This window comes from Equus asinus, chromosome 7, assembly GCF_041296235.1.
Source record: "Equus asinus isolate D_3611 breed Donkey chromosome 7, EquAss-T2T_v2, whole genome shotgun sequence".
In the NCBI taxonomy this organism is placed as follows: domain Eukaryota; kingdom Metazoa; phylum Chordata; class Mammalia; order Perissodactyla; family Equidae; genus Equus; species Equus asinus.
The window spans coordinates 97,991,179-98,062,983 of NC_091796.1; the positions used below are offsets into that span (position 1 = coordinate 97,991,179).

The 71,805-nt window shown below is 41.2% G+C and overlaps 2 protein-coding genes across 3 annotated transcripts; one reads left to right on the top strand and one right to left on the bottom strand.

Moving 5' to 3' along the window:
* Positions 1-522: 522 nt before the first annotated feature.
* Positions 523-7,636, bottom strand: NDUFB1 (NADH:ubiquinone oxidoreductase subunit B1). Its single transcript, XM_014832095.3, has 3 exons — positions 7,498-7,636; positions 1,824-1,968; positions 523-641 (listed from the first exon to the last, which is right to left on the bottom strand). Exons 2-3 carry the CDS (start codon positions 1,961-1,963, stop codon positions 605-607), a joined length of 177 nt encoding a protein of 58 aa, XP_014687581.1. The 5' UTR covers positions 1,964-1,968; positions 7,498-7,636; the 3' UTR covers positions 523-604.
* Positions 7,637-7,817: 181 nt separating this feature from the next.
* CPSF2 (cleavage and polyadenylation specific factor 2) lies at positions 7,818-43,287 on the top strand. Of its 2 annotated transcripts, XM_014832093.3 has the most exons (17): positions 7,818-7,980; positions 11,257-11,318; positions 14,477-14,671; positions 16,205-16,383; positions 17,392-17,551; positions 17,630-17,735; positions 18,728-18,857; positions 20,829-20,944; positions 22,167-22,354; positions 23,029-23,319; positions 33,253-33,353; positions 33,686-33,886; positions 36,005-36,157; positions 37,601-37,826; positions 39,182-39,481; positions 40,656-40,790; positions 41,176-43,287. In XM_014832093.3, the coding sequence occupies exons 4-17, from the start codon at positions 16,235-16,237 to the stop codon at positions 41,266-41,268; spliced, it is 2,349 nt and encodes a 782-aa protein (XP_014687579.1). In that variant the 5' UTR covers positions 7,818-7,980; positions 11,257-11,318; positions 14,477-14,671; positions 16,205-16,234; the 3' UTR covers positions 41,269-43,287. The 2 variants fall into 2 exon arrangements, with proteins under 2 accessions (XP_014687579.1, XP_070370312.1); XM_070514211.1 differs by lacking the exon at positions 14,477-14,671 and having other exon boundaries at positions 7,820-7,980.
* The last annotated feature ends 28,518 nt before the right edge of the window (positions 43,288-71,805 follow it).

Below are 71,805 nucleotides of genomic sequence, written 5' to 3' on the forward strand. Positions count from 1 at the left end.
AGGGTTTTGCTGGTTCGGATCCTGGGCACGGATATGGCACACTGCTTGTCAGGCCACACTGAGGTGGCATCCCACATGCTACAACTAAGAGGACCCACAACTAAAATATACAACTATGTACTGGGGGAATTTGGGGAGAAAAAGCAGGAAAAAAAAAAGATTGGCAGCAATTGTTAGCTCAGGTGCCAATCTTAAAAAAAAAAAAAGAAATCATGCCAAACCTAAGATCACTAAAATTTTCAGGTATATGATTTTTACCAAATAAAATCCTAGAATCATCCTTTTAAAGCTCCTTTGAAGCACACGGTTTGAAAAAATTTTCCTGAAAAATACCTGAGGAAAAAATTGGCTATATGGTTTAATAGTACTCTGATCTAAAGTGAGAAACAGAAAATGAAGTGCTAATTGTAAACCTAACATCAGTGTGCACAATCAGGCCCCCGGTCAGCATCCTTAAGCCAAGTGTGCCTGTTACTTGAAAGGTTAAAGATTACTTTAGCATGAAAAGAATCACACTTCAAATTCTTCTAATTAAATAATGAATGGGTTTTTATTTCTCTCGTAATTTTTAAAATGTGAACATTCTGTAATTCAGCCACAGCTTTTATTTCCATGTCACTTCTTCATTGGGTCTCAATTCCCTGTGTGGACAGAAAAAAGGAGAGGAAAAAAAGTGTAAATGAAACTTTTATGAGGGGATAAAAGGGAAAGTCCAAATAATATGAATTCAATATTTTCTGTTCTATTAAATTGACCAACTTGAAAAATTTTATATCAGATTCAACATATTCATTCTATTCTCTCATGATTTTAAACTTTTACCATCTAATTACATTTTTCAGATTAAAGAACAGCAATTTCTTAGTCTATCTTTCTATGCAAGCTATTATCCTCTCGATGAGTGCATTTAATGTTTTCTAGACCCTTTCCAGCTCATTTTATCTTTCTTGCAATCCTTTACTGTGGACCTCCTGTACAGACTGTGGCTGCTGCTCAGTTCTCCTGTCCCTTGAGCTTACTCCTACCCAGCTGCACACCCAGTGACAGACACCCTGCCTTCTAACTTTATCACAGAAGCCATCTCAGAGACACAATGGGATCAGGCAGCTACCAATTGCCTTTTGTTTTTTCCTTGAGGAAGACTGGCCCTGAGCTAAACCTGTTGCCAATCTTCCTCTTTTTCCTTGAGAAAGATTGTTGCTGAGCTAACATCTGTGCCAATCTTCCTCTACTTTTTGTATGTGGGACTCTGCACAGCTAAGCTTGATGAGCAATGCGTAGGTCTGCACCCAGTATCCACACCCAGGCCACCAAAGCAAAGTGTGCAAACTTAACCCCTATGCCACCAGGCCAGCCCCACTACCAGTTGCCTTTTGATTACTCATCCATCATGTCTAAAACTCTCAAGCACTGTTGCTGAGAACACAGCACTAAGCCACTATTAGTGCCATTTATTTCCGCTACATCATGGCTTAAGTAAGACAATATATGATAACATATGTGAAAGTTCTATATAGAGTAGGCTTTGGTGAGCTGGTTTAAAACACTGTTTCTACATTGAAATGCACCCTGAATTCCAAAAAGAGGGACTTTCAAAGATCTGAAATAGCGTGTTCATAAACTGAAAATGTATTTACATTCCCAAGATAGTCAGACAGTTTTATCCAAGGATTAAACAACAAAGACTACAAAATAATATCACTTAAATCTAAGTCCCCAGGGGGGAAAATTACCCCTTCTGTTTATTTTTGGCCTATGTGATACCGAGAGGACTGCTTCCACCAGCTGGCCAGTCATTGGTTTAAAAAAATGCACAAACTAACCTTTTAAATAACACACTCTTATTCCGGAAGGCAGTCAGCTTTTCATCATTCTTTCTGTCTAGATAACATCCAACGACAAATCCCATAGGGACGAGTATGTGCACCCAGTGGTCCCGCACAAGCTGAATTAAGTTCATCATGGATGCTAAGAGAAGAAGAAATTATCAAAAACATAACTGCCTTTGAAATCTTTTTAAATTGCAATTGAAACAGGAAGATAGCCCTGAACATAAGAGAGAGATGTTACAAGCACAATAAGCATCTTTACATATGCTTGGCATCAGAATGTAGTTTACTAAGTAAAATCTACTTGATGCAGATACAGGTGAGAATTATTAGTATAAAAATTATACTGCCCTAAAGTCAACTTATTTACTTTTATTTCTGGCTCCACCAATGATTTGATGATACAGCACAGAGAAATGGAGAGAATATAAAAATAATACCTGCAAAAGCTGAGACTTGGCACTCTCCTGTTGATTTAAAACTTTTACGTGTAAAATGTTTCTAGAACCTCTCTCAAAGCCAAAACAAATAATACTATTTTGCCAGAGGCAGAATTCTTTAGATACAGCTATAATTATTGAAAACTAATTTTTGAAAGGAAATGAAAAGATAACAAGAAATTTTAAAAAAACACACCCATCATCAATAATGTCACAATAGAACTGAATATCAATTAAATGACTCTATAAAAGATATGGAAAGAAAGGAACTTACTTTTATAGAATGACTACTAGGTGCCAGAGCCATCATATACTTGTATATATAACATGAAATAATTATTATTATTCTAATTTTACAAATAAGCAAACAGCTTAACCCAAATAGGTAGTCATGGGCAGCTTAATGATGGGGATATGTCCTGAGAAATGTGTCATTAGGCGATTTCGTCATTGTATGAACATCATAGAGTGCATTTACACAGACCTGGATGGTACAGCCTACTACACACCTAGGCTATATGACAGAGCCTATTGCTCCTGGGCTACAAACCTGCACAGCATGCTACTGTACTGAATACCATAGGCAATTGTAACACAATGCTAAGTATTGTGTATCTAAATATATCTAAACATAGAAAAGGTACACTAAAAATATGGTATTAAAGATAAAAAATGCAGCCAGCTCTGTGGCCTAGTGGTGAAGTTTGGCATCCTCTGCTTTGGCAGCCCAGGTTCAGTTCCCGGGCATGGACCTACACCACGAGTTGGCAGCCATGCTCAGGCAGCAACCCACATACAAAACAGAGGAAGACTGGCACAGATGTTAGCTCAGGGCAAATCTTCCTCAGCAAAAAAGGGAAGATTGGCAATGGATGTTAGTTCAGAGAAAATCTTCCTCAGGGGGAAAAAAATCATTAAAAAAGATAAAAAATGGTACACCTGTATAGGGCACTTAGCATGAAGGGGGTTTGCAGGACTGGAAGTTGTTCTAGGCTAGTGAGGGGTAAGTGAGTGGAAGATCTAGGACGTCACTGCACACGACTGTAGACTTCATAAACACTGTACACTTAGGCTACACAAAATTTAGAAAAAATTACTTTCTTCAGTAAGAAGTTAACCTTATCTTACCATAACTTTTTTACTTTATAAACTTTTAATTTTTAAAACTTTGACTCTTTTGTAGTAACACTTAAAACACACATTGTACAGCTGTACAAAAATATTTTTTCTTTATATGCTTATTCTATAAGCTTTTTTCCATTTTTAAAGTTTTTGGGTTTTTTTTTCACTTTTTAAACTTTTTTGTTAAAAACTGAGACACAAACACACACGTGAGCCTAGGCCTACCCAGAGTCAGGATCATCAATATCACCGTCTTCCACCTCCACATCTCGTCCCACTGGAAGGTCTTCAGGGGCAATAACATGCACGGAGCTGTCATCTCCTATGATAACAATGCCTCTTCTGGAATACCTCCTGAAGGACCTGCCTGAGCCTCTTCTTGAGGAAGTGTGACTCTTTCCAGAAATATGTCCATGGTAGTTTGCTTGGGCTTTTTTTTTCCGTTACAGATTTGCTAGTAAGCAGATAATGCACCATGAACATTCCTCCCTATTAATGAAAACCTTTTGGTGTTGGGGTCCATGTTTTCAAATTTTTTTAAGGAGCTTGTTGAGGTCTGCAAAGGCTGCTGCTAAACCCTTCACTGTGAATTTTCTTGGGGGTTCTTCTTCATTTTCTTCTCCTGATTTCTCCTTTTCTCTCGCCTCTTCTTCGGCTATGCATTCCTGTTCCAGTTCCAACAACCCCTCATTAGTCAGTTCCTCAGGAACCACCTCTAGGAGCTGCTCGGTGGCATCCTCATCCGCACCCAGGCTAAAGTCATCCACTATCTCAGCCACAGCCTGGTTGACTTTGCCAACCTCCTCATCCTTGGCAAATCCTTTGAAGTCACGGACGCACCTCTTGAGTGTCTTCTTCCAGATGCACTAGGCAACAGGAATCTTTCAGCTCCAATATAATCTTACGGCACCACCACTGAATATGTTGTCTGTTGTTGACCAAAATGTCCTTAGGAGGATATGACTGTATTAAGTGCAGAGCTGGAACTCAAACTCAGGTTTGCTCCAAAGCTCTGGATCCTTCATATTATACCTATCACAATGCCTCCCTAAGAGACCCCTCCCTCAACTGATACTTATGGTACTTAACAGCTTTTAATTTCTAAGAGTTTCCACAAGGCAGAGGAGGAGGACGAGAAGGACTGGAAGTCAGCACAGAGAAAATAAATTTGTACTCATTCAATAAAAACATAGTGATTGTCAATTTTCTGTAAAAATTTGTACCTAAAGATGAAATCAAAATATATCCATGTGCATACGAATCTAAAATGAATCACATACAAAGGCTGAGAAGACATATGACAATACTCTAGAAAGAGAATATATTACTGCCAACAAAACGCTTAGCACTGAACTATGCTAGGATTATGTATACTGGATTCCTGCCTCTTCTTCTAAGATGTCGATTCTCACGCTTACACATTCTAATTCTTTATTTCTCAGACTTTAATCACTCACTGTCTAAAGGCATTGGGTTAGGAAACAGCCATGAAGTTAAAAGTGGCACCATTACTATATACTGTATTTCATAAGTTCCAGTCAGATTATTACTGATCTAGAAAATTACAGTGTAAGATGTTTAAAATAGATAATTTATAATTTAGTCATCAGGAAGTTTTAAGTTTTAGTTTGTCATCTACAGCTGAAATTCTCAAACTTGACTGCACATTAAAATCACCTGGGGAGCCTTTTTGAAAATACGGACTCCTTGGGCTTCCCTGTGGGGTGGGGCTGGAAACATCTGTAGTGGCAGAACTCCCCAGCTGATTTGATGCAAGTCATTCTAGGACATATAAATGTAAATGTAACCAAGCTTACCTTCTTTGCTAGGAGGTGGTTCTCTTCGCACTGTGCTTTCCTTAAGTAACATTTGCATGTAGATCCTTAAATACTTTTTTATACACTTAAGTACTTTTTGTGATTCTGACCAAGTGCCCACCAAGTTTGCCACTTATTTTATAAACTTGAGCCAGTCAAGTATGGGAATAACAATGCCTTAATCAAGTAAGATAACGGTGATAGCACTAAACTGCAAAATACTAGACAATATAGGTCTCTGTAGAAATCCAGCGGTCATCTATTCTGCCACCTGTCCTTATTAGGCTCCTCAAATTTCTTAAGAGGTGACAGGTCTAACCCTCAGCACAGCTGTTAGATATTGTTTGTATTTAACAACAAAAAAGTACTTGCTGACTCTCAGCCCACGACTATTTTAAATAAGACCATGGCCACCTGTGGACTATAAGCCATTACTGTTGGCATTCTTCCAACAGGACCAGAAGCTCATTTCACCTGGCTCTACTCAGGGTGGTAGAAGAGATGAGACAAGCCTCTGAGGCTCTTGCTGCAAACAGGCTCTTAAAGAGACTCCAGGGTAAAGACAGCGGGACTGACAGATAAAAGGGTTTTGTACATTCAGAATCCAGAGTTGGATTCAACCTCCGTGATGAAAGCCTGATTCCATCTCTAAGAGGAAAATGACTTATCTTAGTCCCAGAGGCATTTCATATAACCACGGTACAATCTACTACTTAGTAGACTCTGGGAGCAGCGGCACTGAACATAATTTGTCCTGTGTGTTTTACTGCGAGTGGGTGACCAGGGAGGATAAAGATTTATAGACATAAGAACTGAGCAAGAAGGAATCTCTGGAGAATGGATAAGAAGGGGAGTGTAGACAGGCCCTCAGGTTTGTGGGCCCAAGACTATAGGGAGCTTTATATGATGGGCAAAGGGCAGCAAGGACCTGGGACAGGCTCCAATGAGACAAGCCTAGGTTTGCCCGAAGAGTGATAGCCACACGGGTGCCCATGAGGGCACTGTGCATATAATTAGTGTCTTCTTTTCATGAAGACTCTCAAGAAAAATTTTGCTTTCACTTAAGAACTGGGAGTAGCTATGGTATTCCTGGGGGGGAAAAAAAAACTAATTGTTTTTTATCCTATGGACTCAAGGAATAATGTACTGGATCACGTATCCTTTGACACCAAAATGACCCCAATTTTTTCCCACCTCTAGAAAGAGCTCTTACAGCACTCTCTGTCAGGCATGCTTGTTACTGCTTTTCATAATCACCAAACAAGAAATCCTCACGTTACTATACACGTATTAACTAACACAACGTCCTCAATGCAGTAGGTGTCTTTTTTTCAGATGAGAAAATCCAGGGACAATCAACTTGCCTTAGGTCACAGATGCAGGAAGTGGCAGCGCTAGGATTAAGACAGGCAGTCTGGCACCTTGGTCCAAGCTCTTTATTTCTGCTTGACTGTCTCTTACAGCAAGTATAGACGTAAATATTTATATTAACCTCATTCGTGGCTTTACCTTATTTTTTCCTAACATTATCTTTTCTTCAACTCAATTTTTTCCGCTTAACTTCTAAAAAGAAAACCGCATCTGCTGTGTGTTTTTGTAAGTCCTTCTTAATAAACGTTGGAAAAATATAGATGACAGGACATTAAAAAAATAAATTCTACTCTCTAATTGGTCCCCACAGCACTTTATATGTATTAATCAAAAAGCGTCGATTTAATCTATAAAAAAAAACAGTGCTGGATGCATGGAGAAACTGAACCCGAGGTCTGGAACCCTGTCTTAATGACATAACACTCTAGAAACCATGCACAAATTAATACTATTTTTTTCCTTTAATTATGTTCTTAAAAAGTGCATATTTTGTGGAATGGTCGGCTCAAGATGGTTTGAGATGTAGCAGAGAGGGAAGCTAGCTTCCAATCTGACACTTGCACGAATCAGAGATGCTCGTGGAGAAGCCGCCCCTTCCCCGTTTCAGCCTGGGAGGGTAAGCACGGCCGGTCCCCTCTTCGGTCCGGCCAGGGGGCAGTCACCGGGTGATTTCCGGTTATGACAGCTTTTCCAAAAGCCGCCAGGCGCGAAACGTGAGCCCAGCCGTCCATCCGAAAGAAGCCCCTCTTTTTCTTTCCCTTCCCCGTCTCCTTGGCTCGGAAGCCTCGGGAAGCCCTGGGCCGCTGTGCCGCTCCGGCCCCGCGGAGGCCCGGACCCCGTCCCATGCACACCCCACCGCCGGGGGCTGGCCTAGAGGGGCGCCCGCCCCGCCTGCACAACCCAGGACCCCGGACCCACCTGCGGCCTCAGCTGCAGCAACGACCCCACGACCTCGAGCAGCGGCGAGCCCAGCCAGCGGCGCCGGCGGAAGCGGCGGCCTCGGCACCTACCACTCGCCGCGCCCGGGGGCAGAGAGGGGTGTCCCGGGAAATCCTCCCTCTTCTTCCTTGTGATGTTTGACTCTTCTCTTCCTATTTTAGCTTTCACACATTATAAATTATTTTAAAATAAAAGTTCAGTCCCAGATGACGAGACTGGTCGCTGTAAGCGCCATCTCCTTCCTACAGTTTTGTCTCCCCCCCCCGAAGATGGTATCACCCTGGGTCTTCCCCGCCTCCGCAGTTCGCCTCCAATTTCAAAATGGCGGCCGCCATGGAGGGGTCTCTGCTGGCGGATCTTCACGGATGCTGCTGAGCGAACGTCAGCTTTTCTCGCTCTTGAACCTGAATTCGACTAGGGGTTGGGCAGGGCAGTGGACGGCGTTGGGGGAGGCCTGACGAGGCAAGTGGGGCGGGAGAAAGGAGTGCCTTTGGATGGGGGAGGGAGCGTCCTCGGCCCTCGGGGAGCCTGGCTCCGACTCCCACTCGCTCTCCGCTGGGGACGTGCTCCCGGGGTGTCGGGTGCCACTGGCCTGGTCCTTCCTGGCGGAAGTGCCCGGCTAGGGAAAGAAGCGGCTTCTCCAAGGGTCTCAGGCTGCCGGTGGTTGGGGGCAGTCGGGACGGTTCACTCCCGTGCTCTCCTTCCCTCCTGGCTGCCGTTTCCCTCCTCCCTTTCGGCCTCGGAGCTGGAGGAGGCAATCCGACGCCAGCTTTGCTCCGTAGCCTCCTCGCTCGGGGTCTTCCCATCGTCTCGGGTTGAGAGCTCATGAGGCTGCTAACCAGTGGGCACAGAGTAGGCGTCCTTTTTAGTTAATCGACTCCAGAGACCTTTAAGATGTTCCTCTGCTTTATCATGATCGTCTCGGCCCTCCACCCCCCTCCGCCATCACTTCCACCATCGCTCTGTTGCACACGCTCTTCCGTAAACAGGAGGTCAGACTAGCCATCACCCGGGCAAGTCTGGCCGCCTGTGCTCAGGCGAAGCTGAGTTATCCCTCGCTCATCCCTTTTTAAAAATTTTACAGCCCCTTTCATCCTCTTAGGAAGCTGCTGCTCTCCCCAAACTGACCAGGAAGACACTTTTCGCACTTAGTGAGCTCGAGGGCCAGCCCAGATTCCTTGGTTCTCCTTTGGATTTTGCATAGTTTCCCTTAGTTGTCGTCAACGTGCCAGGTCGTTATTGAGAGAGCAAGTAACTGTGATAGATCGTACAGATGAAGCAGTGTTTCTCAGAATCCTTGCCCTGAAGGAATTTGGATGGTTAGGGTTCATTACTTCTTTCCCTAGACATTTCTGTTGCTTTGAGTGCTATGCTTGGTATTGGCCATACAAAGATGATCACTCTTCGTCTTTGCCAATACATTTAACATCCATTGGACAAATGTTCCTTGTGCCCACTTTGTGCTAGGTGAATGAATAACTGCCTGAGGATACCAAACAAGCTTTATAAAGGAGTAAATATTTGAGCTGGGTCATGAAGGGTGAAAAGGAGTTTACTAGGCTCAGGAAAAGGTCATTCCTGGATGCAGTACAGGGATGCAGAGATGTGAGAAGTTTTGGCATACTTAGAGAGAGTGGGAAAATATATGTGCTTGGGCCTGCAGTGCAAGGGTGGTTGGTGAACCAAGAGGGAGGTTGAGATCAACTTATGAAGGACTGATTTCCAACTAGGGAGTTAACATTTTATTCATGTTAGCAGAAAGCCAGTGAGTACTTTGCTCAAGGAAGGGGCATGAGTGTATTTGTTTTTTAGGAAGGTCTCTCTGACAGCTGTATGGAAGGTCAACTTGCAGCAGGAAAACTAGATGAAAGCAAATTGCAATCATTCAGGTAAGGTCATGAGTGCCTCAACTGAAGTAGGATAGTAAAGGGTGTCAGAGAGACATTTCTGAAATGTTAAATAGGATTCAACTGGTGGCAGCCAAGTTGGTGGTAAGAAGGTGACTCCAGAGTTTTTAGTTTGGGAGACTGAATGGTTGGTGATTCCATTAAAATGAAGTTGAAGACATGTATGTAAAAATAGAATGGTGCCAACCTGCTCTTGAGAAGGGAAAGAGCTTAATGCTCTCTAGTCTGAAGCATTGATTTCAGAGTCTAGACCAGTGCTGTTACAGTAGCCACAGGCTACATGGAGCCATTGAGCACTTGAAATTGTGGTTAGATCAGTTTGAGATGTGCTGTAAATATAAAATACACACTGGAGTTTGAAGACTTAGTATGAAAAACAGAATGTAAAATATGTCATTAATAATTTTTTAATAATGATTACATGTTGAAATGATAATATTTTGGGCATATTGATTTGAATAAAATATATTAAAATTAATTCCACTTTTAAAGCTTTTCCATTTGGCTCTGAGGAAATTTTAAATTACATTTGTGACCTGCATCCTGCTTTTGTTGGACAGAGCTGTTGTAGTCTAGACTAATGATAGAGGAATTAGAAAGGAGGTGGAGTTTGAGCTGGGCCTTGAGATGATGGTGAGCAGCAATGTGGGGGCAGCTTGCTAGCTCCCTTCAGTGCTAGTTAAGGCATTCAGGGTTTTGTTTTTTTCAAGCAGTAAGAAGCCTTTCACAGGTTTCTGAGCAAGGGATGATATGTGTAGGGGCGTTTCTGAAGATTAATCTAGCGGGAATTTTTAGGTTGAGATGAAGGGAGGAAAGGCTGGAGACAGAGAAACAGACCTCAAATGTAAGGTGATGAGGCCCTGCATTAAGAAACTGGCAGCAGGAATGGAAGGTGGGTGATCCGTGTGCAGGGCATTCTGGGGGGAAAATGATCAGGAGTTGGTAATAGAGTGTTCAAGAAGAAGTAAAAGGAATGAAACGTGTAGACTCCCAAACCTTGGTGACTTAGACAGCTGAAGAATTCATGTCGTGGAGTCATAAAGCACATTTGAGGCTAAGGAAATTTAGTCTCAAAATAGAACCAGCCAAGTTCAAAGGAGGAAGTGGTCTGCCAAATACTCTCCTTTTCATCTCCCTGCTTTCTGCATCTTCTTATCTCATCAGTCGTACACACCAGCTAATTTTCCTAAAATACAGAATTACCTATATCATGTCCTCTTCTTACTGATAGTGGATCTTAAAATGTTTCTGTGTTGTCTGTAGAACTAGGTCCAAAGTTTCCAAGGCCTTTCATTGTCTGGCCCTTTTCTATGCTTTAGGCCTTTTTTTTCATTTTTTCCTTATGTGAAAGTGTGCCAGGCTAGTTTTTTTATTGGTACTCTGTAAATTTTTATTTTGTGCCTTTGATCATGTTATTCTTCTGTTTTGAATGCCTTTTCTCTTTGTCTCTTTCTACCCAGGTCCTACCAATCCTTAATGAATAATTTAAGATCCCACCTCTTTTATGATTCTCAATAGCATAACCTAATGTCAGTTTTAAAAATCTTATTCCCTAAACTGCATATTTCAGCCTCTGATAATAACTAATTTAGTTCATTATTATTATTATTGTCTCTTTTTATCATATGTTTTATTATCTTATCCCTATTTGTTTTATGTAAGCTTAAGGTTCCTAAAATTACAAGTCTCTTTGTTAAAAAAGGACCGTGTATTAGACTCCTTGCTGCTGCTCAGTGTTCATCTTAGGATAAGACGTAGAAGTTAAACTCCATAATTAAAAACAGAAGTAAATCATTATACCACGTTCATGAGACTCTTATTTATTTTTTAGATTTATAAAGAACTCTTCCTTTGAATTCATGGTGTTTCATCCTATATACGACTGAGATATCAGTAAGTAATGAATGTCTAATAAAGATATAGCTTTATTATATTATGAGCAGTTGCAATAAAAATATGTTTTCATCTGTTGAAATCTGTGGGTCTGCCTGCAAAAAAGGTTTAAAATAAACTCATTTGGTTCTATCTGCAAGGTACTTTGTATTATCACTTCATAGTCTAAATAAAGACAGTGGGAGTTAAGGCAGATTTGGTTAGAAAGAGTTTCTCCTCAGCCAGTAATATAATGGTGATACAAGAAGCTTTTTGGCAGACAGAATTTCTTAGGTCCTTTCCAAAATTGCATTTATAAACATTTTTCATCAAGTAGAGAATTAGTATCTCTGTCCTTGTCATACCCTGCAAATAGGAACACGTTAAGTCCATATATTTTTAATTTTAACTTATTTGCTTCAACAACTATTTATTGACCCACCACTATGCATAAGACATGTGCTAATACAGTAAGGATACAAAAATAGATCAAGCCTAGTCCTGCACTCAGAGAGCTGTCCAAGCCAGAGGAAATGCATGCAAATGGGGAAGTGTTAATAGTGTGGTAAGGGCACTGAACCCATTGAACACTAGCCGTGCTTCACTCACTCAAGAGGCATTTATAGACCACCACTCTGTGTTAGGCACTGTGGAGGCGTCAGAATAGAACTGTGATCAAAATAGACAAGGTCTGAACTTCTGTGGAGTCCATATTCCACTGTGGGGCTTAGGAAGAGAGAAGACGATGGACAAGGCGAGTAGAGAAATAAGCTGCGAGTACGGAGAGCACGAGGTATTTTGAGGGCAATAGAATGACGTCATAGGGTGTGACTGGGGTGGGGAAGGAGTTTGGGTGGTCAGGAAACTGTCTGAGAGAATAGGTTTGAGGCCGGGAAAATATACAAAGTAGTTAGAGATCTTGGTGACAGTGGAGATAGAAGGGAATTTGAGAAGTACTGATGGATTGGATGTGGGAAACAAAAGTAAAGGAAGGACTCAAGGATGATGCCATCAGAGATCAGATGATATTTAAAGCTATGGAACTGGGTAAGATTACCTAGAAAGACAGAAGAAAAGAGGTCCTGCTGAAAAGCACTGCCGCATTTAGAGGTTAAAGAGAGAGAGAGAGGAATTAACAAAGGAGATTGAGGAGTGGCCAGTTAGGTAGAAGGAAAACCAGACAAGGGTTGACACAGGAACAGCGAGAGGAAGGCATTTCAAGGAGGATGGAGCAGTTAATTTGACTGAATGCTGCTATGATTTCCAGAAAATTGAGGCCAAAGAAATGTCCCTTGGCTTAACTTGTGTAGAGGTTTGTCAGTGACCTTGATGAAAGCACTTCTAGTGATAATGGTGGAGAAAGATGCCAGATTTGGTAGTGTGCATGGGAGGTGAGAAAGTGGAGACACGTTTGTGGACAAATATTCTGAGAAATTTTGCTGTGAAAGGAGCAGAAATGATGAAGTGACTGCAGGGATTGTAGGATTAAGAGAGGGTTATTTTAAGTTGGGAAATTCTAGAGTATCTTTGTGTTCTAATAGGAATGGTACATCCATGATGCAGAGGAAAGAGGGAATGACTGAAGAAGTTAAGTCCTTGAGGACGAGAATGGGATCCAGAGCACATATAGGAGACTGGCCTTGGATGAGAGCAGGGCTATTTATTCCATATAGTAGGAGATACAACAGTGTATATGCAAATAGGTTAATAGATATGGTATTGGAAGGTGAGAAGTTACTGTCTGATGAGTTTTATTTTCTAAGTGAAGTGAGATTATCAGCTGAGAGTAGGGAGGAGAGAGGGGTGCATGATGCTTGAGCAGAGAAGAGATGTGAAATAATAGCCTCAGAGATGGAAAGTCCTAAGAAAAATCAGATTCACAGGTAGTTCTTAGTGCCTGTTTGAGATCTTTGGCCATGAATTTAAAGAGCAAACAGCACAGTTGTGTGATTGGGTTTTTCTCTTCTGGCAGCATTCAGCTGCTGGAATAGACAGAGTGAATGACTGGAGTCAGTCAGGGTTGGGATTTTGCCAGGCTAATACAAAGAAGGACTAGAGCAGCAAAAAGCTTGAGAGTGTCTGCAGAATAATCCTGATGGATCGTACATCAACGATAAGATGTGCTTGGAAACGGGAGGATCAGGAATCGTGAAAAAGTGGTCAGTGGATTAGAGATACCAGTGAGGCCAAAGGATCTTTGCATTGGGAGTACTAGAGTAAGTAAGGTGGTAGTGAGAGAGTGAGGTGCTTGAAAGTGGCGCAGCTTACTGGCACTGATAAGGTCTAGGGTGTAACCATGGTGGTGGGTGGCTGAGGTGAAGATTGTTGGAGTTGAGAAAGTCAAGGAACTAAGGTCCATATCGAAGCTATTGAGAAGACGACTGAGTCAGGAACTAAAGTCCTCAATGAATGAGGTCAGATCAATGCACACCAGCAACGAGGAGGCAGCAGAGAAGACTCCTAGTGAACTAGCTGGGTGGCATGAGCCTTAGCGGGCCTAGAGTATGGAAGGGGGAAGGAGAAGATGTGATTCGGAAGCTGCAGCGAGAAGCAAGGAACACACCCTTCCTGCTTTTGAGGTACAGCAGTCCCCTCTTCTCCAGGGGGATACATTCCAAGACCGCCAGTGGATGCCTGAAACCACGGACGGTACTGAACCTTATATATACTGTGATTTTTCCTATCCGTACATATTTGAGGTGCAACCACAGATCTAGCGCAAATTCTTTTTTCCTTCACAATTTCACGGACGGAAGATGTGTTCTTACTGTAGATCTTGGGAACCTCAGCATATGATTTTTTTTCTTTCCTTATTAAGTCAAGAACTTTTACCTTTCACTTAAAGGAAGCACTTTATGGCTTCTCTGTGGCATATCCAAATTGCCAGTATCAGTACTCTTGCACTTTGTGGCCATTATTAAGTAAAATATGGGTTATTTGAACACAAGCACTGTGATACTGTGACAGTTGATTTGATAACCGAGTTGGCTACTAAGTGACTGCTGGGTGGGGAGCACATGCAGCGTATACAGTGTGGATACACTGGACAAAGGGATGATTCACGTCTTGGGTGGGACAGCAGTGGACAGCATGAGATTTCATTGCACTGCTCAGAAGTGGCGCACAATTTAAAACTCATGAATTGTTTATTTCTGGGACTCTCCACATAATATTTTCAGACTGTGGCTGACTGTGGGTAACTGAAACCGTGGAAAGTGAAACCTTGCATAAGGGGGGACTACTGTACGGAGAGTAGAAGAGGAAAAAAAAGCTTTCAGAAGGCTGCAGGAGAAACAGTGTCATTTGAGAACAGCCAGGTTTCTGTGAAGATAAGCAGGTGAAGAAAACCTTCAGAGCAGAGGTTGAAGTTGCAGGTGAGTATGATCGTAGTTCCAGAGGGCAGACGAAGGATTTGGGAGGGAAAAGAGGTAGGGGATTGGGTCCAACTAGGAGATGTGCACATCAGTGACAGTGGATAACCTAGGAGTCGTGGGGGTTTTTTGGCATGACTGAGGAGAACAAGGATGGGAGATGGGGTAGGATTAGCCTCCAACAGCCTGTTATGGGAGGTGGGCAGTCAGTTTACCTTAGTTTGTTGATAGGACCTTGGGCAGATGAAGCTAGATCATCAGGTATGCAGTGACCTCACCTACGTGTGTGGTTAGCCAGGAAAGGCTATTTTATTTTAAGTCCCTAAGATCTGAAATGTTACTGTGGAGCTGTGCTTTTTTAATGAGTATTTTTATAACATCTATTTAATAGCACCTAATTCTAGATCCTAAATCCCAATAGATGTGTTCATGTTGTCTCTTCTTGAAATGTATGTAGTAGGCATCCCAACATACATTCCATCAAGTATATGTTGAGCACCTACTATGTGTCAGGTTCTCTTTTAGGAATTGCAAACATGGGATACTGTCTCTATTTTTCAGTTGCTCACACTCTAGTGCAAGGGTTCTTAATATTATTAACTTCCTGACAAGTATGTGAATTTCTATGTGTATATTTGCTGTTTTCTGTTTTTGTTTTTGATGACTCGGGGGAGAAGGAGGAGTCCATAGCTTTTTGTCAGATTCTCGAGGGGGTCTATTTATATGAGGACCACTGGTCTAATGGGAGAGAAAGACTTGTAAACTAATAATTGTGATGCAGTGTAATCACTGCCATCATGGAGCAAATAAGGGTGGAACAAATTCACCTTGAAAGATGAGTTTGTTAATTCAGTATTCATTTATTTATTGAGGAACTTGGTCTCTATTCTAGGTAATTTGCCCGTTATTTGAAATCTGCCAACATACTTTTTAGGTATATGTTAATACGTTTTATAGACTGGGACACATGAGTGAGGAAAGGTTCATTAACTTGCCCAGAACCACACAGGAGTAGATTCACATGTGGGTCTGTCTGATCCCAAAGTCCGCTACTTTTTATTAAACCACACTGGGGAGCCACTGAAAGACTCATTGTAACCAAGAGTGTAAGATCATGTTTGCACTTTGAAACTCAGCAATGATGCAAATGGGTCTTTTTTTCTCAAAGATTGGCCCTGAGCTAACATCTGTTGCTAATTTTTTTTTCCTCCTTCTCCCCGAAGCCCCCCAGTACATAGCTGTATATTCTAGCTGTAGGTCCTTCTAGTTCTGCTACGCTGCCTCAGCATGGCTTGATGAGCAGTGTTAGGTTTGCACCCAAGATCCAAACTGGGGAAACCCTGGGCTGCCGAACCGGAATGCATGAACTTAACCACTCGGCCACAGGGCCGGCCCTGGAAATGGTTCTTAATGTTTGCTTTCCATGTTTATGGAAATTCTGTACACTTAGAAATTTGATATAATTTTAGTTAATTTGTCTATTGTGTATGTTAGGTAGCGGTTTTATATTTAATTATGTTTTATTTTTTTTGAAAGAACCTTTTGGATTGTTATTGGACCAAAAAAATGACATCTATTATCAAATTAACTACCCTCTCTGGGGTCCAAGAAGAGTCTGCTCTTTGTTATCTTCTCCAAGTGGATGAGTTTAGATTTTTATTGGACTGTGGCTGGGATGAGCACTTTTCTATGGATATTATAGATTCCCTGAGAAAGTAAGTTACTTTTCATATTTCTAGACTTTTGTTAAATCAACTTCTCTTTTCTATACCCAATACCATGTTGATGTTACACAGTGTTTGCTTTTCTGCTCTAATTTAGTGTATAGCAAAGACTTAGTTTTATTTATGCCAAAGAGCCAAATAGTGACCATCTTCACTTGTAAAGTTTTGATTGACTTAGAAGTTTATTGAAATCGGCAAAATCTTGTTACTTGGCTTATGGATCTCAGTGGCAACTTTTGCACCCTAATTTTAGGAAAGAGCAAGCTTAAGTTTATAAGAATTTGAAGAGAAGAAGAACCTTCCACGTGAAAGTTCTGCAGTCAGATCACATTAGCTCCTTTCTTTAGTTTTTTGATGCTAGACTTCGAGAATTGGTTCTCAGAATAATGACTGTAAGATACAAAAGGATCCTAATCCATCAAAGAAAAATTGTTATGTTTGCAGTATTGTGCTAATTATGAAGGGAAAGAGGACTTCGACATTTAAAAAACTTAGAACTTGTAGCATAAAAAATTTTTTTCTACTTATTTTGTCAATGAGAGCATATGCTCCATTGATTGAAGTTCTGCTATAATAAATATGCTATCAGTCACCATGCTAAAAAGCTGAGGCAAAAATTCACAATAAATACGTGGCCATTTAAATATCCTCCACTTAACAATTTCTGAAATTCCAAGCTGACTTCTTGAACTTAATAGTATACAAGATAGCCATTTAAAATTGGGCTACATGTGTTGTCTACTGTTTCTCTGTCTTTTATTTTCAGTGTGTCTGGACACCATATATTTGTGTGCAGCTTATAATTTTAATATTTATGCAGGACAGGGTAGTAGTATTCATAGGTATAATTTTAGCTCTTAGTTTTGCTCTGTTACCCCAGCATAGTCCTCAATCCAGGATACTAAGAGGAATCAGAATTGGTGAATTAATTTTGAATATCCTGCCTTTACCCTTAAAAACAAGCTTTGAGAAATAGTCATTCTGATTGTGTTCTCCTAGGCACGTTCACCAGATTGATGCAGTGCTGTTGTCTCACCCTGATCCTCTCCATCTGGGCGCCCTCCCGTACGCTGTTGGGAAGTTGGGTCTGAACTGTGCTATCTATGCAACCATTCCTGTTTATAAAATGGGACAGATGTTCATGTATGATCTCTATCAGGTAACTTAAAGCAATTAAAAAAAATTTTACACTCCTGCAGTGATCATTTTTAACCTTTTATTTGTGTTATTCTTTTAGTCTCGACACAATACAGAAGATTTTACACTCTTTACATTAGATGATGTGGATGCAGCCTTTGATAAAATACAACAGTTAAAATTCTCTCAGATTGTGAATTTGAAAGGTAAAAAATGTTTCCAGTAGTAAATAATCGGACCAATGGGGCTTCACTTACTGAAAAGTACAAGGGGCGTTTGTAGTAAAAATTATAGACTCTATGGTTTGAAGAATAGATAATTAGCATTTTCTGATATGGAGCTCTGAGCTTCTCCCAAGTCATTTGGATTTTAAAATATTCCAGACTAAATACTAACAAAATGTTAACAGCTCAGGCCTTTTCACATGTAACTTGAGAGAGACTTACGTAGTGTTTACTGTGTCTAATGCACAAAAGTGATGCGGCCAGACCGTCCTCCTAGGAGCTCACAGTTGGGTTGAGGAGATGAGGTAGCTCAGATGACGAAACGCGGTGGTTGAAGGAAATGAGGTGCTGTGGCAGCACAGCGTAGAAAATGACTGGGTTCTAGAATCAGACATTACTTTTCTTATTTAATCAGGCTGGGAAGTCATATGTTAAGTATATCGTTATCATCTATAGAGAGAATTTTATATTAAAGATTTTCATAAATGTGAACCCTGGCATTGAAAAACTGGTACAACAATGGACTCTGAAGCTGTAGCCGGGAAGTAGCAATGGTCTCAACTGGTTCGTTTGTACTTAATTTTTCTATAGGGTAAATAATTCTTTACCATGAGATCTGAATTGTTCTGTCAGTTTAGAGATTAGCAAAAATGGAAACACTTGACAACTGTATGTACAATATAAATATTAAAATGTGTTAGTTCATACTAAGTAATTTAATAGTGTACTAGCTTTTAGGTCCAATCACCAGCCTTCTCAAGAATACGTAATAAAGTGACGAGAGCGTTTGCCTCCGGTGAGGGAATGGAGTAGCTAGGAGGCAGGAGAGTGAGACTTGCATTTCACTGAATGCTTTGTTACTTTTGAATTTTGTGTCATCGCATGCATTACCTGTTAAAAAATAGCTTACAAATAAATAACCCTTCTTTAGGTTGTAGAAGAAATCTGAGTATTGTCATTTCTTGTTGACATAGGTAAAGGACATGGCTTATCTATCACACCTCTGCCAGCTGGTCATATGATAGGTGGAACAATATGGAAAATAGTCAAAGATGGAGAAGAAGAAATTGTTTATGCGGTTGACTTCAACCACAAGAGGGAGATGTAGGTATATGGAGATGAAAGCTAAGGGAGGCGCGCTTGGTATGCTTTCATTCTCTGGAGGGAAAGTTAGAAACAAAGCGATTTATCAACCAGAAATCTTGGGCAATTTAAAAGCATCAGATAGTGAATATTTTCAAAATTACTTAATTATTTGCATTATAAGGGGGAAGTTTGATATAAGAAATAAAAGATATTAAAATTTACATCCACTCTATAAAACAGATATCTCTCTGGAGATGTTGCAAAGGAGATTGCTTTTTGTACGTCAAATTATATTTTTATATGCTCTTGAGCTGCTATTTAAAGGAACTTTGTGGGTGGTTTTTTTTTTTTGTAAAGTCAGCACTTACCATCTAATCTAACTATTTTTAAAGCCAGACTCCCTTTAAAAGGGGACACAGTAGTATAATTTTAAGTACTTCATTTTGTACTCACAGGATTACTGTAAAACTGTTTTGGTGTTTAGTCTCATACAGGCTTCTTTTGTTGTTTCTGTAGATTAAGTTCACAGCTGTTTTGTGTTAGATTACAGTAGCCTCAAGATCTTTTGTATCTTATATTAAGAAATATTTAAGACTAATAAATTGAACTTTGGGCTCTTGTAATCACAGATTAATGAGGAAAGGATGGATGTTGGAGTGAATGGTAATCAACCATTTTGGGAAAAAAGTCAGTTTGTGTCTTTTTTAAGCATATAACAAAATAAATTTCAAGTGGATTAGAATTAAGTAGAAAGTGAAACTATTGGTGAGTCTGATCTCTGATTTGGAAAAGACTTTGTAAGCGTGAAAGCAATGGGCCATGTTATAAAGGGAAACTTTGATAGATTTCATTATATACAGGTTCAAAATATCTGAGACAATAAACTAAATTAAAAGACCAGTAAACTAAGGAAAATATTTGCAGCAAGTTGGCTAAAGACTTACATATCTAACACCAGGTATTAATCAATCAGAAAGATACCAGTTGCAAAATGAACAAAAGTTATAAAGTCAAAAAAGAAAATTTAAGTGATAATGATCTTTTAAAATTAAATACCGTTAAAAGTATTATTATTTTTTGTGAGGAAGACTGGCCCTGAGCGAACGTTGTTGGCATCTTCCTTTTTTTGGTTGAGGAAGGTTGTCGCTGAGCTAAACATCCATGCCAGTCTTCCTCTATTTTTTTTATGTGAGTTGCCATCACAGCATAGTTTGACAAGCAGTGCTAGTCTGCGCCTGGGATCCGAACCTGCAAACCCTGGGCTGCCAAAGCAGAGCCCGTGAACTTAACCACTATGCCACGGAGCTAGCCCCCTAAAATTATTTTTAAATGGTAGCATTCTTCTGGGAAATAGTGAGTTTGTCAGTCTTTCTTGTTGAACCTTTCTGGAAAAGGGAGAGCGTCCTGGAAAAGGTTAAACCTTTTGGGAAAGCCGTTTAGTAATATAGTATATTTCAATAAATACATTTCTAGGAATGTGTCCTAAAGAAACAATCAGAAATGCAATTGAAGTTCTTTTCAAAAATATTCTTTGAGAGATTATTTATAATGGCAAAAGGGTAACCTAAATATCCATAAAGGGAAATGATCAAATAAATACAGTACAGACACAATAGGAAGTTTCTACAATTGTTAAAAATAAGATTTAGAAAAAAGTTTTACTGTCATGGGAGAAAAACCAGGATGTAGAACTGAGTATATAGGAGTATACCTGGGCTATTGCCTTTGTAAAATACGTGCATCTATGTATCAGAGAAATTTATTTATGTGCTTAGAAGGATGTACACTAAAATATATTGATTATTTCTGAGTGATGATATTCTGGAAGATTTTAATTTTCCTCTTTATACATTTTCTTATTAATGAGCATGTATACTTTTATAGATTGAGGAGGAAAAAAACCTTATAAAAGAAGTTGCTTAATGTTTAGGTAAGCTATTGTTTATTTGAAGTGATATGAAATATTCCTCTTCTTCAACTTTGTTATAGCCACTTAAATGGATGTTCCCTGGAAATGCTAAGCAGACCCTCCCTACTTATCACAGATTCATTTAATGCTACGTATGTGCAGCCTAGGAGGAAGCAGAGAGATGAGCAGCTGCTGAGTATGTATTACAGAATGTCCTTTTCAAAGAGCTGTGAAAGTGCACGGTAGTAGGAATTACTGTTTGTTCTGTGTAACACTGGGGCAGAAGAGACTTGCTAACTCTAGTATTTTTTGAAAAGATCTTATGTGATCCTGTCAATATTTTGTACAAAAAGATGCTTTAGTTGGTTTGAATTTAACTTTTGTGGGATAGGTATAAAGATTGGCTTCTCTCTGCCATTCATCACATAGCTAGCCCTCCCTGGCACTCAATGGTGTGTGTCTAGGGAATGCCAAAATATGTAAAGATCTTACATAAATCAATTAGAAAAATGTATAAATTCTAGAAGAAAAATGAGCAAAGGAGATAACTGAGGGTGTGAATGGTTCTTTGATTTTGGTGTTGGCGGTTTTACACTCTAATCTAGCAGTCTTAGTTCTAAAGAGGTGCCTCGGGGCCATCCCTGGTTTCTTCTGCTTTGACTTGAGTGGCTTTATCTTATATTCTTTTTTTAAAAGCTACATGGGATTTCACTTTTAAACATGTTTGAAACCACTGTCTTTGTCTATCCACTTAAAAAGTATAACTTGTATAGTGTGTTATGCTAACTTTAAGATGGTCTTTAATTCTTGGGGTTTTTTGTTTGTTTTTGCTAGAGTTTGGTTTCACCAAGTATTTCTAAGCAGACCTTCATCTAGAGCAAGGAAATCTATTTATAAAGATATTTTTGTTGGAAGAGGGAATGTGATCCATATTTTATTCCATGGGTGTACATACATTCAAAATATGTCTTATAAAGTGTGTGTGTGTGTGTGTGTGTGTAAATTTTGGAATTATTTATAACAAAGTTCATTGAGGTGGACAGGTGAGACCAGGCTGATCTGGAAACCCCAGGCTGGTTGCATTTGGCCTTGTCACCCAGTTTTCCCAGTTTACTATACAAATCGCATTTTCTCTGTGTGTTATGATGTGAAAAGGCTTGGGAACCACTGATTTATAATTTTTCAATGAAAATAGTTGAGAGTTAATGGCATTGTTTTTCACTCTTAGGAAGATATAGTGACAGAATGAAAAGTAGTTGTAATAACCTGAATGAAATTCTTTTATTTTGTACCTGACATAGTGATTGCTTATTTATAAATTATGGTCTTTATAGTAAAAACAGGGAGATACAGTTATCTTTAATTTTGTGGCAAAGTATTATGCTGTTCTATAGGGGTTTTACATTCTTGTTTTCTAGCAAATGTCCTGGAAACACTTCGAGGTGATGGAAATGTGTTAATAGCAGTGGACACTGCAGGCAGAGTTTTGGAACTTGCTCAACTTCTTGATCAAATTTGGAGAACTAAAGATGCGGGATTGGGTGTTTACTCATTGGCCCTCCTAAATAACGTCAGTTATAATGTGGTAGAGTTTTCTAAGTCCCAGGTTTGTCTTCATGTTAATCATTTGTAATAAGGAAGTTTGCCACAGTGATTGGGCGTATGGAAAAGAGCGTCTTAATTGCCGTTTGGATTTTATTATTCTGTTGAAGAGGTTGATGATGATGATAATAATAATAATAATAGCTAAAAATTAACCACTTACTATTGTGTGCTTTACCTATACTATTTCATTTAGTCCGTGTGTATGCTGTGAAGTAGTTTCTGTTTTTGTCTTCATTTGACAGATTGGGCGAGTTGCTTCACCTCTAGCTCTGAGTATCCCAGGCTGTAAAATGGGGACAAAAAATAGAACCTACCTCATAGGATATACATGTTAGAATTCATTTTTCTCTGCCTTTTGAATAAACTCTTTCCCTTGAAATAGCAATCTCTGGCATAATTGCATTTAGAAACTTAGACTCTGCCTTCCCAATAAGATTTAAGGTGACTTATGACTGAAACGTAATGCAGAATTGGATTTTTAGGGGTGAACGTTGGGGTGGGACGATCTAACGGAGAACAGCAACAGAAAATAGTCCGCTTGTCAAAGTGGTACAAATTTAAGCAACCAATGGGCAGAAAAGACTTACGATAGAACTTGAACTTGACTGTTGTAGAATACACTGAAGTGATACCATAGTATTTTCTAATTACTGTCATCTTTTCCCCCTATATTAGGTAGAATGGATGAGTGATAAATTGATGAGATGTTTTGAAGACAAAAGAAATAATCCATTCCAGTTTCGCCATCTCTCTTTATGTCATGGTCTTTCTGATTTGGCTCGAGTTCCTAGTCCAAAAGTGGTACTTGCCAGCCAACCTGACCTGGAATGTGGATTTTCAAGGGATCTCTTTATTCAGTGGTGTCAGGACCCTAAAAACTCAATCATTCTAACTTACAGAACTACTCCTGGGACCTTAGCACGTTTCCTAATTGATAATCCTTCTGAAAAAATTACAGAAATAGAGGTAAGTACTTGTATGTGAAATATCTTAAAACTGCCTAGGGGATACATTATACCTTATGTTTATAAAAATCAGTGACAAGAAGTAAAACTTGAAATTGTCTCAGGATTTGTTTTTTTTGTAGGGAAGATTGGTCCTGAGCTAACATCTGAGCTGACATCTGTTGCCAGTCTTGCTCTTTTTCCTTGAGGAAGATTGTCACTGAGCTAACATTTGTGCCAGTCTTCCTCCATCTTATGTGGGATGCTGCCACAGCATGGCTTGACAAGCAGTGCTAGGTCCACACCCGGGATCTGAAGCTGCGAACCCTGGGCTGCTGAAGTGGAGCATGTGAACTTAACCACTACCACTATGCCACCGGGCCAGCCCTGTTTCAGGATTTTTATTAGAGCAACAGCAGAGAGCCTTTAATAGCACAAATTTCAGAGTTCCTTAATTGGAAATTCCTATTCTTGAACGCTTCCATGGTATCCTCCGGAACCACACCCAGAGGGTATCCATAGACACTGTATTCTCAATCTCTCTGAAAAATTCCTCTCACATCCTTTCCTTAATTGAAATTTGGCTCTTTCCTAATGATACTCTTTTTCCAGTAGCCCTCTCAAGTTGAAACTCTTTTTCTCTCTTTCACATTTCATATGCTTTGTGTCGGGTAGGTGTCCTTGTTCCATATTGCAGCTTTCAAGCCATTTCTCTTTCTTTTGCAGTTCATGGCATCAGACTTGACAACACACTGACCTCTCCTTGTTTCTGACACTGATCTCTTAGTCATTCTCTGTCATTCATTGGTGACTTTAGACCCTGATTTACAGTTGTTCTGTCCACTTGTACTTAAGACTCCATTCTTTTTTTTTTTCTGCTTTTTTCTCCCCAAATCCCCCCAGTACATCATTGTATATTTTAGCTGTGGGTCCTTCTAGTTGTGGCATGTGGGACACCGCCTCAGCATGGCCATGTTCACACCCAAGATCCAAACCAGCGAAACTCTGGGCCACTGAAGCAGAGTGCACGAACTTAACCACTTGGCCACGGGGCGGCCCCTCACATATTCTTTTTTTTTTTTTTTTTTTGAGGAAGATTAGCCCTGAGGTAACGTCTGCTGCCAATCCTCCTCTTTTTGCTGAGGAAGACTGGCCCTGAGCTAACATCCATGACCATCTTCCTCTACTTTCTCTGTGGAATGCCTACCACAGCATGGCTTGACAAGCAGTGCCATGTCCGCACCCCGGATCCACACTGGCAAACCCCAGGCTGCCGAGAAGCACAACGTGCACACTTAACCGCTGCGCCACCGGGCCAGCCCCTTCCCCACATATTCTTTTTTTTTTTTTTTTTTATTGAGGTAATGATAGGTTACAATCTTGTGAAATTTCAGTTGTACATTAATGTTTGTCAGTCGTGTTGTAGGTGCACCACTTCACCCTTTGTGCCCACCCCCCACCCCACCTTTCCCCTGGTATCCACTAATCTGTTCTTGGTCCATAATTTTAAATTCCTCATATGAGTGGAGTCATACACAGATTGTCCTTCTCTCGCTGGCTTATTTCACTTAACATAATTCCCTCAAGGTCCATCCATGTTATTGCAAATGGAATGATTTTGTTCTGTTTTGCAGCTGAGTACTATTCCATTGTATATATGTACCACATCTTCTTTATCCATTCGTCTGTTGCTGGGCACTTAGGTTGCTTCCACGTCTTGGCTATTGTAAACAGTGCTGCAATAAACATTGGGGTGCACAGGACTTTTGGGATTGCTGACTTCAGGCTCTTTGGATAAATACCCAGTAGTGGGATGGCTGGATCGTATGGTAGTTCTATTTTTAGTTTTTTGAGGAATCTCCATACTGTTTTCCATAGTGGCTGCACCAGTTTGCATTCCCACCAGCAGTGTATGAGGGTTCCTTTTTCTCCGCAACCTCTCCAACATTTGTTGCTATTAGTTTTAGATATTTTTGTCATTCTAACGGGTGTAAGGTGATATCTTAGTGTAGTTTTGATTTGCATTTCCCTGATGATCAGCGATGATGAGCATCTTTTCATGTGCCTATTGGCCATCAGTGTATCTTCTTTGGAGAAATGTCTGTTCATGTCTCCAGCCCATTTTTTGATTGGGTTGTTTGATGTTTTGTGGTTGAGTTGTGAGAGTTCTTTATATATTATGGATATTAAGCCTTTGTCAGATATATGACTTGCAAATATTTTTTCCCAGTTAGTGGGTTGTTTTTTTGTTTCAATCCTGTTTTCATTTGCCTTGAAGAAGCTCTTTAGTCTGATGAATTCCCATTTGTTTATTCTTTCTATTGTTTCCCTTCTCTGAGAAGGCATGGTGTCCGAAAAGATCCTTTTAATACTGATGTCTAAGAGTGTACTGCCTACGTTTTCTTCCAGAAGGCTTATGGTTTCAGGTCTCACCTTTAGGTCTTTGATCCATTTTGAGTTTATTTTGGTGAATGGTGAAAAAGAATGGTCAATTTTCATTCTTTTACATGTGGCTTTCCAGTTTTCCCAGCACCATTTATTGAAAAGACTTTCTTTTCTCCATTGTATGCCCTCAGCTCCTTTGTCAAAGATAAGCTGTCCATAGATGTGTGGTTTTATTTCTGGGCTTTCAATCCTGTTCCATTGATCTGTGCACCTGTTTTTGCACCAGTACCATGCTGTTTTGATTACTGTAGCTTTGTAGTATGTTTTGAAGTCAGGGATTGTGATGCCTCCCGTTTTGTTCTTTTTTCTCAGGATTGCTTTAGAAATTCGGGGTCTTTTGTTGCCCCATATGAATTTTAGGATTCTTTGTTCTAATTCTGTAAAGAATGTCATTGGGATTCTGATTGGGATGGCGTTGAATCTGTAGATTGCTTTAGGTAGAACGGACATTTTAACTATGTTTATTCTTCCAATCCATGTACACGGGATGTCTTTCCATCTCCTTATATCGTCATCCAGTTCTCTCAGAAAGGCCTTGTAATTTTCATTATATAGGTCCTTCACTTCCTTAGTTAAATTTACCCCAAGGTATTTTATTCTTTTTGTTGCGATTGTGAATGGTATTGTGTTCTTGAGTTCTTTTTCTGTTGGTTCATTACTGGAGTATAGAAATGCTACTGATTTATGCAAATTGATTTTATACCCTGCAACTCTGCTGTAGTTGTTGATTACTTCTAACAGTTTTCCAGTGGATTCTTTGGGGTTTTCTATATATAAGATCATGTCGTCTGCAAACAGCGAGAGTTTCACTTCTTCCTTCCCTATTTGGATTCCTTTTATTCCTTTTTCTCGCCTGATTGCTCTGCCCAGGACCTCCAGTACTATGTTAAATAAGAGTGGTGATAGAGGGCATCCTTGTCTCGTTCCTGTTTTCAGGGGGATGGTGTTCAGTTTTTGCCCATTGAGTATGATGTTGGCTATGGGTTTATCGTATATGGCCTTTATTATGTTGAGGTAGTTTCCTTCTATGCCCATTTTGTTCAGAGTTTTTATCATAAATGGCTGTTGGATCTTGTCAAATGCCTTCTCTCATCTATTGAGATGATCATGTTGTTTTTATTCCTCAGTTTGTTGATGTGGTGTATCACGTTGATTGATTTGCGGATGTTGAACCATCCCTGTGTCCCTGGTATGAATCCCACCTGATTGTGATGTATGATCCTTTTGATGAATTGCTGAATTCTGGTTGCCAAAATTTTGTTTAGAATTTTTGCATCCATGTTCATCAGTGATATTGGCCTGTAGTTCTCTTTTTTCGTGGTGTCCTTGTCAGGTTTTGGTATCAGCGTGATGTTGGCCTCATAGAATGTGTTAGGAAGTGTTCCATCTTCCCTAATTTTTTGGAATAGCTTGAAAAGGATAGGTATTAAATCCTCTCTGAAAGTTTGGTAGAATTCCCCAGGAAAGCCATCTGGTCCTGGGGTTTTATTCTTTGGGATGTTTTTGATTGCTGTTTCAATCTCTTTCCTTGTGATTGGTCTGTTCAAATTGTCTGCCTCTTCTTGAGTGAGCTTTGGGAGATTGTAGGAGTCCAAGAATTTATCCATTTCCTCTAGGTTGTCCATTCTGTTGGCATATAGTTTTTTGTAGTATTCTCTTATAATCCATTGTATTTCTGCAGAGTCTGTTGTTATTTCTCCTCGCTCATTTCTGATTTTGTTTATTTGAGCTTTCTCCCTTTTTTTCTTTGTAAGTCTGGCTAGTGGTTTGTCAATTTTATTTATCTTCTCAAAAAACCAGCTCTTTGTTTCATTGATCCTTTCTACTGCCTTTTTCATTTCAATAGTATTTATTTCTGCTCTGATTTTTATTATTTCTCTCCTTCTGCTGACTTTGGGCTTCATTTGTTCTTTTTTCTCTAGTTCAGTTAGGTGTGCTTTAAGGTTGCTTATTTGGGATTTTTCTTGTTTGTTAAGATGTGCCTGTATTGCGACGAATTTTCCTCTTACTACAGCTTTTGCTGTATCCCATATGAGTTGGTATGGCATGCTATCATTTTCATTTGTTTCCAGGTATTTTTTTATTTCTTATTTAATTTCTTCAATGATCCATTGCTTGTTCAGTAGTGTGTTGTTTAGTCTCCACATCTTTGTGCCTTTCTCAGCTTTTTTCTTGTAATTAATTTCTAGCCTTATAGCACTATGATCGGAGAAGATGCTTGTTATTATTTCAATTTTTTTAAATTTGTAGAGGCTTGCCTTGTTTCCCAACATATGGTCTATCCTTGAGAATGTTCCATGTGCACTTGAGAAGAATGTGTACTCAGCTCTTTCAGGGTGAAGTGATCTATATATGTCTATTAAGTCCAATTGTTTTAGTTTTTCATTTAGCTCCACTATTTCCTTGTTGATTTTCTGTCTGGATGATCTGTCAATTGATGTGAGTGGGATGTTGAGGTCCCTACTATTATTGTGTTGTTTTTAACATCTTCCTTTAGGTCTGTTAATAGTTGCTTTATGAATCTTGGTGCTCCTGTGTTGGGTGCATAGATATTTATAAACGTTATTTCTTCTTGATGAAGTGTCCCTTTGATCATTATATATTGTCCCTCTGTGTCCCTCTTTACCTGTCTTATTTTGAAATCCACTTGGTCTGATATAAGAATTGCAACACCTGCCTTTTTTTCCTTGCTATTAGCTTGAAGTATTGTCCTCCACCCCTTCACCCTGAGTCTGTGTTTGTCCTTGGGGCTGAGGTGTGTTTCCTGGAGGCAACAAATTGTTGGATCTTGTTCTTTAATCCATTTTGCCACTCTGTGTCTTTTTATTGGAGAGTTCAATCCGTTCACATTGAGAGTGATTATTGATGCATGTGGACTTAATGCTGTCAATCTGTCCCTCATTATCTTGTTTTCCTGTGTTTCTTTTCCTGTGTGCTTTAGACTACCCATTTAATACTGCAATTTCTTATGCTGGGTTTCTTAGATTTTTCCTTATTTATGATTTGTGACTCTGTTCTGTACTTTATTTTAGTGTCTACCTTGAAGTTTGTATTTAGAATCTCATGTATAATATAGTCTATTCTCTGGTGGTCTCTTACTTACTTGACCAATACTGAGTTAGACCCTTGCTCTTCCCCTGCTAAATAATTATTTTCATTTTTTATTCCAACTCATCTTATTAATTTGTAGTTAGAGTGATAAGATCGTCCTTGCTTTGGTAGTTTCCTTACCTTTACTCTATGCTATAGTTGAATATTTGCTATCCTGTTCTGGTTCTATCCATCGGTCTCCCTAGTCTGTGGGTTGTGTCCCCTTTCTCCCTTTTTTCATTTTTCAGGTATGAGAGCCTTCTTGAGGATTTCTTGTAATGGAGGGCTTTTAGTTACAAATTCCCTTAACTTTTGTTTGTCTGGAAAAGATTTAATTTCTCCCTCATATCTGAAGGATATTCTTGCTGGATAGAGTATTCTTGGCTGAAGATTTTTATCTTTTAAAGCTTTGAATATGTCACTCCATTCTCTCCTAGCTTGTAAGGTTTCTGTAGAGAAATCCGCTGACAGTCTGATAGGGGCTCCTTTATAGGTTATTCTCTTTTTTTTTCTTACTTCCCTGAGTATTCTTTCCTTATCATTCCTATGTGCCAACTTTACTATTATGTGCCTTGTGGTGGGTCTTTTTACATTGACAAATCTAGGAGATCTAAAACCCTCCTCTACACACATTTCTCCATCGATCCCTAGATTTGGGAAGTTCTCTTCAATAATTTCGTTAAGCACACTTTCTGCTCCATTTTCCTTTTCCATATTCTCGGGAATTCCTGTGATCCTTATGTTCTTACTCCTCATTGAATCCATTATCTCTCGGAGATTTTCCTCATTTTTTTTAATTCTTAGTTCTCTTTCTTCCTCTGTCTGGAGCCATTCAGCCTGTCTATCTTCAATTATGTTAATTTTCTCCTCTATGTTGTCTACACGGGCATTCAGGGAATCCGTATTCTGTTTTATCTGATCCATTGTGTTTTTCATCTCTAGTAATTCTGTTCGATTCTTCTTTATGATTTCAATCTCTTTTGTGAAGAACTCGGCTTGTTTCTCTATCTTTCTCTCTACCTCATTGAGTTTTTTGATTATACCTGCTCTGAATTCATTATCACTTAGTTTACCTAATTCCAAGTCCTCAGGACTTAATTCTGTGTTTTTATTGTTTTCCTTCTGCTCTGGGGCTTTTATAAACTGCTGGATGGTAGAGGAGTGGTTTTTTCTCATGGTGGTAGAATTCAGTTGCAGTTACAGCCTGTCGCCACTAGATGGGGGTCGAGAGCGGCATGTTAGCTCTCCACCTTGGGGCAAGATGGCTGCGCCCACTGGCTTTGCTGGGGGGGAGGGGCTGTTACTCACACGCGCCGGTCTGGGTTCAGATCAGTTCTGTTCTCTGGTCTCCCAAGGCCCTTGATTTATGGGGTCCCCACGGACGGAAGCTTTCCCCCCGTCAGCGGGTCTCCACTGAATCAGCGGCAGGAGTCCTGGATGATCCCCCGGTCGCGCGGCCCCTCCCCCGCTCCTACCCGACCCACGCCGCAGCGATCCAGACTCTAGGGGAGGGAGCGATGTCCTCTCCTACCGTTCCAGCGCCTCCGAAGGTGTAAAGCTAGGTTTATGATCTCCGCCTTCTTGGTATTGTAGTCTCTAACGAGCTGGCATTATGTTTATTCTCTGAAATTCAGTTCTTCTAGTCTTTTGTTGTATTTTGGAGGGGAGAGAATCCCGGGTCAGCGCACCCCGCCATTTTGCTCCGCCCTCCCCTTCCTCACATATTCTTGAACAGTGGAAGCAGATACAGATTGACCTTACATAGTACTTGGTCTGTTAAAAACATTCAAATGTATTTGAATAAATGTATGCTTTCTTAGTAACTTTATAGTAATACCTTGTGTACATGTGGTGTGCTTCTCAAAAGGATGATGTGAGGACCCCTGGAGGGGCCCTGGAGACTCTGTCAGGGAGTCCACAAGGTCAAAGCTATTTTTCCTAATAGTACTAAAATGTCACGGCCTTTTTACCATGCCTGCATTTATACTGAGGAATGAAAGCAACGGTGGGTAAAGTGCTGGTGCCTTAGCATGAATCAAGGCAGTGGCGCCAAACTGCACGTAGTCACTGCAGTTTTCATCACCACACGCTTGTAGGTCCAAAAAGGTCAGTTTCACCTGAGAATGTCCTTGATGAAGCAGTAAAAGTTATTTTATTAAATCCTTCTAGTAAGAAGTTTTTTTCACTAATGTGGGTGATAAGACGGGAAGTATGTGTAAAACACTGTGTTGCATCTGAAAGCACGATGTTTACCTTGAAGAAAGCTACTTGCATAATTGTTGGAGTTGTGAGCTAAACAAGCCATTTTTTTCTTGAAACACTATTTTTACTTGATATAATGACGTGGTTATTCAGATTTGGCAATTTGACAGGTATTTTCTCAAAAATGAATAAATTGAGCTTGTCGCTCTATGGAAAACAATTGACGGTATTTGTTGCTTAAATCTGATAAAATTCAAACTTTCAAGTGAAAGTTAGAAATTTGGAAAACTTACACCATCCCTGTGAGATTGACAACTTAAAAGACCTTGCTGATGAGGTTGGTGGTAATATTTGCAAATGTGATTTTTAAAATATTGTCATGGGGGCTGGCCTGGTGGCACAGTGGTTAAGTTCGCACATTCTGCTTCGGCAGCCCGGGGTTCGCTGGTTCAGATCCCGGGTGTGGACATGGCACCTCTTGGCAAGCCATGCTGTGGTAGGCGTGCCACATATAAAGTAGAGGAAGATGGGCACCGATGTTAGCTCAGGGCCAGTCTTCCTCAGCAAAAAGAGGAGGATTGCTGGTAGATGTTAGCTCAGGGCTAATCTTCCTGAAAAAGAAGAAAAAAAAAAAAATATATATATATATAGTCAACATTTGTAAGATCTGTGTAACTTGGTGAATGAGTATTTTCCAAATAACCAGTGCATGTTGTTAGAAAATAATGCACAAATAAAAGATGCATTCCAAGTGCAAGATAAGTCAATAAAGTTTAATATAACAGGATACAAAAAGTTATTGGTATGGTTTCAGATTCCACATTACAACTAACCTTTAAGAAACTGCCACTTTTTGAGTTTTAATGTAATATCAAAGGAGAATATTCATGAAAGGCTATTTAAATCTTTTCTCCTTTTCTAACTATATGTCTGTATGAGGCTGGATTTTCTTCATACACTTTAAGCAAAACAACATGTTGCAAGAGATTGAATGCAGAAGCAGGTGTCAGAGTGCAGCTGTCCTCTACTGAGCTAAACGTTAAAGAGACTGGCCGAAAATGTAAAATAATGCCATACTGTCCACGAATTTTTTTTTTTTTTGCTTTTGGAATATATCATTTTCTTTTGTAGAAATATGTTAATATTAACATGTAATGCTTTTATTAATTTTAATGAACAGATAAATATATTTTAAATTTATCAGTTTTAAGTTCTGGTATGGTAAATGTTAACGTAACCTACAGAAAACAAAAGCTCTTTGGAGTTCTCAGTAATTCTTCAGCACCTCAGGCAATCCTGAGATCAAAAAGTTTAAAACCTACTGATTTAATTATTCCATGTTGATGGATTTTAAAGTTGTGTCCAGTTTTTGACTATTATAAACATTGCTGCAATGTACTTTTTCCCCTCACATTTGTGTGATTGTTTCAGTGGGATAAATTCCTAGAAGTAGAAATGCTGTGTCCAATGACAAGCACATTTTTATATTTACATGTTGGCAAATTGCCTTCTAACATAGTTGCTCAATTTTCCCATAGATAGTGGATGAAGGTACATACCCTTTCTCCGTACAATAATTAGCATTGCCAATCTCATAAATTAAAAGATAGTATTAAATTTTCTATTACATTTTAAAAATGCTGCATTTTTCAAAAATCGTTAGTGCAATTAAACATCTTTTCATAGCTATTATTTATTTTTCTTAATTGTGAATTGCTTATGTGTATATTTGGTCCTTTTTGATGTGTCGGTCATCTTTTCCTTAGCTGATTTGGAAGAGCTCTTAGGAAGAGCAGCTTCTGATAGTCGTATAGTGCTGCAAGTCATTTTCTCAATTTCTTTTAATTTTATGAGACTTAAAATGTCAAAGAGATTTTTTTTCATATTGCCATATTTATTCATCTTTTTCTTTATGGCTTTTGTGTCATGTGTAGGCCTCGACTACTCCAAATTATAAAAATACTTATCTGTATTTTGTTTTCCTGATTGGTGCTTTTAAAACAGTTTGAGTTTAAATTAAACGCATCCTGAAAATGTGACAGCTAAATTTTAGTACTGATCTGTATAGGATCTGTAATTGCATGTAATGGAAACTTGAATAATTTCAGAGGAAAATTTAGTTAAAGATGATGAATCGGTTTAGAGATATAATACATCTCACCCCCCGACTGCCTTAACCCCCTAATGATGTTTCCTTTCCTCTGCTGTTTTTCTTTAGTTGAGGAAACGTGTGAAGCTTGAAGGGAAAGAACTTGAAGAGTACTTGGAAAAAGAGAAACTGAAGAAGGAAGCTGCTAAAAAACTTGAGCAGTCAAAAGAGTGAGTTATTTTCAGACAGATTAGAAGTTCATATATGTAATATGAGAACTTATTTCTGACAAAAGCGTTTAATTGAAAATGTTTAAATTGTCTTTTGACTCCATTACTTTGGTTACGTCTTTCAAATGGTGCTAGAATGCCAATTTTTTCAGTGCTAAAATTAATGTGTGTTTATTTAACTGGCAGTTAATGCTATGTTTTATAAAATATCAATCCAACAATATTGGTTATTATTATATTATCACTGAATTAATTCAATAATAATTTTATAGATAGTAATTCAGAAATTTGGGGGGACTTTCTAACTTTTATCTCTTCCACAATCTTCTCAGGGCAGATATAGATTCCAGCGACGAGAGTGATGTTGAGGAAGACATTGACCAGCCGTCGGCTCATAAGACTAAGCATGACCTCATGATGAAAGGGGAAGGCAGTCGGAAAGGAAGTTTCTTCAAACAGGCCAAGAAGTCTTATCCTATGTTTCCTGCCCCAGAGGAAAGAATTAAATGGGATGAATATGGAGAAATTATCAAGTATGTGAGCAAAACAAGCTTTGCTTTTCTTACAGATGAGAGGTACCACCTGTGTTATCCTTTGAGCTCAATGCGTTTGTTCTGTGGTCATCATGTACTTGTTTCTGTGTACCTCAGCTCGAAAGATACAGAAGACTTGCAGTTTGAAATGCAAAAATAGAAAGGTTGAGGAACATCTAGAGAATTAATATTGAAGGACAACTGGTAGTTTTGTTACTTACATGTGTGAGAGGTTTAAATAGGTGATCAAGACTTTTTTTCCCACTTCAGAAGAGAGCTAAGGAACACGCACTGGAGCCGTAGGAAGGATTTTTGATGGACGGTGACTGTGTGAAGTTTTGGAAATGGGTTATGTCCAGTAGTCTTGCACACGTGTTTTAGTTATAAGAGGAATGTGAGATAGCATGAGTGGAACCATAGAAAATTTATACCCACCATCGGAAAAACAACTGAAATCACCTGTCCTAATCATAGAGTTGAAATGCTGCTGTTCTGTGTAAAGATCCTTCAGGGTTCCTGTTGCTTTCGAATGCCTTAGCACAATGTCTTTCACGCTCTGCTTCCTCCCCACTTTCTGCTATGTTTCTGTATATTTCTGTTATGTCAGTGTGCGTTCTCTGCTCTGTTGGTACCAGCCTTCTTCCTGGTACTTTCCCTCTGCTCGTCATATTCATGTCATGCCCTTGCCCCTGTTCTTCCTTCAGCCTTGTTCCACCATCCCATCCCAAGCTTCTAGGCTGCTGAGTCTGGCCTCACAAATTACTGGAAACCTTTCCTGTTTCTTCATTGTCACCCCAACACAGTTAGGGCCCTCTCTTGATCTTTGTTTGTACTTCTGTAATGCTATCTTGAGCGTATAGTGGTTTTAGGTCATCCCTGGATTTAATTTGGAAAATTCCACTGTCTACTTGGCCCTCTAAAATAGTAGAGAGAAAAAATAATCTAAACAGTATTGGTGAGTTTGTTTACCATTCCGCTTAATTAGTGGCCAGTCTGTTTAGCATATGGATAGTATTCTTTAGCTTCACTTTCCTTATCTAAAAAATGGAATAAGAATTAAATGAGGTGGTGTTTTTAAGGCCTTAAAATAGAACCTGACTCACAGTAAATGTGCTTTACGTGGTTGCCACTGCTGTCGTTATTATGTGGGTTACAGCTGGAGTTATTGGACTCCAGGGGCTGAGAAGCTGCCCCAGCAATCTAGGTGTTGGGTAACAGAGGCCTGGGTTCCCAGAGAGGAGTCTCAGTGGATTTGAGGACGGGCCGTAGACAATTATAGGAGGTTAGAGAGAATGTTTTTAAAACTTTGTTAGTTTTAACATACAACTCCCTCTGATACTGGAAGTAAAAATGGGAAGATAGATGTGTTAATTTTTTTTTTAAAGATTTTATTTTTTCCTTTTTCTCCCCAAAGCCCCCCAGTACATAGTTGTATATTCTTCGTTGTGGGTCCTTCTAGTTGTGGCATGTGGGACGCTGCCTGAGCGTGGTTTGATGAGCAGTGCCATGTCCGCGCCCAGGATTCGAACCAACGAAACACTGGGCTGCCTGCAGCGGAGCGTGGGAACTTAACCACTCGGACACGGGGCCAGCCCCAGATGTGTTAATTTTTTGATGAAATAAAGTTGAAGGCTTTTGAGGGAGCTAATGATTTTGTAACTCATCTTGTTGGTAATGTGCAAATGGCGAGTCATCTTCTTTCTTTGGGCAGAGATGGAATAGCTGGGAGTCCTAAGGAAATCAGAGGACATCTGTGATTTATAAGAATTAGGAGTTGGCAAGAGAAACCTCAGAAATTGAGAAAAAGAATTATTGAAACAAATACAGGGCCAGGTTGTAATAGTACTTAATTAAGATAGCTACTAAGATCTGGTGATCTGTCCTGGGCCCTTTGAGTAGCCCACATGATGTTTTAAAGAGCACTCCTTAATGGTCATGAAGAGTATAATATATGCAGTCATCTGATAATTGATATGAAGTTGCATTGGCTTTGGATCAAATATATATTTAAATCTTGAGATATGTGAGGAGTCTAAAAATTATGCTATCTGTTAGTTATATATATTATATAATATTAGCTTGCTTGTTACTATTTCTAATTAGAAACATTTTATTTAGACCAGAGGATTTCTTAGTGCCAGAACTTCAAGCTACTGAAGAAGAAAAAAGCAAATTAGAATCTGGCTTGACAAATGGCGATGAACCCATGGATCAGGATTTATCTGATGTTCCTACTAAGTGTATTTCCACGACAGAGTCCATTGAAATAAAGTAAGTGCTTTCGTGGCATTCTGAATAGACTACAGGATAAAATTTGAAGCACTTGAATTATGTAATTTACATTGTTCCAAAAGTGATATTTCTGAATATTTTCTAGTAAGTTTGCGCTTTTAAAATTTAACGTCCTTTTTCATGCTAAGGCTTGTGAAGTATGGTGGTGTTTTCTCTTCATTAATGATAGTTGAACGCCAGAGTAATTGAATTGGTGGTGCGGAAGGGGTCAAACATTAAATTACACATTTCTGTGAAGAAGCATTCTTTCTGGCCTTTTCAGTAAGTCTAGTAAGAGGGGAACCTGTGCAGTTCACAGGTTTAACGTTTCTAAGTGCTTGTTTCATAAAATATACTCCTTGACTTCAACATCTCCAGTGCCCTAAAGTCTTAAACAATACTATCGTGACCTGAAGTAGTTAAGAAACCTTTCTTTCTCTTTTCTACTTGATACAGTTAATAACACCAGTACATTATCTTTTTGGAATTGTTTTTAAGTCATTAGAGAGCAAAGTGGCTTATTTGTCCAGTGGTATCATTTACTATATATTCTTGGGGATAGCTAATATCTAAATAATGTGTATTAACAGCATCACGACATTCTTTCCAGAAGGGCTGCACTGGTTTATCTTCTCACCAGCAGAGCAGGAGGCTTCCTGCATCCCTGTTTCCTCACCAGCATCTGGTGTTACCTAACTCTTTAATGTTTTCCAGTCTAATAGGTGTAAAGTAGCGTATCAGTACTGTTTCAATTTGTTTTACTCTGACAATTATTGAGTCTGATTATCTCTTCAGGTGCTTGTTCCTTTTTCTGTTGTGTCTTCTGTAAAGTCTGTGTTTATGTCTTTCGTGCATTTTTCTCTAGGAGCTGCTGCCTTTTTGTTACTGATTTGCAGGAGTTCATTGTATATTCTGGATATTATCCCTGGTTGGTTTTAGACAATGCAAATATCCTCTCCCATCCTTTTATTTGTTTATAAGAGTTGTCCAGGGTCTACTTTGTTTAAAAAAAAATCTTCAATTTTGATATAATGAAATAATAAAATATTTTCCTTTATGGTTTTTGGGGTTTCTTATATAAAGAAGTCCTTCTCTGTCTCTGGTCACAAAGGTAATTCTTACGTTTTATTCTATTAAGTTTAAAGCTTCACATTTCTCTTTTATGGCTTCAACTCACCTGCTGTTATATATGGCATTAGGTCAGGATCCAGTTTTACTTATGTATAGTGAGGAATTTTTTCTAATAACACCTATTAAATAATACATAATCCCCCTCAAGTCATATTAAAAATATAACACATGTGTATTCCTTAAATCCTTATTTTATATATATGTATATATACACACACATACACACATTTCTTTCCTGATGATAAAAGCCATTAAAAACCCAGTTTTAGAATTATGAGAAAAGTAAGCTTGAATAATTATTTGTGATTACAGAGCCAGGGTTACTTACATAGACTATGAAGGACGCTCTGATGGAGATTCCATTAAAAAGATCATTAATCAGATGAAACCACGACAGTTGATCATTGTCCATGGACCACCAGAGGCCAGTCAGGATCTTGCAGAGTGCTGCCGTGCATTTGGTGGGAAAGATATTAAAGTGTACATGCCAAAGCTACATGAAACAGTTGATGCCACGAGTGAAACCCACATCTACCAGGTAAATCTGCTGGCATTTGAGCCACATAGAAGTAAGTGCTTTTTGCTGCAGATTAGGGACAGATACATTAGGAATACGGTGGTGAGTGAGACAGACATGGTCCCCTGCCGTAGCAGATTGTATAGTCTGTGGGGCTTATAAGAAGGGAATACCATTTATCACACTGTTATACCTCTGATAGAAAAAGTACAGGATGTTATGAGAGTATATATAAAGAGGGAGACCCCAACCCAAATTTGGAGGTTTAGAAAAGATTTCCCAGAGGAAGTGATAACTAAGCTGGACCCTAACGGATATTTAGATGGGTTGTCAGGGTGGTGTATAGAGTGGGAAAGAGAGGGAGAAAGAGTGTTCCAGGCAGAGGTGAGGGGAATGGTGAATGTTTAAGAATTCAAGAGTTTTCAGAAGTTCACAGATGTCAAGATTCTATTCCTAATCGAAAAAAAATGGAGACAGGTGCAGAAAACAGGAACAGCACAGGGAAGAGGTTGATTAACTCTTATGTGGTTATGGGAGATGGTGTCAGTTAAGGCAGGAGTGATATCCATATTTGTTTGAAAAATGGATCGGAATTCACCAGGCAGAAACATCATTCTGGGCAGAACATGAGGAAGCAGCATTCCAAGAATATGGAGGTGTGAAACCACGTGGTATAGTGAGGAAACCATAAGCAGTTCAGTATTCCTGAAGGAGCATCAAGTGCTGGAGGATGAGGCTTTTCAGTGGTTCTCAACCTTGGCTGTACATGAGAATCATGTAGAGAGCTTTAGGAGAATCAGGCGGACTCAGTGTTCTGGTCTTGGTCTCAGCAATTGTATTAGAATCACTGGAGGTGGAACACTGGCTTTTTTTTTCTGGAAAGCTTCACCCTGAGCTAACATCTGTTGCCAATCTTCCTCTCTTTTTTTTTTATTTTTATTTTTTCTCCCCAAAGCCTCAGTATATAGTTGTATATTCTAGTTGTAGGCCCTTCTAGTTATCTACGTGAGGCACCACCACAGCATGGCTACTGAGAGACAAGTGGTGTAGGTTCTGTGTCTGGGAACCAAACCCAGCCTGGTGAAGTGGAGCGCGCCAAACTTGAACCACTAGGCCATCAGGGCGGGCTCTTTTTTTTTTTTGATCCCAATGTGCAGTCAAAGTTAAGAGCCTTTGCTTTGGAAAGTAGACAGGGGTCCTAATACTCTTACCGGTTGTTAGGTCATTACGGGTCATGGTGAATAACAGCTGAGTGAAAGATTTTCAAATTTTAATACACACTACCAGAATTAGAAAATGGTAATAATAGGTTATATTTCATTGTCATTATACTCTTTGGGTTTTACTTCTCTCCCTCTCCTTTGCCTCATATCTAGGTGAGATTGAAAGACTCTCTTGTCAGCTCCCTGCAGTTTTGTAAGGCGAAAGATGCTGAATTAGCTTGGATAGATGGTGTCTTAGACATGAGAGTTTCCAAAGTGGACACAGGAGTTATTTTGGAAGAAGGAGAGCTAAAGGATGATGGCGAAGACTCAGAAATGCAAGTGGATGCTCCCTCCGACTCCAGCGTCCTCGCACAGCAGAAGGCCATGAAGAGTCTGTTTGGAGATGACGAGAAAGACACAGGGGAAGAAAGTGAGATCATCCCGACGTTGGAGCCCCTGCCGCCCCACGAGGTGAAAAGCACTGCCGCTTCTAGCTCTTCCTTGTCCTTTGAACTTTCCTTTTATGTTTTTACCCATTGAAAATATGTGTCACATGTAGGCTGATTTTGGCATTTTTAAAAAGTCTACTTAAAATATGTTTCTGTGTGTGCATGTATGAGCGTGTGTGTGTGTGTGTATGTATCCAGTGCGGCCAGGGAATGATAAGAATTTAAAGGAAATCTTTAGAAAATCTAATAAAAGGCAAAATTGTTTCATGATTTGTTTTTTCAATATGGATTTTTAAATATCAACTCCAGTGATTGTGAGAATCACCCACCTGCTTCCGATCAGGAGACTGATAATTTTCTACAAACGTCATACTCGGGCGCTCCATTTTTTATGTTGCCAATTCAGTTTAAATCACTTTTGGTTTTGATATAGTTAGAAATCTTTTAAGTGTAGGTATAATTCTAGTTTAGTATTTACATGCTCTCCAGAGCTGTCCAGTTAATTGGCATGGATTTCAGGTAGTTGCCTTACAGCGATATTAGAGCTCTGTTCTAAGAGTCCTATATGCATGTCCAGTGATGTCCTTAGCCTTTCTGTGCAGTAAAGAATAGAAACAGCCCCTGTCTCTGGATTCTCCAGCACCGCTCTTGAAACTGAGAGGAGGAATTAGACCTATTCTGTCTGTGTTAAAGCTGGCACTCTTCAAACCAATTTCAAAGTAGCAGCATTAGGTTGAACCTCTTGCCTTTCTGATTCCAAAACCCATGGCCTCCACTGCGTTTGCTCTGAGGGAGGAGGGAACGTGACGGTGGATTCAGGAGGGAGTTATCCTCTGAACTAAGCAAAGCACTAAGACCTGGAAGATGAATTTTTGGTTCCGTTCTGCCTATTGGCACTCTCGTTGACCCCCTTAGGCAAGTGGGTGAGTGAAGCGCATAACGTTACCAAACGTGTCTGTTATAAGGCATGACTAATAAAATCGATTGTTAAACATTCAGAAAATGTGAAGGGCTTTGTACTGTTAAATCACGAGGTAGATTCAGAATAACAACTCGGAGTGTGATTTACAGTCTTGAAATGATCTGCCAAAGGACTTCAGGGAGTAATAGAAAGTATGTGTTATTTCACTTTATTCAGTACAACTGTGTCTGCTGTTTTATTTGAAGTTCTTCTTTCCCCTTTAACCTTGTCTAAGGTTCCTGGACATCAGTCAGTTTTTATGAACGAACCCAGACTGTCAGACTTCAAACAGGTCCTGTTACGGGAGGGGATTCAAGCTGAATTTGTAGGAGGCGTACTGGTTTGCAACAATCAAGTGGCGGTCCGTAGAGTAAGTGTGTCTTCTAATAAAGGGTGAATTGAACAAATGCGTCTGATGCTTTGTCGTTTTGAATTCCGTAATGCTTGATTGGTAATTTCACTAACTGGAGATCAATAATTTATATTCATCATGATGACCTTGAAGACTTATAAAAGTGACTCAGAGAAATGATATAAAATTTTACTGTAAATTTGTATTATTTGAATCCTCTGACATTTATATGTGTATGTAAAATTCATGACATGAATATTTTATCCATATTCTGTGAGTCAGAGCAATCCGTTTCTGGACCAATCATAAAGGAATCTAGTCAATCTGTTTTGGTTATTATGTCTGCGTGTCAATGGATAGAAAATGTACTAAAGCACTTGCTTTTTTCTTTCTTGGTTTCTAGACGGAAACTGGACGCATTGGATTAGAAGGCTGCCTCTGTCAAGATTTTTACAGGATAAGAGACCTTTTATATGAACAGTATGCCATTGTGTAAAGGACATGATGTCAAGAAGTATCTGTTTGACCTTTCTAAGAAAAAAGGATTCTTATTCTAAGCTTTTGCTTTTTTGTTTTGTAACACACAAAACAAATTGCCAGAAAAACTTAACATGCATTAGATTTTTAAAAAATGTAAATAGAGACCATTTTGCTAATGCTCAAATGAGCATTCTGTCTTTTGGCTTTCAGAGTGATAGAGATCCTAACAAGTGTGCAGGCCGGAGTGTTGAAGGTGATGGTTTCCTTTGCAGACCCCTTATTCTAGAAGGGCTTTTTACTTGAAACAAACAATGCAACTTAGCAAACCAGTACATGGCCTTAGAGAAACATGTTTGCATGAGGTCTTGCAAACTGTTTCTTACATTTTCTGAATGAAAAGTGAGATTTAGAAAAGATGTGCTGTTAAAAAATAACTGATAAAATAGTTTTTTGAGGCCTATTTAAAAAACAAAAAGCAAAGAGTATATGCTATAACTCTTCCTTTGAATTCTAATATGCACTTGTCTCCACATGGAGCATATCTATTCCATGCCTGTGTTTCCCAGTGACTCAGTCTAGTGTGAGGTGGTACGCATTTGGTTCAGAAGCCCATTTTCATTTCTCCCATTTCTTGTTTTATTAAGATCGTGTTGTTCAATTTGAATTATAACATCATCGTTTGGATATACATAATTCAGAAGAACTTGATGTGTTACAGTCTTAAGGGTTCTGCATACGTTTTAGACACATCTTAACCATCAGCTAGCTTACTGTATTGGGAAGTGTTTATTGCTCTGTTTTTAAGGAAACAAATGTTGAACCTCACATTTTTTTTTATAAGGTAACAGTATAATTTAATTAAAAGGTGTAAATGTTTTCATCTCTTAGGCTTGCTCATCTCCTAACGCTGCCAAAGCACTGGTTGGATTTTATACACATTACTACAAAAATAACGCTGAAGTGTGATAAGGTCATCCTTTCCATGTTCACGTCTCTTTTGGGGCTAGCAGCCCTGATACAATGTAAACCATTTGTGTTTAAGAGTAAAAACTGAATATATGCAATTTTCATTGAACTTAAAAATGAAAAATCGCGTCGTCCTGTTGTAATCTGCTGATGGGACTTCTGGCAGACCTAGACGTTTATTTCGTAAGTGTTTAAGCCCTCCTCTCTACACTTAGAATTCTTAGAAATCTCAGTCTTCTTTTTTAACTTCTGGAACTATATATAGTACAAGTCAGTGACGTGAGACTAGAATTATTATTTCATTCTATTTCAAATGCTTACAAAGCTTTTATTGTGGATTATGGCGCTAAGGCAAAGTTTACAGCCTCCCGACTCTGGAAACCAGGTGGACAAAACAATGTTACAAAAGGTAAAGATAAATAGTATGTTTTCTTTGTAGGGCTTTGAAAAAAATTTCGCTTAAACTCTTATTACTGAATAGCATAAGCCTAGAATCGTATTTATGTTCCAGGAGAAAGAAAGTGTGGATTTGTTTCATGGCTTAAAGCATCTGGTCATACATATTACAGTGCAATATCAATATTGAAAAACCGTTTCCTCCCTAGCCTTGGGAATTAGACTTTAAAACACTGCTTGAAGATGCCGCGCTAACTCATCTGCAGGAGCAATACTCTCACCTGTTTCTAGATGACAATGTTACTAAAATTTCTAAAACGGAGACGTTTGTTCAGCCTCACTTAAGAAAAATAGAAACTTACAAAAGGACTGAGAGGTAATCATGAGCTGAAACGAACTTCCAGATCTTTATTGTTTAAAAGCAAAATAAATAAAGGTGGGCCGTCAGTTGATATCTGTAAATAATTTGGCTAAAAAGCAATTTCTTTGTAGTAGTTGTTGCAGTGGGATTAGAAATGTCAAATATCATTGCAAACTTTTCTATATTTTCATAAACCAGTAGGCGGTTTGAAACAGAAGTGAGGAAATGAATTTTCTAAGGAGAGGCATTTACCTTGCTTTAAAAAATTAAGATATCATTCACATACCATAAAATTCACTCCTTTATATTGTACACTTCTTTGGTTTTTAGTATATTTACAGAGTTGCGCAACCATTACCACTATCTGATTCCAGAACATTTTCATCACCCCAAAAAGAGACTGTACCCATTTGCAGTCATTTCTCAGTCTCCCTTCTCCCCAGCCCCAGGCAACCATTAATCTATTTTCTGTCTCCATGAATTTGCCTATTCTGGATGTTTCATAAAAGTGGAATGATACAATATATGGCCTTTTATGTCTGACTTCTTTCACTTAGCATTATATTTTCAAGGTTCATTGATGTTGTAGCATTTATTAGTATCCTTTCTCTCTCCCTCTTTCCTCTTTTTTTTTTTTTTTTTTTTGCTGAGGAAGATTGGCCCTGAGCTAACATCTGTTGCCAATCTTCCTCTTTTGTTGCTTGAGGAAGATTCACCCTGAGCTAACATCTGTGCCAGTCTTCTTCCACTTTGTATGTGGGTCACTGCCACAGGATGGCTGCTGGTGAGTGGTGTAGGTCTGCCCCTGGGATCCAAACCCATGAACCTGGGCTGCCAGATTGGAGCATGCATGGAACTTTAACCACTCGGCTACGGGGCTGGCTCCTCAGTATCCTTTTAATGTCTGAATGGTATTCCATTCTGTGGATATACCACATTTTGTTTATCCATTCATCAGTTGATGGACATTTGGGTTGTTTCCACTTTTTGGCCATTGTGAATAATGCTGCTATCAATATGCCTGTACAAGTTTTTTGTATAGACATGTGTTTTCAGTTTTCTTGGGTATGTACCTAAGAGTAGAATTGCTGTATCATGTGATAACTCTGTAACCTTTTGAGACACTACCAGACTGTTTTCCAGAGTGGCTGCACCATTTTACATTCCCGCTGGCAGTGTGTGAGGATTCCACTTTCTCCATGTCCTTGACAACACTTGTTACTCACTATCTTTCCTTTTTTAGCCACCTAGTGTGTGTGAAGAGTATCTCACTGTAGTTTTGATTTGCATTTCCCTAATGACTAATGATGTTGAGCATCCTTTCTGTACTTATTGGCCATTTGTACATCTTCTTTGGAGAAATGTCTGTAGAGATCCTTTCCCTATTTTTTATTTGGTTTATCTTTTTATTGTTGAATTATAAGAGTTTTTCATATAGTCTGGAGACTAAACCCTTATCAGATACATGATGTGCAAATATTTTCTCCCATTCTGTGTTTTTTTTGTTTTTTTCATTTTCTTGATAGTGTCCTTTGAAGCACGAAAGTTTTTAGTTTCGATCAAGTCTATCTCTTTTTTCCTTTGGTTCCATGCAATATTGGTGTCATATCTTAGAAACCATTGCTTTATCCAAGGTCACAAAGATTTATACGTATATTTTCCTTAAGAGTTTTATAGTGTTAGCTCTTATACTTTTCTTTGATCTATTTTGAGTTAATTTTTGTATGTGGTGTGAAGTAGGGGTCCAATTTCATTCTTTTGCATATGGAAGTCTAGTTGTCCCAGCTCATTTGATGAAAAGACTATTTCCTCATCAAATTTTCTTGCCACCTGTGTTGAAAATCAGTTGTCCCTAAATGTATGCGTTTGTTCTTGGACTCTTAATTCTATTTCATTGATCTATATATCTGTCCTTATGCCAGTACCACATTGTCTTGATTACTGTAGCTTTGTATTAAGTTTTGAAACCAGCAAATGTGAGTCCTTCAACTTTGTTCTCTTGCAAGATTGTTTTGGCTGTTCTGGTTCCCTTGCATTTGCATGTGAATTTTAGAATCAGCTCATCCATTTCTGCAAGAAAAAAGCCATAGGAATAAGAAAAGTAGTTGAAATTTGTAGCTTAAAATCTTAGGATGTTATGACTGAGAGAGACTGTAGAATTCATCCAGTTCAACCCACTTCTTTTAGTATTGAGTGAATGGGCCTATGGGAGGGAAGGGATCTGCTTGAGGACCACTCACAGAGGTGGAATTGGCACCAGCCTTACAGAGTCCACTCATTCAGTTCTAAAATAAGTGTGTTGAACAAGATGAATTCTCCAGTCCCTCTCAGCCAGAACAGTCTGAGATTTGGAGTTGTAAATTTCAACTCCTTTTTTTTCCTGCTCTGCTGCGCTGTGTCAGTTCCTTAGTTTGCATTCAGTTTGTTTAGGAATGAAACGCTCAGTTTATCTGCTCTGAGAACAGCACCTGGCAATTGGTCGTTGCTTAGGACAATAGCATGCTGAGAGATTGATGTCCATTCTGTGTGACGACCAGCAAAGGTAGGGGAGAAAGGGTCAATGTCCCCTTCTGCACTTTTCTTTGGTTTTAAGTTCTAGAGTTTTATCACAAAGTCCTTTAAATATGAATGAACTGATTACCGCTTAAGTGAAAGGACGTAAATGGTAGTTCGTAATTCAGTGATTGACTGTTTGTTTTAGTGGTGGTTGTTCCCTGCCACCCCCAACCCCCTTTTTAATTCACCGTTCGATAGCTGTAGAATGACCGTGTAGGTAAAGATGCCACGGGAGCTAGAGGAGGAGCATTCAGATCTGCCTGTCTGGGCGTGGATCAAGGAAGGGGTATTTTTCTTCTTTTGCCTTTCTCTCACTTTAACCGCCTCAAGTATGTTTATGAGAAAAGACCAAAAATTGCCAAAATAATTAAAAGCCCAGGGCTTTGCTGGAATTGAGGTATCTCTGCTTCTCTCTCCTTTTCCTCTCCCCCCGCCACCACACACACTTGGACACGTTCCATTTTTTGTTGCTTTTCATTCGTTACTCAGGGCCATTTCATTTTAGTTCTTAAAGGTAAAATGTGATTTCAAGGAGCCAAATAGGAGTTTGGAGAATTTTAACCCTCTCTTCACCGTGGCTGAAGAGGACGAAAGGTGTGCTTGCTTCTCGTCAGACTTGATGGGTTCCATGGAGCTGACTCAGATTCTTGACCTTGAAGGGTAATCTCAGCTGGAGAGTACACAGTGGAGTCATAGGACTTCCACATCATTTTCTGAGGTTTTGTTGATTTTAATATTCAATATCCAATTTATTGTATGTATTTCCTTTTTTCCCCCTTGACACAATTGTTATTTTTTTAAAAAAGACGCTACTAATTGTACATTCAAAACTAGTGAAGTCCTTCAAGCAGATCTCTGCAGGAAGCTGTTTTTATTCCGAGGGTGCTGCCGCTGTCCTTGTTTTAAGTATTTTTGGAGCTGTCATTTCTCTTCAGATTCACTTACCAAGCTTATGAGAAATGTAAATTATTTTAGAAAGATGTTGTGGTCTTGGCCAAGCTAACGTTACCACCTGACTCTAAATGACAAAGAAGATTAAAAAAATCCTCTTCTACGGACAGACATTTGCTACCGTAGGAGATTTTTTTATATTAAGAAATTATCTATTACCAAACTATAATTAAAATAAAAATAGTAGTATATAGCAGAAATCATAAAGATGCTCTAATTTTCAACATCACCCATAGCTCATAGTTCAGGTTAAATTTCATATTTAAATATCAAAGGACATAAGTCTCTAATGAGATTAGGTAAATCCTTTATCAGCTACAAGAAAAAAAATTTACCCTAAATACGTACAGGATTCAAATTCTCAAGATTTTCAATATTTCATATATTTGATTTTTTCAAGGAGACAGACTACTGCAGAAAGAAAGAAGTATATTTAGTGAGGACAATTTAGAACATTGTGCATTTTTAACTATTAAGCAGAATTTTATATCTATGTTATTGTCCATTAAAAGCTTCTTTTGAGGCTAGCCTGGTGACACAGCGAGTTGAGTTCACCCTCTTTGCTACGGTGGCCTGGGGTTTGCCAGTTCAGATCCAAGGCATGGACCTATGCAGTCCACACACCACTTGTCAAGCCATGCTGTGGCAGGCATCTCACATATAAAACAGAAGAAGATGGGCACAGATGTTGGCTCAGGGCCAATCTTCCTCAGCCAAAAAAAAAAAAAAAACCCACTGCTTTCACATTTATTTCAGCTATTCTTTTGAATAGTTATACCTGAGATAAGGAAACCATTAAGCAGAGATTTTTATAGTAGTATAAAAACCAGTGTAATAAATTCCTAATAGCTGAAAGACCGCTTGTATGTATCTTATTTTTTTAACTTATTTTGAATTTTTTTTTTTTTTGAGGAAGGTTAGCCCTGAGCTAACATCTGCTGCCAAGCCTCCTCTTTTTGCTGAGGAAGACTGGCCCCGAGCCAACATCCATGCCCATCTTCCTCTACTTTATATGTGGGACGCCTGGCACAGCATGGCTTGATAAGCGGTGCCATGTCTGCACCTGGGATCTGAACTGGCGAACCCCGGGCCCCCGAAGTGGAATGTGCCAACTTAACCGCTGCGCCACCAGGCCAACCCCTGAAACAATTTTAAACTGACAGAAAAGTTACAAGAATACTTTAAAAGATGCTGTATCTTTCCCCTAGATTCCCGTTGTTCACATTTTACCGTATTTACCTTATCGCTCTATATGTACACGAGTTACTTTTTAAACTGTTTGATGCTAAGTTGCACTTCTGAGTCCCATTAGCCCTAAATGCTTTTGTGTGTAATTATTAAAAACAGGGGCTCTTCTGCATAACTACAGTACTTCCATCAAAATCAGGAAACTAACATTGAAAAAATTCTACCATTTAATCCACAAACCCCATTCAAATGTTACCAATTACTCCAAAAATGTCCGTATAGTAATGCTTTCCTTTTGGGTCTAGGATCCAGTCCAGGGTGATGCGTACATTTATTTATGTTTTTTCTTCAGTCTTCCTCAATCTGGAGCACTTACTCAGTTTTTCCTTGTTTTCTTATGACCTTGCCACATTTGAAGAGTGCCAGCCAGTTCCTTTGTAGAATGACCTTTACTTTGGGTTTATCTGGTGTTTCCTCCTGATTAGGTTGAGGTTATGGATTTTTGACAGGAATATCAGAGAAGTGATGCTGTGTTCTCTGCACTGTATCTGGAGGCACATAGTCTCCATTTTTCCCATTACTGGTGATGTTAATTTTTAACAGTTGGTTATATCTGCAAGTTTTCTCCACAGTGAAGTTAATATAAGTATTTTGTACTTACTAATTAATGAGGAATAAATATTTTGTGGGGAGCTACTTTGAGACTATATCAATATCCTGTTGTTTATAAATTTTTATCCTCTAGTTTTAGCGTCCTTTGATGATTCGTATCTGAATCAGTTATTGCCAAATGGTGATTTTCTAATTATACTTTTGCATCTACATTTAGTTGGCATCTAGGGTGAGCACTTTCTCTTCTCCCCCATTTATTTATTTATTCATTATTTCTATCAGTCTGAAACACGGATTTTGTTTTGTAATCTGCAAACTGTCACGATTGATTTTGTTGCTCCAGTTGTCCCAGATTTGAGTAGTGGGAGCACTTGCAGGCTGGCTTGTGTGTTCTTTTCACATGTCCTCAAGTTCTTTTCTTTTTTTTTTTTAAATTGTAGAAAAACACATAACATTAAATTTACCGTCTGAACCATTTTTAAGTGTGCATTCAGTAGTGTTAAGTATATTCACGTTGTTGTGCAACAGATCTCTAGGACTTTTTCATCTCATAATACTGAAACTCTATACCCACTAAACACTGATCCCCCCCTCTTCCGCCCAGCCACCAGTAACCACCTTTCTGCTTTCTGTTTCTATGATTTTCACTGCTTTAGATCATGAGTGGAATCATCCAGTATTTGTCCTTTTGTGACTGGCTTATTTCACTTAGCATAATGTCCTCGAGTTTCATCCATGTAGCACGTGACAGGATTTTCTTCCTTTCTAAGGCTGCATAATATTTCATTGTGTGGCTATACACATGTTCTTTATCCATTCACCTGGCGATGGACATTTGGGTTGCTCCCACCACTTTGGTATTGTGAGTCAGTCTGCAGTGGAACACGGGCGTGCAAATCTCTCTTTGAGATCCTGATTTCAATTCTTTTGGATATATATCCAGTGGGATTGCTGGGTCATATGGTAATTCCTTTTTAAATTTTTCAAGGAACTTCCAACTGTTTTCCACAATGGCTGCACATCCGCATGGTTCTTTGAGCACTTCCTTACTTCCAGGCACCACATGGTGTTCCAGGTTCCATCTTGTATTTTCCCTACCCCAGTCCTGGGATCAGCCATTGCTCCAAAGAGTCCTGTTTCCTGGGTGGAGAACGGCATGTAGAACCAAGATCTGGGTGCCAGGTTGTGCCCATTGCCACTGTACTGTCATTGCTACTAGGTCCTCTCAGCGGACAATTAGGAAATACATACATCTATGCTTGTTTCCTCATGCATCCATCTATATATATATTAAAACCACAAGTCCACATCAATCTCCAATTTCACTTCTGTTCCACAAGGTTTATTCTAGTCTTCCCACTTTCTATATTTATACCTCCTTTACCCTATAGTAAAAAACGGGGCTCCCATAATCCTTGATACATTCACTTATTTGTTCATTTCTCCTGTAATTAACCAGTCTCCTGACCCTGGGGCTGGCTGCTTTGCTCCAAGCCCCTGCACATGGCTGCTGCGTGGACTGAATTTCCCCCCATTCCCCAATCCATGGCCGCACCTGCCAGTGGAACCCCATGGTAGGTATTTTAAAGAAAGCACCTTTGGCTCAGGTGGCAGTGCCACAACAGACATTCCATTCTGATTTACATGGTTGGTCTAGCCATGGTGAAATAAGCCCAGATGCCCCAAGTTTCTATTTTAAAGGGGACTGTGTAGTCTTGGTTATTTTGTTACAATGTTTTCCTCGTTACTTTCTGCTCTGTAGTTAAGCCAGACAAAGTAATGATGGCTGTGGAGTGGGGTCAGTGGAGGAGGGCATGAAATGGAAGGAGGTAGAAACCCAGTCTCGGGGGGAGTAGTAGTTCTGGCAGGGCAGCGACCGCAGTCCAAATGCTTCTAAGCTAAAATACATCAGCAGTTAAAGATCTTAAGTTCTGCGTTAATATTAGTTTATAACTGTCCTTGCGAAAAACCTTACCTGTCAGTTCATCATTTGGATCATCCACCCCCTTAACTCTTAAGTTTAGAAATGTCAGGACCAAGTTCATGCCTTGAGTGCTGAGGTGCTCTTTTATTAAACAGTCAGTTATTCTTCAATCTTAACAAGTTGGAGTGGGAGGAATAATATGCCCCTGGACAAATGATTCTTTTGTAGGCTCGGGATGGAGTCCAGTTACGTAACAAATGTGGGAACCTGTCATTATTAGAACTTACTCCTACCTGTGGGAAACTGGAGGCTATGACCATAATTATTTCCTTTTTAGAGAGTTGGTTCCCCTAATGGGAATAATTGCTGAAGTCCCTTTTTACTAAAAAATAACTGAGCCCCTCACACTAGTAGCTGACCGTGAGTGTTTTCTGTGTAGCAGATACCGTGCCAAGGACTTTACATGCATTGTCTCGTTTAATTGTAATGATCGTGGGCAGGAAAAGCCCTGTTAGTACCCCATTTTACTGATGAGGAAACTGAAGCTTATGGTGTGTCATTAGTCCTCCCGTTCTCATTTATAATAGACATTGCAGCGTATACTTACTTTGGTTTTGATATATTATCAGTTAGAGTTCTTTAGTTTTGAGCAAAAGAAACTGTGTCTGGCTAACTTAGGAGAAAAGGGAATTTATTGGGACCATAACCCCAGGTAGCTCTGGGGATCCAGGCAGCAGGCTCAACGGTCTTTCAAGACCACTAAGGGAATGAATCAGCTACAATTTGGGTCCCTCAACACACAGAGTCATGAGGGAAACCCCTCATTGGCCTGGCTTTTGTTATATGCTGACTCTGTGGCTCGAGAGATGGGCTCCTTGATTGTCAGTCTTACCAAGATTAGACACAGATGGGGGCCTTCACCACAAGAATTTGGGGGGCTTTTACCACAAAGTAGAAGAGTGGATACCGGGGGTGAAAACAACAACAACAAATATCCACTGTGTAGAAGATGTGCGAAGAGCACAGGCTCTGGAGTCGCGGGCTTCAGATGCCGAGGCCAGTTACTTTCTATCTTAGCACTTCAAATATCTGGGGATGGTACCACTTCTGAGGGTCGCACAAGGATTCAGTGACAGGAACCATGCAAAGCACTTGGAATGTCTGGACACAGGAAGCACTCAATGCATATTAACAATTATTTAGTGCTGCTTTCACATACGTCACCTTATTTACTCTTTATTACAACCCTAAAGGCTAGGTATCACCTCCATTTTTCACATATAGAAACTGGCACTGTGGGTCTGAGTGACTTACTCAAAGTCACACAGCTTATCAATAGTGAAGCAGGTTCTTTTACCACTTGACCTACAAAAAGGTGCTCTAATATTTATCCTTTTAGCTTCCAGACAATCCTTTAAAGTAACTTCTAATGTATTACTCAGTTTCCTCTAATAACAGTAGAATTTAGACCATATGCCCTAATGTAGATCTAAGACGTTTTTATCTTTAGACCCTTTCTAAGACATTTAAGTGCGGCAAACTTTCTGGTTTGGTCAAAGTGACAACGCATTAATCGAGAGACACTGAATCTTTTCCCATCATTAGTGCTGATTTTAGTCTCCACAGAATTACAGAAAACAGGCATCCCTTGGTCAAAAATGGGGAAATCCACAGGCTGCACGAGAATCTTGGAACATGTTTATCCAGGGATGCTTATATATGGATTCCCAAAAGCCATCTAACACCTTCCCATAAAATCTTCATGGGTAAGAGGGACAGATGGGGATTGGGTTAGGATTTAGTCAAGCGGGTTTCCAACCCTTCCAAAGCTATTCCCAAAAGCTCCTTGATGGCTATGTGTGAGTCTGAATTAGCAGGCTCTGTCCTCATCTTACCTTATTTGACAGTTTTATAAATTTCCTGGTTGAGGATATTGGTGACAAGTTAAGAAAATTTGCAAATGACCTTCCACTGGAAGAAGTAGCTCTTGTATGAGAAGACGGAATTGGTACCTACAGAGATCTGACAGTTTGCTCAATGGTTTGGACAATGGGTGAAATCTAAGAGTGAAATTTCACCTGTCTTTTTAAACCAATGGCATAAACATAATGGAGGAAAAAAGCATAGAATTCTAAGTTTAAGAAAAAGCATTTTATTGGACTATAAACTGAGTGTACAGATGGCTACCAAAAAAGGTAATGACTTAGGGCCACATTACTAATAGACTGATGGACTCTCTAATTACTAATGGATTGGTTAAAATAAAGATGGTGATGGTCCTCCTTCATTCTACTGGTTAGATCTTGCTTTAAGCCCTTCATTCAGTAAACGTGTTTCTCCCTCTTCCTCCCTCCCTTTTTTACTTTCTCCTCTAATGAGTAATAAATATATATTTTAGAAAATTTAGAGGGTATAGAAAAAAAGAAACAGGAAAAAGTGCTATACAAAGGTAGTACTTTTATCATTTTGGTCTATTTCCATCTTTTTTCAATGAAATGTTTATGTAATTGATATGTGTACAATTTTTCACTGTGCCTTTAGAGAAAATTTTCCCATGTTTATAAACATCTTTTAGTGGCTACAAATAATCCACCACATGGCTGTATCATTATTTATTTAGCACTTCCCAATTGTTGGATAGTTTCCAATTTTTCTCTGTAATCTGGAATGCAGACAGATTTATTCATAAAGTCATGCATCCTAATGATATAATACGAGCACGTAATTGCAAATTGCCTAAATACCGCTTTTTAAGGACATTAACATCTGAGTTAAGTCCAAAAGAGAGTAACCAGCTTGTTGAATGACCTGGAAACCACAGCAAACAGGAACTAAAGATATAGGTTGGAGTATGCAGTAGGTCTCATTTTTGGAAAAGAGGGTACCTTACAAGGAAATGAGCTAAGGATCACTAAAAGCATCCAAGGAGCTGACTGTCAGGTACGTGGCAGTGTTCTTCAGGCTCCCAGCAGGGACCTGGCTCTGTGTACTCAAGGTGCAGTAATCTTCTTTCTTTGGAGAAGAGGCGTTAATTCTTCAACATTCAACAACTGAATGAAAGCATCAGTGATCTACTGTTCCAAGAATTTGCTTCCAATGCCAGCATCTTAGATGTGAATTATCTGTTTATTTTTCCTTCTGTTGCTGCCGTTGTGGTTTGTGTGTGTGTGAGGAAGAGTGTCTCTGAGCTAACATCTGTGCCAGTCTTCCTCTATTTTGTATGTGGCATGCTGCCCCAGCATGGCTTGATAAGCGGTGTGTAGGTCCACACCCAGGATCCAAACCCGCAAACCCTGGGCTGCCAAAGCAGAGTGCGCGAACTTAACCGCTACAACACCAGGCTGGCTCCGTGTTTTTGTTTGTTTGTTTTTTAAAGAAGGTTTCTCTCTCAAAACTTGTCAGACCACATATGATCCTGACCATCTCGGGAGAGCCAGAACAAATTTTTTAAAAGATTTGTTAGAATTGTCACTCTTCTCATTGCCTTATTGATAGTAATAATTAAAATATGTTTCACAGTGGGAAGAAAGCAGAGCTACTGTGGCAACTGTACGAAACTCGCCCACAGACATCAGCCTCCAGCAGCCACCCCAGGAGGCACCAGTGCTTAAGTCTCGGATGAGTTCTTCATTCCATGACTCTGGTTTCCTGAAAAGTGAGGCCAATATTAGTATATTTAGCTCTCAAACGCTCAGAAAGGATTAACTTCTATTGGCAATCCTATGGAAATCGATGAAGGACAACAGAAATGGATTGTTAATGACAGAGATTACACTCTTTAACATCGTAGGGCGGGAAAGGATCAGTGTTTCGCCTTAGTTGCTGACCCGGAATGAAGAGGACCGTTGCTGAACACGCAGCACATGTCACACAGAGCTCTGCATTGCTTTTGTCTAACCCTCGTGGCAGCCTGTGCCAGACCTAACAGCTACCCTCCCTGTACAGATGAGGCAGTGAAAACTCAGGCTAAGGATTTCTCCAGGTGTCAATCACTAGTGAATAGGAGCTGTAGCCAGGATGCAAATCCAGATTTCTGAGTGTTCCAAAGTCCACGCTCTTGGACCAGGGTAGATCAAAGACTTCAAAAGAGTGACTACGACTGTAGACCTCTCCCAGTGTGGCAACAAATAGGCGTTCAGGGAAGAGAAGGGAATCCGTTGAAAGGATGGAAAGGATATGAAGACATTCATTGAAAAGGAAGACGAGTATTTCCTGTCTTTCAGAGAAGGAAACCCCTATGTGTCTCTATCCATTGGGTTGAAACTCCAGGATCTGTTTATTCCCAGGACTTCAACTTGCTTTCCTCGCCACGATTTCAAAATAGAAACAATGGTCGTTTTAGTTAAAGCTGGTGTTTAATCTGGAATCACGTGATGTTTCCCCTGTTCCAAATGTTCCTGCAGCCTGATGCTGCTTCACCTCTCCCAATTTGGGAGCATCTTTCTGCTGCTGATAGAGCTGCTCCAGACAGATTTAGCATTCTGAGACCTCCACCTTTGAAATAAAGTAGAGAAAGGACTGGTGTCAAGTGCAAGTTCAGAAACTAAGGAAAACCTGTGAACTCAGGAAGCAGAGATGTACAAAATGGTTAGTGGGTCTTCAGAGTTGCTGACCTCAACTTCTGTGCTATTTCCCTTTCTGACTGGGAAGGCACCAATAGCTAAGGAAGGTAGGGAGCTTGACATTTGGTTTTTCTGTCCTACAGGCGCTGGGCTGGGCTCTTTATTACTACATTGTTCACAGTAGCAAACCTGATAACACAGAACATCCACGTACAGGGAGTAGTTGAGTCGATTATGATATATCCACACTGTGGAATATTTAGCACCTATTTTAAAAAATAATTTTGATTGATAGATTGATACTAAATACTGACCTGGGAAGATGTTTGTTACATTAACACGACAAAAAATAAGTTGCAGAGTAATATATAAGATATGATTACATTTTTGTGAAACCATGTATGCAAAAGACTGGGGGAAGATTTTAACCCTGAGGAAAGTTCTGCATTAAAGATGAAACTTTTCCCAGTTTTCAGTTCATGAATTTTACTAATTCTTTTCTGTTGCCTTAATGAGTACTTAGTCTGAAAGGACACTGTTGTGGATGTCACAGGAAAGTTCCCATCTCCGCTTTCCTCAGCAACCCTTAGTGCCAGTGTACAATGGAATTGCAGAAAGGGGAGGTGGTGGGGAGAGAGAGGAGGAGAGAGAAGGCAGGGAGGTAGCGAAGCTGCATGGAAGCGCTTCCCCCAGAGCATCACTGCCCCGGCTTTCCCTGCTCTCATTGCCTACCCTTGCAACCAATGGACCCTTGTCTTTGAAGACATCATGACACAGTCCAATCTGTGCTCATCTCATTTCCAATGTGTGATTCCTTTCCCTTTTCAAATCCTAAGTCTGGATAAATTCTGATATTTAACATGGCTTCAGGTGAGATGTTGAAGAACAGGTACTCTTGGCTTGGCACTAGTATTTCGAATCTGGCCTCCAGCTTGGCCACCCAAAGTAGATGAAAAACACGATGAGTGAGAACAAATAAGCATCTCCATACAGAAAGAACACTGACTGGAGATCCGGAAGGCTTGATACTGCCACTTTCTATGGGACCTTGGCCAACTCTCTGGTCCTCTCGGACCCTCAGTTTATTCATCTGTAAAATGGAGCTGGGGTGGGGTTAGTCTGGATAATTTTTGAGATCCTTTTCTGCATTACGATTCTATCATCCAAGTCAAATAGATTATGCTGCTTGGGGCATGGCATTCTATATTTTAGATCCAAGACATTGGGGAGTAGGTAATAGAAACAAGAACAGGCAAACGAACGCCTTTCTGGGTCCCCACAGCTCTCATCCTCCACATGGCCCTCCCCTTCCTCATTGCCATTATAACCCAGTGCATAGAAAACAAGTGTTACATTAATCCAGTCCACTGCTCTCAGCAAGGGGAAAAACCGCTCACATAATTTTAGCACTCGCAACCAAGATTCCTTTGTTGGATGGATTTACTATAGATCTCCTCAAACCTGAACTGGGGAAAATCTTTCTTGGACAAATGGCTGTCCCCTGGAGGTATCTTCATATTGAAGCCACATTTTGTTCCTAGTGGATTGATTTTATTAGTTGTTTTCAATGGTGGTAAACCTAAAGCCTTCGACCTAACATCTAACTTGAAAACGGTAATTAGTTGGAGTTATTAAAAACTTACCATCCTACAAGTTTTTGAAAACTCACTCAGGGCTTCAGAAAACATTAATTCCCCATTAAACTCTTTTTTTCTGCAAAATAACCTAAGCAACTGAGATATTCCTTAGAAATAAGAGGTTTTATAAAGAGTGATGGAGGTGATAAATCTTTAATGCTCTGAATAATCTAACTCCCTATTGTCAGCCTGAAGCAGGTGACAGCATCTAAAGATGACACATCAAAATTTGAGGGAAATGAAATATATTAATTCATCTATATCTATAGATCTCCTAAGGAGATCTCTTCTCTATATAGAAAGAATGAGTATTCCAAAGAATGGAAAGAAAAATGTAAAAGAGAGGCTTTTTTATTGCGAGGAACTAGGCTAAGAAAGAGCCCCATTTGGAGAAATTATTTTCTAAAAAGTACACCGTAAAGCAACTGAAAGATGCTTTCATTAGAAAGATAACCCGAAGACCAATTCTTACCCTATGTAGTGCTTATGGAATTGCTCCCATCCACTCTGGAACAATCTGTGGCTTCTAGAATAATCTGTGATCAGAAAATTCAGAAATAGAAATGAGTAATGCCTGTCACTGTGCCTTCTCACTATCTATTGAATGTTAAACTTCAAGTCACCCCTCACGTGGGGCCAGTGCATGTCAGAACCGTTTATTGAAGGCTGACTCTATGCAGGGTCCTGGATTTCACTGGGGGAGAAAGGAAATACAGCAGAGTCCCTGGCCTTGAATCGTTATGTTTCAGAACAAGGCACAGCAGCTCTTAAATGGATCAGAACTGTGTTGATTAGATAGTTGCCCAAAAGCAGGGTGATGGAGAGAAAGAGGGAAGGGGGCAGCATATTGAGCACCTCTACTGGCCGGGTAGCCAGGGTAGGTAGGGGTCAAGCTCAGAAAGGAATGGAGGCTGGAGCCTGGAAGGCGTTCCCTTTGCCTCCCAGCAAGTCTAAAAGAAGAACAGGAGGAGGCTTGATCGTTGATTTACTGTGTCCTTGAGAATATATTCTTTCTAAATGAAAGGCGTGGTTTACAGGGGCGGTGGTGAGAGATTAGCTACCAATGGGAAGCACGGTAGGGTGGGGACAAGCTGGGATTTCTGACAAGTGTGAATTCAAAGCTCAAGAGCAGATGGGCTGAGTTCTGGTCAGTCCAACCATTTTAAGGCATGTCCGTGGATTCCTCTCCAACATGTGCAAACAGGTCGCGGGATTCTGGAGTCTGAGATCTGGCTATGGCACCCAGGCAATGCCTCTGTACTTCAGTTCTCTCAACTGAATTGTGAGAACGGTGAATGTAATAGACGCATAGAGTTTTTGCCTACCCAGTGACCATTCCCCCTTCTACTGGGAACAGCACTTGGTTTGCCTTCGAGAGCCTCCTCCCTTCCGGGCTCTCCCGTCATTAACTGGACGGGGAATGACTATACCACAGCCACCGTGACGGGATCAGGTTTGGGAATGTGACCCAGGCCGGGCCAAAGAGGCCCAGCCCCAAACTCTCATTGAAACACTGGTGGGAAAGGGCCTTGCTTTCCACTGGGCTGCTCGACTGGTAGCATCTAACCCAAGGCGTGGTGGTCATCTCTGCCTCCTTGCCACTTCTTGGGGGACGGGCTGCCTGAGAAAGAAGCCAACACACAAGAAAGCTCAAGATGGAGACAGAGTGGGGGCAGAGAAAGTGAGCTGATGATGCTGTTTGAGGTCCTGTGGATTCACCCGTTGAACTTCTTATACGAATCAATGAATTCCGTTTTTTGGGTTGCTCATTTGTTTAAGCTAGTTTGAGCTGGTTTTTCTGAAACTTGAAATACAAGAGTTCTGACTAAAGAGAGCCAACCCCATCAGACCAAACAGTTGTGAGAGCCACACAAATGTGTTAGTTTTTCATTTTTCCCTAAACCTAAGCTGCTCTGATCAGCAAGCTGGAGATAATACCCGCCCTGCTTGCCTCGCAGGGCCATCCTAGGGGGTCAGATAGGATGGACAGATGAGCCCTTTGAAGATCAAAGCACACACAGCTGTACCGCGCAATAATTTTTAGTCAATTGTTCTCTCAAATCAAGATTCTTTTGGGAGTTCTAAGCAGAGTGGAAATGTTGCAACATCAGAGATTTTCCTTAGTTTTGTTTTTTCTAGTTTCTCAAAATATGACACCAAATTTCTTTTCAAATTTTTTTCTTTTTCTTTTCTTGCAAGAGAAGCACTAACCAGGCATTAACCAGGCACTGTGGAGAGGAGAGCAAGCTGAGTCTAGATTTCTAAAGGTTTCCTAATGACAGGACATGGGGAGCTCTGTGAGGCCTCCGCTAGGCCCTCCTTGGCTGCTGCTCTCTCTCCTCTCCCTCCCTCCCTCCCTGCTCTTCCCACTCTGCTCTCCTGCCTCCATCTCTGTGAAGCTCAGACCTCCTCCTGCCCTGCTCAGCGGGGAGGACTCTCACCTTCAAAGGGGCGATGGAGGTGGACATCGGGTCAACAGTACCCACCTCAGTGACGTTGTGGCCAAGGCTTGCTCTGGCCTAAAAGCCATTCTGGCTTCTCCGAGGCAGAACTGGAGGATGTTAGCCTGTGGGCTCTGAAGCAAGACTCCAAGGTTAGCCTTGGACATTTCTGTGCCTCTTGCGTAAATTCTCCATCTGTAAATTGGGAGTTGTAATATTATCTCCTGTATATTACTGTGAGAATTGAATGGGGTTGTAACTAGTAAACCACAAAGGACAATGTCTGGTGAATAAGTCCTCAATGAATGCTGACTATTTGTGTTATTTAAAATATCTGAATAATTCTGATTTTATCTATTTTGTGTGGATTATATAATTTACCGTTAGAGGTCAATTTAGTTATATCATTTCCACATCTTTGGGAAGGAACTCTGTTGCCCTTTAACAGTCCTATATATCATCCACGTCTACTGTTTCATTCATTCATTCATTCAACATTGAATTCTAACGGTCTCCTTGTAGGTGACAATTTGATTTCTTTCTCTGCTGTTGTTGCCTTTAAACCCAGTGGGAATCCAAAATTTACCTTTTCTCCTCAACTCCCTCCCTTCCCATGTGAATCATGGTATGTCAAGAATATTAGAGGTAGGGGCCGGCCCGGTGGCTCAGTGGTTGAGTGTGCACATTCCGCTTCGGCAGCCCGGGGTTCGCCGGCTCAGATCCTGGGCGCCGACACTGTTTGGCAGGTCGTGCTGTGGTAGGCGTCCCACATGTGAAGTGGAGGAGGATGGGCACGGATGTTAGCTCAGGGCTAATCTTCCTCAAAAAAAAAAAAGAATATTAGAGGTAGGTAGGTCTGACGGGTCATTTGGCCCAGCGCTCTCATCTCACAGGTGAGGAAAAGGAGGCCCAGAAAGGGAAGGTGGCTCGCCCAGGTCTCACAGTGAGTGACAGAGCAAGGACCCACTCAGATGTCTTCATTCCCACCCACCACCTGCCCATCCTCTGCAGAACTGGTGCAGCTTCTCAGAGGTCCTGGGAAGGGAAGGCGGGGAGCAAGGCGACACCCTCCCTAAGGCTGCGAGGGTGCCTTCTCAAGTGGCCTCTCTAGCTCGTAACTGAGTCTCCTCCTGTGGGTGCTCACTCTCAACTAAAGGTGGCACCAGGCCTTTGCAGATGGCAGCTACAGATGAGCCACTGGTTGGAAGGCTGCCCTAATCCTGCTCTCTCCTGCTCTAATTCCCTGCAAATAATCTCCCCAGGCTGGCCTTAGCCTACTTACTCGGGGCTGGAAGGCACATGAGGTAAGCCACTTGCCTTAATAACAGAGTGGCCAGGCTCTGATCCCACAGCATGTCACTACCACAAACCACCCAGAAGGGTGAGTGCTAGGACTCAAGTCCCAGGCCACACAGCTATGGGGTTTGAATTCTGACACCGCACGGCGCGGCGAAGCTCCGAAGCTCCGAAGCTCCGGCTGCTGCAGCTGCGGCTGCGGGAAGATTAGGCCCATGCTGTGAGGTGTTAATTATTTACGAGGCCTGCTCCTGCGCTCCTGGAGCCTGTCCGCCTTCCTGGGGCTGTGCTAATGAGTGAGCAGGCATTGCTGCAGCCCCTGAGGGGAATGTCTGTTTAGTTTCCCTGAAATGACAGGTGGAGCGGGCTTGCTCATCACCACCACTAAAGGCTTATTTGCAACAAGCACTGCACAGCCCACCCCAGCTTGGCTCCCGCACACACTCACACGGACCAGCTTGTGGGTAGGTGGGCCGTTGCTCCAGGTCTCCACATGGCAGCTGGACACCCGCCGCAGAAGAGCTGACTCAATTTGTCAGAGGCTTGAGAGATCCATTCATTCAAGAAACACCAATAAAGCACCTACTATGTGCCAGGTCCTGTTGCAAGAGAGTCACAGAGGTTAGTTCTCACAGCAACCCTAGGAAGTAAGTCCTATTACTGGCCCTATTTCCTCAGTTTATAGATGGGGAAACTGAGGCACAGAGAAATTAAGTTACTTGCCAAGTCACACAGTGAGCAGGTTGGCAGAGTGGGCATTTGAACCCACACCATCTGGCTCCAAAGCCCTCATGTTCTTAACGACTGTACATACAGTCACTCTTGAATGTTGCTCCCTGGGAAGCCCTGAGAGATGGCTCAGATGGAAATGCCTGTTCCCCGAAAGACACCAATTGGAATATCAGCACCTGTAGTGCAAGGACAGAGGCGACACTGCCAAAGGAGAGTACAGATACAGCCCCCAGGACTTCAGAGAGAGAGGGAGATCATTTAATTTACTGATTCAGTTAATTTATTTTACTTAGCTAAATTTGCACACTTGTCTGTTGCTTGTGTCCCCACACTAGAAAGTATGTTTCGTAAGAGCAGGAACTTTGTCTTGTCACCTGTTCTCCAGCACCTATAAAAGCACCTGGCAGGCAGTAGGTGCTGGATGCATATTTATTGTTTAATAAATGTGGTAAATGAAAGATGGCCATAAATTCTTCGTGAATTTTCCCCTTGAAAGGTGGTCTAATTCTCCTCACTTTGAATCCAGGCTTGCCTTAATGACTTGCTTGACCAATAGAATACAGCAGAGTGACGTTCTGGGACTTCTGAAGCTAAGTCATGAGAAGCATTACAGGTTCCACTGGGGTGTTTTGGAACTCCTACTCCTGGAACGCTCCTTCGCAGAACCTGGTTTTCTTGCTTTGAGCAGTCCCAGGCAGTTAGCTCCCAGCTGGCAGGCAGCATCCACTGCTGGCTACAGGAGTGAGGCAGATTTGGACATCTGGCCCAGATGAGCATTCAGATGACCACAGCGCCAGCCAACATGTGACCGCAACCACACAGGAGACCCTACGTGAGAACCACCCCGCTGAGCTCAGTCAATCCTGAGAATCACGAGAGATGTGTGGGGGTGGTTGTGATGGAGAGGGGAGTGGAGGTGGCAGCATGCCCACCATAAAACAGCACGCACGTATGTTCTGGTCTCATTTGTGTAAAGTCAGGTATGTATGCGTGAGCCTGCATGAAAAGGGGCTTGAAAGATGGTTACCAAATTGCTAATGGTGGTTTTCTCAGGATGGTGACATCCAGGTGACCTTTGCTCTCTTCTTTATATTTAATGAATTGCTCAGGTTCTTTATAATGAGTATATATTATTTATATCATTACATATAATAAGCAAGGTTATTGAGGGTGGAGTGGGAGAAAAATAATAAACTCAGGTTTTACTACAACATAGTAGATGGCTTTGAAGGCTGTGACAGCTATTTTCCGAAGGTGGTAGAATTAAAAGGACTTAAATATTCGTCACTAGCCTTCTATTCAGATCCTGGCTCAGGTGAAGTTAAGGAATTTGCCCAACTTTGCGAGGCTGGTCTATCAGTTAGGGCTCCAATTGCAACAGAAACTAACTCTGGCTGATTTAAGCAGAAAAGAAACTTGTTAAAAGGTCATTGGGCATCTATTCATGATAAAAACTCTTAGCAAACTAAGAATAAATGGGAACTTCTTCACTCTAACAAAGAGCATCTGTGAAAACCCATAGCTAACATCATATTTAATGGTGAGAGACTGGACATTTTCCCCCAAAGACTGGGGAAAAGGTAAAGATGTCTGCTCTCATCACTCCTAGTCAACATCCTCGTCAGCACATGAGGCCAGAAAAAGAAAAAAGGCATAAGGATAGGGAAGAAATAAAACTGTAGGCAGTATGGTTTTCTACAAAGGAAAAATCCCAAAGAATTTACAAAGATGCTGTTAGGTCTAGCAAGCAAGTTTACCAAAAGTGCAGGATATGAGGTCAATATATTAAAATTTATTTATTTAATTATATCTTTATATACTAGCAATGCACAAATGGAAATGGAATTTTTTTTAAAGGGTACCATTTACAGTAGCACCAAAAACATGAAATCCTTTGGGACAAATAATATGCAAGATTTGTAAGCTGAAAACTATGAAATATTAATGAGAGAAATCAAAGGAGACTTGAATAAAGGAGATACACTGTGCTCATGGATCAAAAGACTCAGCATTGTCGAGATGCCAGCTCCCCCTAAATTCATCTCCAGATTCAACGCGTTCTCAATCAAAATCACCGCAGGCTTCTTTGGAGAAATTGACAGGCTGATTCTAATAGTTATATGGAAAAGCAAAGGACCTAGATTGGCCAAAACAACTTTGATAAAGAACAATATTGTGGGACTCACACTACCTGATTTTGAGACCTACCGTATAGCTATATGAATCAGTGCCATGTGATATTAGGGAAAGAATAGATGCATAGATCAAAAAACAAAGACAACACCCAGATATAGACCTACGCATAAAATTGATTTTCGACATAAGTGCCACAGCAATTCAATGGAGAGAGGATAATCTTTTCAACAAACGGTGCTGTTGGACACCTATATGCAAAAACAAAACAAAACAAAACCCCTCAATCCATACCATATACAAAAATTAATTGGAAATGGGCTATAGATCTAAATGTAAAAGCTAAAATTATAAAACTTCTAAAGAAAACAGAAGCAAGTCTTTGATATTTTGGGTTAGGCAAATATTTCTTAGGACACAAAAAACATGAATCATAAAAGAAAAAATGACAAAATGAACTTTATCCAAATTAATAACTTCTGCTCTTTGAAAGACACATATGAAAATAAAAGACAAGCCACAGACTGGGAGAAAATATTTGCAAAACACAAATCTGATAAAGGACTAGTAACCAGAATATATAAAGAATTCTCAAAACTCAATAGCAAGAAAATAAACAACCCAATAAAAATTAGCAAAGGATTTAAACAGACATTTCACCAAAGAAGATATATGAATGGTAATAATCACATGAAAAGATGCTCAGCAGCATTTATAATTAGGCAAATGGAAATTAAAACCATAATGAGATACCACCATACACCTATTAAAATGCCTCAAATTTTAAAAACCTGACAATATCAAATGCTGATGAGGATGTGGAGCAACTGGAACTCTCATACACCACTGGTGGAAATGGCAATTTCGAAAACAATTTAGCACTTTCATTCAAAGTTATACATATGTTTACCACATGACTCAGCAATTCAACTCCTTCATATTTACCCAAAGGTAAACATGTCCACAGCAAAAACCTCTCTGTGAAAGTTTGCAGCAGCTTTATTCTTAATCACTCCAAACAGGAAGCAACCTAATGTCCATCAACTGGTGAATCAATTAACAAATTCTGGTGCATTCGTAAAATAGAATATGACTCAGCAGTAAAAAGGAACAAACTGCTTAGACATGGAAGAACATGGGTGATTCTCAGAAGCGTTATGCTAAGTAAAAGAAACCAGACTCAAAAGGCAGCATACTGTCTGATTCTATCTATAGGACATTCTGGAAAAGGCCGGACTACAGGGAGGGAAATCAGGCCAGTCATTGCCAGGGTCTGGAGGTGGTGAGGGGATTGATCACAAAGGGGCACAAGGAAACTTTTTGGTGTGAAGGAAATATTCTGTATCTTGATTGTGGGAGTGGTTATGCAACTGTATGATTTTGCCAAAATTCATAGAATTGTATAGTTTAAAAAAGGTGAATATCACTGCGTGTAAAATATATCACAGTACGAATGGCCCACAAGCATGTGGAAAGGTGCTCAACATCACTGATCATCAGGGAATCAAAACTACGATGAGACATCACCTCACACCTGTTAGAACGGCTATGCTCAAAAAGACAAGAGACGGCAGGTGCTGGTGAGGATGTGGAGGAAAGGGAACCCTTCTACAGAGTTGGAGGGAGAGTAAATTGGTGCGGCCACTATGGAAAACAGTATGGAGGTTCCTAAAAAATTAAAAATAGAACTACCATATGACCTAGTAATCCCACTTCTGGGTGTATATCCAGAGGAAATGAAATCAGTATCAGGAAAAGATATCTGCACTCCCACGTTCACTGCAACATTATTCACAATAGCCAAGACACGGAAACAAGCTAAGTGTCCATCAATGGAAGAATGGATAATGAAAATGTGATATATATATATATATACACACATATATGCACACATATGTATATAATTCAGTCATAAAAAGGAAATCCTGCCATTTGTGACAACATAGATGGACCTTGAAGGCATTGTGCTAAGTGAAATAAATCAGACAGAGAAAGACAATTACTGTATGATTTCACTTATATGTGGAATCTAAAAACATCAAACTCATAGGAACAGAGAGTAGGATGGTGGTTGCCAGGGCCTGGGGGTGGGGGAAATGGGTGTTGGTCAAAGGGTGCAAACTTCCAGGTGGAAGATGAATAATCCTGGGGATCTGACGTACAGCGTGGTGACTATAATTAACAACACTGTATTGTGTACTTGAAAGTTGCTACAAGAGTAAAGCTTTAGTGTTCTCACCATAACAACAACAACAACAACAACAAAATGGTAACGATGTGAGGCGAGGGATGTAACTAACCTCACTGTGCTAAACATATTGCGATAGGACGTGTATCAAATCGTCACATTGTATACCGGAAACAATGATATATAATTGTATCTCAATTATACAATGATATATAATTATATCTCAAATCTGGAAAAAAATAGACCCCAATAAATCTGGAAAAAAAAGCAAAGTGGAGGGTTATTGGAAGGACCAGAGAACTTAGTTTTGAGACTACAGGGCCGTGAGAGATTCCCAGAGTCATACTGGACGTCGGGCTTAGCCAGCATCAGTGAGTGTCCAGTCAGGAAAACAGAAAGCGCCCCAGGTTTTCAAGGAGAGAGGGACTGAATCCATTGACTGAATTCATGGAAGACACGGGACCTGGGTCATGTGCCTGTGCCTTAGCAGCAAGGGGCGTGGGAACGGGGAGCATCTGCCATTTTCAACTCGTATAGTGGGAGGCAGGCTCCACTTTTTCAGGTGGAAGATTCACCACAAAATAAAGGGCTTCAGATGCAAGAGGCCAAAAGGAATGACGAATGTCCACTATGGTGAGTAAATACGAAAGGCGGGTTTCCAACCCTTATCAATGAGGGCCAAGCTCTTAATCACTACGTGGCAGGTCCTGAGTGGTGCCTAGCACTGCTCCCGGGATCCAGAATCACTCCATCTAGAATAGCTTAAGACCTGTGGACCCACAACCACATACCATACACGTGCATTCTCTCCACCATGAGAGTGGAGAGCTCTGGGCTTCCCCACAGCACGGCTGTTCCCCTCAGCCCTGCCCGCACTGGGACCCCCTCTGAGCACTTCGGCACCTTTTGTGTCTTTAGTCGGGAATGTCCTTTTTTCGCTTAAGAGCAGCCAGGTCCCCAGAGAACAGGAGGAGGAGCAGGAGGAGTGCCCCCTCTCTGGGCCCGTGGATAGGGAGGCTGCAGCTTTGAAACAGGAAGGAGGAGAGGGAGGGCAGGGCGGGCTGACCAGGAAGAGTAGAGGTGGAGGTGAGGTTTGAAAAAACTCCTCTCCTCTCCTCTGTGCGCTTTCCGGGTTCCCAGGGCTCTGGCTGAGGCTGCCCATGCTCTCACCCGCCTCCCCCACCCCCGGCTGCTCAGCACCGTCTTCTTCCCGCCTCCAGCGATGTCCGGATCTCTTTCTACCTCCTTCTTACTAACTCTCAGCACATCCTCAGCCTTGAAACACCCACGCTCCTACAAACACCACCTGCATGCCTTTCCTTTACAAACGGAATAACACAGCTGAGAGAAAGCTACGGACTTCCTAACTCAAAACCAGCAAAGCCTGGGAGGGCACCTTGGAAAAAGGAAACACAGCAGAGGAGAGAGGAGAGAGAAGAAAGATACAGGAACCTCTTGGATGCACACCCACCAACCATTCTCCACCCCTGCTTCCTGTCCTCCCAGAGAGGCCAAAATGACCAGACATGCACCTCCCCATCCTCCTTTGCAACAAAAGTAGGGGCATATGCTCCAATTCTGACCAACGGGACCAATGAGAGGAGGAGTTTGCTGGTGTCTCCTTTCCTAAGAAAAGGAGATGCATAGGTGGAAATGCTCCTCATCTCCAGCCAGATGTTGTCATGTCTACAGGTGATGTTGGAACTGTGGCAGCCTTCTTGTGACCATAGGGACAAGTCTAGAACCAAGCATTTATGCTGAGGAAGGCTAAGCAGAAAGATGAAACAGAGCCTGGGTCCCTGATGACATCAGTGAGAGCCAGCCCTGGGCCTTCCCTGAGGGAGGTGAATTATGCGAGACAATGAAGCCCTACTACTCAGTCCTCCTGTAGTTGGGTGTTTTGCTCTGCACAGCTGAAAGTCTTCTCATGGACACGGAAATAAACCAGCATTTGCCAAATTCCCCAGCAGGTAAGACTGTTAGGAGCTGTATATAAGGGAATTTCTACTTTATCCCCATTCTACATTTGAGGAAACTGAGGCTTAGGGAGATGAGGTAACCTGGACAAGGTCACATAGTAAGAGCCAAAGGCTAGACTCTAAGCTATTGTGACTTTAAGACACTTACTGAGTGCTTACTTTGTGTTCCTTACTCTCCAGGGGCGGGGATGCAGTGCCAAGGAGACAGAGAAATCTGGACTTCCATGGAGCTTCCATCAGTAGAGGAGGCTGGTAATAAACAAGTAAACAATAAGCAAGGTAACTGTAGATTAGTGATAACTGCTCAAAAGGTAATAAATAAGGCAATATGGTGGAAAGTCATTGGAGTTTCTGGTGTGTGTTGGGAGGAAGGAGACCTTTTGGATAGGCTGCATGGGGGAGGTGGTTTGTTGAGGAGCCACATCTGAACTAAGCCTTGACAGACGTGAAGGAGCTGCCACCCCCCTGTGAAGACCCGGGGAAGGGCCTTCCAGGCAGAGGTAGCAACAAGTACAAAGTCCCCAGGGCAGCAAAGAGCTGGGGACATCTGAGGAGCTGAAAGGCGGCCATTGCACCTGGAGCTCAGTAAGCGACGGGGAGAGCAGAGATGGCTAAGGCTGGAGGAATGCAGGAGCCAGATCCTCTGGGCATTGCAGGCCACGGTAAACGGTCTGGATATTATGCGGATCGAAATGAAGTGTCACGGAAAGGTTTTAAGCAAGGGATGACATAATGTGATTTACATTTTTGATAGATCTCTCTGGATGCTGTGTGGAAATTGGATTGTAAGGAGTAAGAGCAGAGGCAGCAAGACCATTTGGGAGGCTGTTTTTGTGGCCCTAGAGAGAGCTGATGGTGACATGGAATTGGGGGGTGGCCTGGAGAGGGGTGAACAGAAACCAACCAGGCTCCCAAGGCACAAGCAATAGGACTTACCAATGGGTTGGATGTGCAGGGTATGAAATAGGGAGGACTCAACGTTGACTTCTAGGGTTGGGGCCTGGACAACTGGGTGGATGGTGATGCCTCATGGCATTTGGGGTAAAATCAAGAGTTTTGTTCTAGAGTCCAGAGCTGATGTTCTCTTTCCACTCTTCTCCATTGCCTCCCTGAAGTTGTTAAACTATGAACCACACGCTTGGAGTTATTTCTGCCCTGTGGGCAAATCTACGTGGTGAGTGATGCGAGGTAGTAATGGACTGAAAAGTTTAGCTGAAAGGACTTCCAGGTTTAGCAAAAGCTCTAAGAGAGCATTTTCTTACTACCTCCTAAGTGCCTATAAAGCACAGGTTCCACGATCTGATCACTGGGATCATTAAATTAGCACAGTGTCTTAGACAGAGACCCCAGGAAGCAGATGCTGACCGGGAGGTGATCTCAGGAAGCACTGGTAGGAGAGTAGGGATGTGAGAGAAGAAAGGGAAGGAGCCAAGACAGGGTTTGCCAATGGGCAGGTGACCGCTGGGGGCAACCGAGGTATAGTCCCGCTGGGGACCTCTGAGAGAGAGTAGAGAACGTGCATCAGAATCGTCTCACCCGAGGGGCAAAAGCTGGGCTGTTTATCCCCCAAATCCTGTTCTTTGACCAAGTGGCGCTCCCAGGGGCATCAGCTCTCAGCGCTTCTGTCCTCCCCTCCCGCTGGCCTCAGAGAAAGCCCAGGGTGGAGCATCGCAGGTGCCACAGGAGGAAACTGTCAGCGTGCAATGGAGCGGTGAGTGCCGAGGGGTACGGCGATGGGGCAGCACCGCCTTTGCTGTTGCCCTATGAGCAAAATGTTTTTACTTCTACCAACCCTTGAGACTAAGTCTCAAAACTACCAGACAATACTATTCAAAGTGTAGTCAATAGATCAGTGTCACGAACTGTTACCGTTCACTACAAAGAATTTGTAATCAACCCACAGCTCCCTCCATTGAGAGAGTCTAGCTATTAAAAAAAAGTGTCGGCCGATCTAGATGACGTGCCTAGTGATGAAAATTGATTTACATCCTGGTGCAAGCTCCTCATCTTATGGCAGACCAGCGACAACCAATTCACAGAGCGGCACTGTCTAAACCGTGGCTCCTTGGGGAGGGATGCTGTGACATAGTCATCGCTGTCTCTCCAGGACCCAACACAACGTCTAGTACAGAGGAGGCACTTGGTGGCTCTGTTTTGTACCATTTTACAGATGAGGAAACAGGGCACAGTGAGGTGGCCTCTCAGGTCTGCTGCTTGATCCCTCTAAACCAGTGCTGCCTCCTGCCCTGACATACCCACCTGGGAGGAGCGCCCTGCTAGGAGAGTGACACCAATTGGAATCAAGGCCAGTGTCATTACCCCCTTTAAAAATTGTGTATTGGGCTGTGTCTGTCATGGGGACGAGTCATGCAGCCAAAGCTCTTTCCCATCCTGCGTCTGCCTGGACCAGGCTGATTTCCGTTCCCAGGGCCACGAGTAACTGGGTGGCCTCCATTGAATGTTCCCTTGATGTGACTGATGATGAGTGCACTATTCCTCGATGAAATGGGCAAACTCAGGCATGGAGGAGTTGCCTCTTGGTGATATTCTTTTTAACCACATAAGGCTGGCAAAGGGCTCAGAAAACCCTGAGGGTTCCTGATGAGGGGAAACTCTTTGATCCCTGTCACAGCGACTCGTGGACAGAGTGAGAGGGTCCAACGGCCGGGCTAGGTTAGGTTATGCTGCAGTGACAACCCCCAAATCTTAGCGGTTTAACACAACCAGAGTTTACTTTTTATCCGTGCTACATGTCCAAGGACATGTTCTGCTCATGTGTCCACTCAGGGACTCAGGCTGGTGGGGGCCCATCGTGACATGTGCTTGCGTGACCATGGCAGCAGTGAAGGGAGGGGAGCGGAGTGAAGAGCTCACTGTTCTTCAGGCTTCCCCCGGAAGGACACGGGCCCCTTCTGCCCAGCTTTCGTTGCCAGAGCCATTCACATGACTCTCCTAACTTCAGGGGAGATGGGGACGTGAAATCCTAGCAAGTGCCCGGAAAGCAGAGTCGGCACTAACGGGGAACAGTGCTAATGACAACCACAGGTACGCCCTCTGCAGCTGCATGAGCCCCACCCCTCTCTCGTCTCTTACATTTATGTCAGCTGCCTTTTCTGAAAGGCATTTCAGTTTGCTGACCCTTGAGCAGGAAAGCTTGAAGCATTGGATGCCTGACTCTATGAAACTCACCATTTCCTAACTCAGTCTCAGTCCTTAGGTAGAAGCACAAGACTTGTTCCTTGCAACTTGCCCGCTATGCCCACCCACTGGGTTGTTAGCTTTTTCCTGCACCTGGATTCCCCAGGAACATCACGTTGACCCCCTCTGCCCTCTCTACCTGAACTACTTCTACCGCAACTACGCTACATTCAGGTACCACAGTCTCCGTTGAGTATAGGAGGGCTTTCTTCTGGCACCCACTACCGATTCCTTCCCCTGGCTTACCCCTAGCCTCTGCTCCTCACTACCCTACCGTGGGCAGGTCTGGAATCAGCCCCTCTCCCCTCCCAGTTCACTCATCCAGTTAAACAGACTGTGGACGTCCCTCCTGAGATATTCGCATTCTAGAGTAAATTAAATCTCACCCAGATAAGTCACGCATCCACCCATTTTTTCCCCATGCCTTTCAGCCCCGGGAGGTGTAACTAAGATTTACATAACACTTGCCTCAGTTCTTCCCCTTCTGCCAGAGCCGGGTTGCTAACTTTAGGAACGCTTTCTGTTCCTACTTGTGGTGCCCAGACTGAGCACCACCCACAGGTGCAGGGTGCACGGCGGAGGTGAGGGACATTTCCAGAATAAGAGGGTGTCAGGACCAGGTTGTGCTGGGAGGAGCATCTGCTAAAGACGGCATACGCAGCATGTGTTGGGTGTCAGCCAGAAAATTGTCAAGGGGAAGCCAAGGTCGAGGCCAGAAAGGCAGTGCCGAGTACAAGAGGCAAAAAGGATGGGAACACAGGGCACAAGCCACAGGGCCTTAGCCAGGAGGGCCAAGAGCAGGACACAGTGCGGGTGTGGGTGGACAGGGTGCAGACCCGGGCTGTAAACCAACCGAGGGCTCTGGGCCACCTCACTGGCCTCCCTGATCCCCACACCTTGCAAACACTTCGAATCCAGTGTCAGAAAGGTTGGCTTAAGAAGCCAAGAGATACACAGAAGATGAAAATCTGTGTGCCTGTGCTTGTGTGCCTGTCAGCAACTGCAGGGAACCAATGGGCGGAACCAAGAATGACTAATAGGAGGCTTCGGGGCTGGAGGAGTTTTGCTCCCGGAACGAAAAGGACACGGGGTCGGAGTCTCTCTCAGGTGCCTCTCGGCCTGGCCCCACATGGCCGAGAACCGTGGAAGAGGCAGAAAGGGCAGAATGGCATCAGCGGAGCTATTTGATGGCTGATGTGGGCCGGGGTGGGGGGCAGCACCCTGCCCCCTGCTGGTGGATCCCAGAGGCACTTTGCTCAGCGAGGCCACCCCAGAGGGCAGCACGCCCACTGTCAGTTGGGGAGCACAGTGGGGTGGCACCCTGGCACACCTGTCCACACCCTCCCCAAGCATGCCAGCAAGAATGGCTTCACAGGCAGTGGGCCCCAGAGGGATCCGGAGAGGAAGAACCCAAGAGGACCACTCATGACCAT

Excerpts from the sequence above, each read along its gene's own strand:
- NDUFB1 (XM_014832095.3), bottom strand. The coding sequence starts at position 1,963 with ATGATGAACTTAATTCAGCTTGTGCGGGACCACTGGGTGCACATACTC. Across the intron at positions 642-1,823 it reads AAGAGTGTGTTATTTAAAAG|GGAATTGAGACCCAATGAAG; the intron begins GTTAGTTTGTGC and ends CTGTCCACACAG.
- CPSF2 (XM_014832093.3), top strand. The coding sequence starts at position 16,235 with ATGACATCTATTATCAAATTAACTACCCTCTCTGGGGTCCAAGAAGAG. Across the intron at positions 23,320-33,252 it reads AAAAAATTACAGAAATAGAG|TTGAGGAAACGTGTGAAGCT; the intron begins GTAAGTACTTGT and ends GTTTTTCTTTAG. Across the intron at positions 33,887-36,004 it reads GAATATGGAGAAATTATCAA|ACCAGAGGATTTCTTAGTGC; the intron begins GTATGTGAGCAA and ends CATTTTATTTAG.